Source organism: Pinus tabuliformis, chromosome 5_1 (assembly GCF_031772625.1).
Source record: "Pinus tabuliformis cultivar Carrire ecotype Pingquan chromosome 5_1, CPIR1, whole genome shotgun sequence".
Taxonomy (NCBI): Eukaryota; Viridiplantae; Streptophyta; class Pinopsida; order Pinales; family Pinaceae; genus Pinus; species Pinus tabuliformis.
The window spans coordinates 208,025,030-208,097,118 of NC_142305.1; the positions used below are offsets into that span (position 1 = coordinate 208,025,030).

General features: G+C 37.4%; 2 pseudogenes; one reads left to right on the forward strand and one right to left on the reverse strand.

Annotated features, from left to right (window-relative positions):
• Positions 1-13,689: 13,689 nt before the first annotated feature.
• On the reverse strand, positions 13,690-39,840 carry LOC149164111 (abscisic acid receptor PYL5 pseudogene; annotated as a pseudogene).
• Positions 39,841-39,928: 88 nt separating this feature from the next.
• Positions 39,929-42,158, forward strand: LOC149164112 (abscisic acid receptor PYL10 pseudogene; annotated as a pseudogene).
• The last annotated feature ends 29,931 nt before the right edge of the window (positions 42,159-72,089 follow it).

Consider the following 72,089-nt stretch of genomic DNA (forward strand, 5'->3'; position numbering starts at 1 on the left):
ACAATGCCATGATTAAGTTTAAAATTTAAATCATAATAATAAGTGTAAAACCATAATTTATCAGTATATTTCGACATAATACTAACTGAATATTGTTCTTGGCTATTATGATTAAAGGGAATTAAATCTGATAAATATTCTCTATATAGTGTCCTTTTAAAACCTATATAGTGAATGGATAACGCATTTTTTAAATTAAAATTTACTAGAATTTTCGAGGCAGTCGTATTTCAAGAAACATATTCGTATCATACATTATATACGCAAATTTGATTTTGGAAGTTGGAGTTATTCACCACTTCCATTTCTAGTGTATTATGTTGAAGTTCTTGCTGCTCTTCCTTTTACTGTACCCGATCAGCCTCTACATGTAGTATATGCTTATTAATTGAATCGTGCAAGTAAGAGCTGGAAGCCTGGAGGCTGATATGAAGGCCTTTATTTCAGAGGGTTCTTTTGGAGCTGTTGCGAAGGTCACATTTAGGCCCAGGCATCTGAGAAGAAAATGGAAAGTGAAGTAGCATATAATATTGAATCTATCGAGTCAGTTGATAAAATTTCAGGGGATGCAAATGATACTAAGGGAATTCCAGATGTATATCTACAAAAATTGAAGGTAGTGTGAACTACGTGATCACTTCGAAAAAAATAAAAATCATCAAACCACTAAAACAATAAAAATCTTTATTTTCTGAGAACACCCAATATGTTCTACGCGTGTTCGATCTTCTGTGAATATGTGCTTGCATGTCCCCTAAATTTCACGAAGTGAAGGAAAGATGAGCATCGTGAAAATTTCCTAGAACTTCCGTGAGATTATTGAAGACGACTCACAACATCCCTTCTCTCAAACTCTAACATGTATGTAACTTAATTTCCCAAAGCGCTACTCCATAAATTAGGTGCGATATTTAGATATATGATGTGTGAGTTAAATTTCTTTCATTCTAAAGGTATTCATGGCAGAAGAGAAGATGATGATGAAGACGGGGTGACTGGTGGGAGCCCCATTGTATATCTAGATCTTATCTATTCCTACTTACTCGAATAATTAAGTTCTTTAATTCTTTGATTATGTAAGTTGTTCTATTGATTTTTTATTCGAATCACTTTCAATGGTGAATGATTGGGGTTTCTTTAGGGAAAGAGGGCTGTGCTGCTCCTAGGAGCTGCCACCACCGCCATTCCAATGGTTGTGGTGTATTATATATGTTCTTTTCTACCATTTTATGTTTCTCCTGATTTTCTTTTTCTGCAATGATAATTGGTACTACTTGAACTATAGTTCGAGTACCTTGAATCCACCTTTAAACTTAGGGTCACCCTTTTTTGACGCATTTCAACTACAGTTTAATAAGAGCCTCCCTCTGCTTTTCAATCATAGGGAATTTCAACCAGAGAAGATATGAAAATTGTGGCATTTTCCAGAAGAGTACAGGGATTTGTGGTTGCAATATTTCAAAACCGTTTCCTTGCTATTGTATTAATGGCACATCGCAGCAACTCCAAATTTTAATTTTATGCAGTGATTATCAAAGCAGATAGATGCTTTGGGAATTTCATACTTCAATGTTTTACTCCCTAACCCAATAACCCTAAGCCAATAACTTTTCTTTCTGCTGTCATCCAATATATAATAGGGATCACTTTTGTGTTTAGAATATTTACGTCTACTCCAGAATCAATAAGAGCAGTCAATGCAAATATTTATTTGTACATGATGTTGCTCGTACTCTGGCGAGTATCCTCATTTCCTGAAAACTATCTTTTCTTCCTTCATAAATTTGTACATTTGGTTTGTAAAATTCTTTTGTATCATATTCTTCATAGGATTTGCTTCATCAATGGATTTGCTTTTTTCTAATCTCACAATCAGAGATTTTTGCAATTTGAGTTACAGTTCTGCTACAGTAGTGCTAGTGCTACACTCTTTTATTAAATTTTTTCAGATATGGACTACACTGGATTTAGAGTCTGTTCATACCAAATGGATTGTGTTCGCATTTACAAGACTATTGCTTCTCAATACTGCGATAGCTTACTATCTGGCTCTTACATAGACTCTCTCTTTGAACATACACTCAAAACACACATATAGACAGACACACTAACGATATAGCCACTTTAGATTCTCACCAGTTCTCTCTCTCACACTGATGCATAGGCCTCTCAGATCACCTAAAGACTTGAGTTCTTCTCATGATGCAAGAAGATGAGACTTAATGTCCACAGTCGCAGAGCAGGAGAAACTCTCAACTGCCAACTTCAAAAGACACAATAACTCCAACTCTCGATGCGGCGAATGAGCTTGATTCTCTTCGTTTTATAGGAAGAAGAGGGGACAAACATTCGACTCTTCGTTTTATAGGAAGAAGAGGGGACAAACATTCGACCATCTGACCAACAAGTTGAGTATGAAAGATTCTATCAATCACGGAGATGTGGTTCAATATCCACCAAAAGTCGGAGAAGTGCTCTGAGTCTCGTGACTAAAGAATATTTTTTCCTATTACAAGATTACAATCAGTCCTACAGAAAGCATATTATTTAGAGTGTGGATGCCTTTTAACCAGTTAAGGCCCATGAGGAAACTGGCCATGAATAGTCCTCATGACTGGAAAACATAATTACACAGTGGAGCTTTCTGGATGAACCCACAGAAACCTTTTTATGAAGAAGGACTAACACTATAGGATGATTCACTAAGAGCTGTAATTTCCGAGAAACTATTTCTAGGTTAAATTCCCATGCCTTTGTATAGATCCACTGAACTATCATAGGTTTATTTAGCACATATTGATGTTTAATTTTAGTCATGACTAGCCATTCATCATGCCTAGCCATAAATTGTTGTAGTATATGGTGATCTGGGTAATTGAGCAGATCACTTACTGTGGTACAAGGAATATGAAAACATTCAATGACATTTCTGTGGAAGCATTTGTCACATGACATTTCAAAATAACTTTCATAAAAGATTGGATCTACAGCAGTGCAGTTTACTCCAAAATCTTTCTACCAGTCACCTAACCATCCTGAAAATTCATTTCTTTGCATGGTCCTAATTGATCCAAAATTTAACTTTGTATAATGAATTTCTTTCTTTCCATCAGCATTTAGGACATCCCACCATAATTTTTTTAACCTGCAAAATTAAAGACAGTGTAAGGAAAAATAAGATTAGGATTGTTTTGTCGCCATAAGATAGGAGAATTTCTGGTGATTGTCCAATCCGTGTTTCTGGTTCTGTTGATGACTAAATATTTGTGATAAATATTTCTTTGTCTTCCTCCTTCCGACCAGATTATTACGATGTCATGGAAATTATTTTGTAACGCCTCTTCTAATTGATGAGCTGCAACCATACTGCTAGTATACACCATATCATGGATCGAGCTATTTCCTTTGGGAAATACTCTTCTTTCAAGCATTAGGTGTAAAATATATGTATGTGGCTATAGATCCACATCTAAGACTTTTGTTTGTCTAGATGCTCGGTTGGCTTCCAATTCTTCTTGTAGTCTTCCAAGCTTTGATCCTCTCTCATAGTTCTGAGAAATTCTTGTTGTTTATTTGGGTCCCATTCAGTAACAATAAAAAAACATGTTCTTGTTCTTGTGACTGGGTTTGTATGTATTCTCGGCTGAGAAAATCAGGTAGACAATTGTCTACTCCTTTGATGTGTTCCACTTCGAAATCAAAATTGGCAAAAAGGGCTTGCCATTTGGAGAATTTGGCTTCTCCAAGCTTCTTGATATCTTTATTAAGCACCTTTTTAAGAGCAAATGCATCTGTCCTAAGAAGAAATGGTTTATTGACGAGATGGATCTCGAATTTGTCAATGCTATTCCATGCTACTTTCACCTCTTCTTCTATAGTAGAATATCTTTTCTCAATGGGGTTCCATGTTCCTGAAGCGAACTAGATAACCTATTCTTCATTATCTTTTTTTTGTTTTAATATACCCCCCCATCCAATGTTGTTCGCATCGGATTCTACAACCTTATAAGTTGCATCATTAGATATATACAGTATGGGAAGGTATCTGACCTTGGCTTTAATCTTTTGAACTACTTTGGTATGGATTGGAGTCCAAGGTTCAGGATTTTTATGCAGCCTCTAATTTAATAAGATTATGTCCTTGGCGCAGTCTTGATAGAAATTACTTACGTAATTTAAACAACCAAGAAATCTTTGTAGCTGCGTCTTGTCTGTAATGATGTCTGGAAATTTGGTAGAGAATTCCGAAGCATGTTTTTGCAACGAGATTTTGTCAGGCCTCTATATTATTAGTGTAACCTCTTATTGTTATTAGTACAACCCACTTATTATATTGATGTACCCATGTAGTGCCCATATTGTTACTATTGTGCCCCATAGAAGCCCACTATTATTATTATTTTGCCCTTACATTATTAGTGTTATGTCGGCTCTGATTATGTTATGACCCCTTAGACTCCTATATATAGAAAGGAGGTCTTTTCATTTGTATCATCGAAGAATTGTTCATTTATGTAATGTAAAGGAGGTTTCCCCCTCGAAGAGGCTGAATTCTAAGGCGTTCATCTATCTTTTCTATCTTTTCTTGAGCTGGTTTCATAACATTTGGTATGAGAGCTTTGGATTCTAGGGTTTCGCTACTCCAAATTGGTCATCATGGAATTTTTGCTATAACTTTTTTCTGAGACGTTTTAGAAGTTGCGAAAAAAACCCATTTGAGAAGAAATCGCACTGATCCTCGGGTCCGAATTTTAGAGCTTTTCGCACTATATTTGTGGAGATATGATCTGAGGAATTTGGTCTTTTTGTAGACTCTTGAATTACATTCCAAATAGGTGACCTCAGGAAAATCGTCATAACTTTCTTTCTGGGATCGGATTGAAATTCCGTAAGAAGGTACAGAAAGAGGATGGAATGTAGCTTCTTGTATGCATTTTTTAGATCCAAAGGTCGAAACAGTGACTCGTGGCACTTCATACAAGTTTTCTCTACTGAACTAGTCTATAATCAAGTCACTGTGGGAGATTTCGCATAACTCTTCCTTGGAGAATCCAGTTTGGGTCAGACTTGTGGCATTGGAAGAGGACACAGAGGGCTACTGCAGGTCACAAATTCAGAACTGGATGATGGGAAAGCACAGAGATACATCAGAGGCAATATCGAGCACCTACAAAGTGAAAAAAGGTGTGTATATTTTCTTAAATTTTTGCTTAAGCTTGGTTTGAAAAATTATTTTGAAGGAATTCAGAGGGCATAGTAGAGAATTATTATCGGTAACTTATACCTCGAGGAAAGAAAATGCAAAGACCTAGTAAGGAACCTGAAAGCTCTAGCTTGACTCATGAAAAAGAGGAAGAAATGCTACATGATATATCAAAATTACAAGAACAAGTGCAACAAATGTCGCTGTCACAAAAGCTAACATAAGCTAAGATAAATGGCATGGAAGTTAAGATGAATGGCATGGAAACTAAGATGGACAACTTGAAGATATATTTGAACACAAATTTGAGGACAGGCATGGCAGATTTGAAGACAGATTTGACAAATTTTCTACAAGAAATACTTACCAATGGTGAAAAGGTAGTAAAGGAAACTCATGATGCGAACAAAAGAAATGTTAATCATGATTTCTTAGACTCTAATGTGGGATCAAAAACCCACCATATTCCAAAAATCGATATGAGGAAGTTTGATGGCAAGGATCCCACAACATGGATATTACAAATGGAGCAATTTTTCGATCTAAATAATGTGCAAAACACACAAAAGGTACGTATTGCAACTTTATATTTGGAACCAAATTAGTTTGTATGGTATCAATGGATTTACTCTCGTAAACAATTTATCGCTTGGGCAATTTTTACGGAAAAATTGATAGCACATTATGAGGATACAAAAAACAACACTTTTTTAGCCAATTGATAAGTCTCAAACAAAAGGGTTCAATAATGGAGCACATTGAGGAGTTCCAAAAATTGAACATAAGAGTAAAAGATATTCCGGAGGAGAACAGGATTGATGTGTTCATAGGGACCTTAAAGGATAATATCCAACATGATGTTCGCCTTTGGGAACCTGATTCATTAGATAAGGCATTCAAGCTCGCAAGAAAAATGGAAAGCAAAATTATGGCAACTAGGCAACATACTACTCCCAACTATAAAGATGGAAGTGTGGTTGCTCCTAGTCTTCCACAACCTATAAGGTTGACACCACAAAAATTGGAAGAAAAAAGAGCAAAAGGGCTTTTATACAGTTGTGATAGCAAATACACTAAAGGTCATAAGTGTGCTGAGAAGAAATTATTCTACATAGATTGTGAAGAGGAAGAAGAAAATGAGTAAGAAAGGTCAAAAGAAGAGGATATAGTTCAGGAACAAAGCCTAGATAAAGAAGAAATGACTCCGACCATAACTTGTACTGCATTGGCGGGAATTACCACTCCTCAAACCATCAAGATAGAAGGACAAATTAAGAAGAAAAAGGTAATAGTGTTGATTGATTCAGGAAGTACCCACAATTTTATTCATTGTAAGGTAGCAAAAGAATTGAATTTATTCTTATACCCAGCACCAGAGTGTCAAGTGATGGTTGCAAATGGAGGAACAATAAATTTCTCTGGAAAGTGCCATAATATCAAGCTATCGATGGGAGAATATGTATTGAATAGCCCAATTCTTTCCATTCCAATGAGAGGTGCTGATGTTGTACTAGGATTACAATGGCCACAATCCTTGGGTACAATAGCTTTCAATTTTCAAGAACTTTTTATGAAATTTTCCGTGGAAGGAAAGGAAGTTGAATTAAGGGGTATTGCAGGAAAACCGGGAAAGATAATTAGCTCTAATGGTATGACAAGTCTCATAAAGAAGGAACAAAGGGGTGTAATTGCACAATTATGTTCGCTAGATGTTTCCACATTGCAATCATCTATTTCACCAGATCTCCAAAAAATTTTGGACAATCATTCAAAGGTATTTGAGACTCCCAAAGGTCTCCCACCTATTCGTGATCATGATCATGCTATTCATTTGATTCCAGGAAGTGTTCCTCCAAACATCAGGTTGTATAGATATCCCTATGCCCAAAAGAGTGAAATTGAACATATGGTTGCAGAAATGCTAGAGGCTGGTATAATTCAACCGAGTCAAAGTTCTTTCTCTGCTCTAGTAGTATTAGTGCACAAGAAGGATGGATCATGGCGCATGTGTCTGGATTCTAGGGAGCTCAACAAGCTCACTATTAAAGATAAGTATCCCATTCCTGTCATTGATGAATTACTGGATGAATTGCATGGATCAATTTACTTCACCAAGTTGGATCTTCATTGAGGATATCATCAAATCAGAACGAAGACCGAAGACATTCCGCAAACATCATTTAGAACTCATAAGGGTCATTATGAATTTTTGGTCATGCCTTTTGGCCTTACCAATGCACCTTCAGCATTTCAAGGTTTGATGAATTCCATTTTCAAACCATTCCTTAGAAAATTTGTGTTAGTATTTTCTGATGATATACTAATCTACAACAAGTCTTGGAAGGATCATGTTGAACATGTTGACAGGGTGCTACAACTATTGGAGGAGAAACAATTATATGCAAAAAGATCCAAATGTTTTTTTGGAGTAAAAGAGGTGGAATATCTGGGTCATATTGTATCTCATGAAGGAGTTAAGGCAAACCCTAGCAAAATTAAAGCCATTAAGGAATGGAAAATCTCCACATCCATAAAGCATCTGCGAGGATTTCTCGGGTTGGAAGTGTATTATCGCAAGTTTGTTAAGAGTTATGGGAGAATAGAATCACCTCTAACAACATTATTGAATAAAGATGCATTTTCATGGACTCTAGAAGCAACAAAGGCCTTCGAGCATCAACAACAAGTTGTCCAACTCTTAAAGGATAAGGCCACTTTGGTGAAAAATCAAACAAAACAACAAGCACTTAAAAAATGGCGACCTTACCGAATGAGAAGACTCTTCAAGGATGAGTATGTGCAAGCATTGCTTTATGCTATTTCTATTATCCAACCAGATTGGATAAAAGAAACAAGGGATGAATGGAAGAAGGACGAAGAAGTATGGCCACTTATTCAAAAGTTGCAAAAGATCCCAAATCAAACAATATTGCCAGAAATTGAAGAGGAAGCAAAAATCATATTGGAACCTAGAGTAGTCACAGAAACAAGAACCCGATAGCTACGAAATCGATCAATTTCAGAGTATCTCATCAAGTGGAAGAACTTACCTTGTGAAGATTCCACATGTGAGGACAAGAATTTTATATAGAAGCATCAAGAACTACTCAAGCGTTGAGGAAAATGCTTTTTGAAGGAGAGGGGCATGTTAGGCCTCTATACTACTAGTGTAACCTCTTATTGTTATTATTACAACCCACTTATTATATTGATGTACCCATGTAGTGCCCATATTGTTACTATTGTGCCCCATAGAAGCCCACTATTGTTATTATTGTGCCCTTGCATTATTATTGTTATGTCGAATCTGATTATGTTATGACCCGTTAAACTCATATATATATAGAGGAGGTCTTTTCATTTGTATCATCGAACAATTGTTCATTTATGTAATGTAAAGGAGGTTGCCCCCTCGAAGAGGCTGAATTCTAAGGCGTTGATCTATCTTTTCTTGAGTTGGTTTCATAACAGATTTGGCCATTGAATATAGTATGGCCAAGAAATTTAATGGAAGTATGAAAAACTTCTATTTTCTTTTTGCTTGATACAATACCATTCCTCTTTATTGTATTTACAAAGGTTTGTATATGTTTAAAATGACCTTGCAAATTTTTTGAAAAAATAACTGTATCATCTATATACACAATCAGTGAATCGAAGAAGGGTTTAAATATAAAGTCCATCACCTTCTAAAACTTGGATGGTGCATGCTTTAGGCCGAAAGGCATCACATTCCGTTCATAATGTTTGGCTAGGACACTGAAAGATGTTTTGAAATTATCCTTCTCTGATATAGCAACTTGACAAAATCGTGATTTCAGATCGAACTTGGAAAATATTTTTGCTCCTGCTATTCTGCTTATTAGATCTCCTTTGTGGGGAATCGGATATGTATTGTCTGCTAGTACCGAGTTCAAAGGCTTATAATTGATGACTAGCCTTTGGATGCCTCTAACTTGTTCTGCGGTTTTAATTACATAGAACCCATAACAATTCCACGTGCTCTCTGATTCTTTGATCAGTTTCTTACTCAAAAGATTCTTGTTTTTTTTCGCAGAGCTCACAATATTCCTTGTTCATCGGAATTGCCTTACTTTTACATGGCTTACCTGTATATTCTGTTTTATAGGGCAATTCAACACAATATTGCTTTCTGTGCCAAAAAGCATTTGGATCTTCTGCACAATACCCTTTCTCTATTTGTGCCTTTAATTCTGAAATCTTCTTTTGTATTGTTGGTAAGCTTAGCTATTGTGAGATATGAATGGTGGAATCTAGATCTTTTAGATCTGTTAGCTTTAATTCAGCTTTCTTTAGCTCTTCCGTAGTCTGAACCATTGTCGAGACTCATGGAGTTGGGACATATGGTAATTTAATTTTTCCTGGGCCATCCGAGGAGGTAGGAAGAGTAATAAAATATCCACCCTTATTATTTTTTTTTTCTAAATGAACCATGTGATTCAACAATAGCCAAAAATATGTTACCTAAAATAAAATCAACAGAAATGTCAGAAAATGCAAATTTTAATTTTATGCAGTGATTATCAAAGCAGATAAATTCTTTGGGAATTTCATACTTCAACGTTTTACTTCCCAAGCCAATAACTTTTCTTTCTGTTGTCATTCAATATTTAGCAAGGATCACTTTTGTATTTAGAATATTTACGTCTACTCCAGAATCAATAAGAGCAGTCAAATTTAACATCTACCCCTATATGCAAATATTTATTTGTACATGATGTTGCTGGTACTCGATGACGAGTATCCTCATTTCCTAAAAACCTGAAGCAATATCTTTTCTTCCTTCATAAATCTGTACATTTGGTTTGTAAAATTCTTCTAAAGAATCTGTTTCATCAATTGATTTATCTTTTTCTAATCTCACAATCTGAGATTTAAGAATAGGAATTTCAGATTTGAGATTGTAAATTTCATGACTTACCTCCGCTAACGTAAGCGCGCGAACCTTATCCTCTTGTTTATGCCTTTGGAATGATTTTGCATTCTTTTCATAAGAGGCATCAATGAAGAGTGGCTTCTTTGAAGAACTTTTGTTGGAAGATTTCATTTGGTCCATGAAGGCTTCCATAAGAAGATTCTTCATTTCTCCTTCTTCCATAGCTTTTTTTTGGGACAAGATTTTTATCTCATCTTCTTCTGTCTGTGCCATAATAATTTTTTCTTTGTATTTATGTGGCTGTATATATTCATCAGAAGATTCATTAGAAACTTCAAGTTCAGAAGAGAAACTACATTTACAATTTTCAGAATCTGAGCAATTACAAGCATTTCCATAAAAATTTAATTATTCAACTTCTTCTGAAGTATATACAAAACTAGAATTAGAACTTTCAACAGATGAGTCAAGCAATTGTTGATGCTGAATCTGGGGGTGTTCCTTGATCACCACATTGGGGCAATGATCAGATTTATGATTTCTAGACCCACATCTCATGCAAAGATACTAAGCCTCTGTTTTTGGAGTTTTTAATTTTTTATTTTGAGGTTGACATTTCTTGCCTCGATTTCTTTTTTATTCTTCACCTACTGTACTGTTATTTGCAGTATGTCCATTTTTTCCACACAACCAACATGTCAATTTTTTCCATTTTTCTTGCTTGGCACTATGCAGGTGAATGTCAGATGGTTTATAATAATGTGTTTAAGGGACACATTTGTAATATCCCTTTCTTTTATGCTGCCTAAAAGATCAGCCTTTCTTCTTAAAGTCTTTTCTGGTTGATAAGTTCTTTTCTTTCTCACATTTCTTTATTTTTCTCCTTTTTACTAATGGATCATCAAGAGATAATCCATACTTGCTGCACAATGATTTGTTGTCGGGGAACCTCGACAACTTTTCTAGAGACTTATTAACATTCGAGCTTGTGCAAACACCAACCAGGGGCTTAGTAATAATTGAATATATTTGTCCCCATGTGTAAGACTCAAAAGGCATTTGAAAAAATTCTTGCACTCTGAGAGAGTCAACAAACCTGGAAGGAAGTGATGCAAGATAGACTTGCTTCCATAACAAATTCTTTGAGTCTTTTTCCGAATAGGAATTGTTTAGAACTACAAATTAATGATGACATTTTATGTCATTTTCAATGGTTACAACAGAAGCTATTGATTTAATATATTATTCACTCTACTAATCCAATGCTTCCTAGTCCGATTAAATGGGAAAACGAAGTTGAAGAAAAATTGCCCATAACCAAACAAGAAGCATTTCCGAATAGGAATTGTTTACAACTACAAATTAATGATGACATTTTCTGTCCTTTTCAACTGGTTGCAACAAAAGCTATTGATTATCTATTATTCACTCTACTAATCCAATGCTTCCGAGTCTGATTAAATGGGAAAATGAAGTTGAAGAAAAATTTCCCCCAACCAAACAAGAGGCATTTAAATTTTCGTTTCAAGGGTGATAGATAGGCGTAGATATTAACCTCGAGAACTAGAGAAACATTCATGGGAGGCATCGAATTCCATCCAGATCTTTGAGCTACTAAACTTAGTAGATAAAACCAAGAAACATACCTAAGAGGCATCGAATTCCATCCAGATCTCTGAGCTACTAAAGTTAGAAGAGAAAATCATGAAGATTATGCACTGTAGGTATAATGATTGAGACAAGAAATCTAGAAACATCATTTATATACATGTTCCTGTCACTTCCGTACAAGCTGATTTATTCATACGAAAGAACGGGACAAGGTTGCCACAAGAACTGCAAGGAAGAATCTGAAAGAAGCTAAGATGAGTGAAGCATATCCCAGCACACACGAGTTAGTGGCAATGAACAACCCACAATGTAACTATCATATTATTTTGATAAAGTCTACATCATCATAAAATCATGGAAGATATTCAGAGAAGAAAGTCAATTGCTGTTTGTTGTTTCTTGTCATTAAATTTCACCCTCTATCATTTGGGGGACATGTTACCAGCAAGTGCTATTTCCACCTCTATAGCAATATAAATGCTATGTCCGTAAGGTGTCCTTACAACCCCCCTGACGTCATCGTGCGTTACATCTCCGGCCTGACCATGGATGCATGCATGTTACATGCCAACCTCCGGCGATTACGGGTCATCAGGCTCCAGCGACTCTGCCGTCAGCCATGTTCCTGGCCACCAAGCTGCCCACCTCCACTTAGGTGTATTAATGACATCCACCAACTCAGTGTGGAGGCTCATAAACGCGTTACCAACCACCCTCGATACATTATCTGCTCAAATCCAAAATCCCGGCAATTCAACCATTGAACAAATTAACTGTGGAGCTCTGGTGAACAGAGGAAATTAAACCATTGAAAAAATTCACTGTGGAGCTCCAGCAAACAGAGGTTACAGAAGGTGATCCCCGCAGTGCATGCAGCACTTCGAAACAGGTATTTCAAACACTCTGAGCACTTCAAATTCCTCTACCTCAGAATTCTCATAGTTGTCAAGAACTGTGAAGTTTCCATAGCTGCCTTCTTTAAACCCCCAACACGAAACCCCCTGCTAAAACCCAAACTAGCCAGATGGTGCAACAAAGATTCTTTCGACTTCTGTCTTGTGCAACAAAATACAGTTTTTGAGCAAATTCCCTTATGGTAGTGCCCAAAGTGATGAAATCATGGTTGAACATCATTCAATGTCAAATACACTCGCTCCTTCCAAATATATGAATATGGAGGTTCTTACCAGCATATTAATGGCATCGACCCCTTGCTTGTCAAGGATGACTCCTGCTTGGGATAGCATAAGCTGTTTCTGGTCCATTTTCTTCATCTTATGGTTAGATGGAAAATGTTTTCTCGTCTTTTGGTAAGTCCACTCAAAGAAAAAAAACTAAAATTTGACGTAGCATGGGGGAAGAACGTTAAACCATTTGTCAACGAAATGTCAGAGCAATTTGGTATTGTAACTGATCCTGCCGTAAAGTGTTAGTTGACTCAATGTTTGTTGCTCGAGTGTCACATTCTTTACATAACAAATGGCCATGCTTTCACCTTGAGTCTGAATACATACATATTTTCACATTGGAGCTTCACCCAGAGAATCCCGAGGACATTGAGACAGTATCAAAGAAGACAGTATGAGAATAGAGGAGGAGAATGATATCTTTTACATTAATGGCCATTTATTTGGCAATCAACGCAATACAAAACAATGAGAAGTGCACAAGATAGAATGACCATGATACCAAAAACGAAGAAGAGAACAATGAGCTAATTGAGCTAATTCATAATCGTTATTTTCGATTATTCATATAGTGAATGTGCAAATGTAGCGTATATTTATTTTCGATTATTCACATAGTGAATGTGCAAATGTAGCCTAGGTTTACAACAAAGTGATTCCATATAAAAGTTTATTCCTAGGTTGCATTTTTATACTTCAACCCTAGTTTTATTACACGTGAGTAAACAATAACAGGAGAGCTTCTCTGCTTTAACATTATTACCGATCTATTAGCTAGTATTTAGGATAGATTAAACTGGACAAAGGTTCAAAATAAAGTCAACAACGAATATAACACAAAACATTGAGTAACAATTCTAAAATTCGATAGCATATTTACATGACATTGAGATTAATATTGACACAGTTGTATGAGATAATTGGGTCAAGATAGATCTCTGCTTGGAGTAAATCTCTGAAGTATCACCATCATTTTCTTTATAAGAATATTTATTGAGAAAATATGTGAATTGTATTACATGATTACGAGCTTCCAAGCATTAGTGAATTTGGCAGTTATAGTAGAAGCTTACAAGTCTTTGTAAGGACAGGTTAGCAAAGAAAATGATTATGTCCTTGTTTGATAAAATGTGAAGAGAGAGAGCTTGTATATTTAAATACAATTTTTTTTTTAATAATTCGAATATAGTTGTCGTCTAGTCCCCGTCTGTCTACTAGAAGAGCATAACACCATTATCAGTGAAGCAAATGTCTGCCAATTTCAATATTTAAAATAGCTTTATAAAAAAGAAAGGCTATATAATTTTACGATATCTCCTCACTATTGTAAGATTTTTGCTATGTCCTGACTTCAAATCTTACTGATCATAGAATTTCCAGTAATTTCAATACTTCAAATTCAAAATTATTAAATTACATTGAAGACCATGAGATTTATATCATAATCCTGTAAATCATAAAATTAAGTACACTGAGGTCTTGAGATTTAAATCAGTTTGTAGAATCACTTTGTAGTGTGGTATTATTGAACCAAGCTTGTTTCCATCTCATGAGCTTATGTCTACTGTATATTAAGGTATCCATGTTGTGGGGAAAAATGCCTATGCAGGATGATCCTATCCACCTAAGGTGTGACAGTGCCTTAGCAACAAACGAGTACAGCTATTCTGGTTTCTTCCTTTATGAAATGTGAAAGAAGAGAGATCAATAGACTTACCGGTGTCTTCCGTTTGTCCCTCGATCCGGTCTCTCTTCTCTTTCGGTGTTCACAACTACTTGCCTTCTTGCTTATCCAGCTTCAACTTCCTGCAAGATCACAAGAGAACAGCTACTTGCGACAAGAGAACAGCTACTTGAGACAATAGAAGAACACTACACAAAGACAGATGTTCACATTCATAACTAGTTTAGGATTAGAAATAAACCAAATACACTAATACATTCATACATCAAAATACATCAGCATATAGGAGAAACCAAGATAGCTTTATTAATGAATAACAAGGTTCAGGAAGAGATACAACCCAGAGGGCTCCAATCCAGCATCTCCTTCCCAGCAAATGGAATTCCTCTCTTTTCCCCCTTCAAAGCATTAAGCACCCAATGATTCCAATCTCAAACCAACAGCAATTCTTTGCAATAACAAAATTCCAGCTTCTAGATCTCATGGAGGAGAGATCCATATATAGATGTTTGGAGAGAGGATGAGTCAGCTTGAGATCTGACTAGTGTCCTCTCCCTCTGTCAGTTCTTGAGTCCAGTTGGAGGTTCTTGCTTCCACTTGGAGATTTGGAACCTCTTACTCATTACCAGTCGAATTCCCTGAGGCAAGTGTCATTTTGGAAACTTCCTGGGTTTTGACACCTTGAGAAATGAGCCTGCCACTTGTCCATTCTCGTTCAGCGCAGGTAGCTAGTGTTCCAGTTGACATTCAATGTAGGTAGCCAGTGTTGGCTTTGAAATTCAGCGCAAACAGCTAGTGTAGCCACTGAAATGATCCTGAATTGACTTGTTTTGAGCAGTTTTTTGGTGGAGAACTTCTGTGAATTGCTGTGGTTTGTTAGCCTTGTTCCTCTAGGGGTAGGAACAACATGTTTAGGGACTTTGGATCCCTTAGATTATGGACATGTCATGCTCAATGCTGTAAGGCACAAAAATGTCTATAACAATCCAGCAGGTATATTGGATGCGGGGAATTTCATTTAACACAAGGATAGCAGTCAATTAGAGAGGGCAACATTTTCTTCTAAAAAATATTTATTGGACTGTAAAGAAGGTTTATTAATGAGGGGCTGGCTTTTTTGGGAACCATGTAGTCCCAATGAGTCCACTTATCCCAACCCGTGTTCACTTAAGACCGTCAGATTTACAAAGCATGTAAATTGATCTAACAAGAACTTAAAATTGTAACATTTACAAATCATGCAAATTGATATAACAAGAATATTGAAGAGTTGTTTTAAATATTTTGGCCTATATTTTATAAAAGTTGATAGTTATGGCAACCACACAAAAATAGATATGAATATTGATTTTTACTTTATAGTGTTTTTATGATGTTTTTAACAACACTATTGTTTACATATTCATTTATAAGGAAGTAAGAAAATGGAGGAAAATAGACAGGAATGGGAGGTAACTATCAAAGGCACCAAGCAAGTGTTCACTTGTCTTGTTGGTGGCTATTCGGGGAACTGGAGTCGACCTAAGCTTTCTGGCCTTAAACATCATCGAGCTACCACACACAATATCCCACCAATTCCTCCACGTCAAAGAGATCGAGTAAGAGATGCAAATGATATACATGGGGCGTCAAATCAACAAGTCCAGTTAAAAGGCAAAATGCCAAAACACAATATGGTTTAGATGCAAGGCTATGTCGTGCATGAAAACAAGCATATAAAAGATTTGTCAATGAAGAAATTCTTTCAGCTGTAAGTATTTATTAGTATTTATTTGTATATGCTTTTTTATTAATATTGTCAATGAAGAAATTCTTTCAGTTGTAAGTATTTATTAGTATTTATTTGTATATGTTTTTTATTGATATAAATTTATTGTTGTGGACTAAATTCATTGAAACTTGTTTTCACAGTCAGTTGTTACATTTGATCAGCTTAATGATACTTCAAAGCAAATAATTTGTGAAAAAAATAAATGTTGGGATCAGAGTCTACCTTGTAGATGTATGGAAACAATGAAGCGCATAGATATTGATTTAAATGAGAATGTAAGGACTGAGGTTCCTGATGATGTGTGGGAAGAAGGATTAGATGGGCACAACCATATATTAAACTTTGATGAAACTAATCAGGAGAATGACAACACAGTTGAGTCCATTTTTTTGCATATATTAATTTTTTAGACATTTTAACATTAAATAATATTTATATTTATTATAATTGTATACTAAATTCTCATTGTTATTGATATGCATAGCCTAATCAACAAAACTCCCCAAATTCAAGCAACCAACTATTACGATGCTCACCTAGATTTCAAGGTTTTCAAGGGGTTATTGGGCCAGTAAGTTTTTAATCCATAAAACATATTCCACTAAAAACATTAATATATAAATTGTTATGTTTGATCATAATGATGGGATGAGAAATGGATGTTCTTTATTCTACATCGTTATCCTTGATTTGTTTTGATTATGTGTGTGTGTGTGTGTGTTATTTCTTATTTATGGTGTAGGTGTTGCCTTTGGAACCATCACAATCAATGAAAACCCCTTGTTGAAGCCTTAAGAAGAATGGAAATGAAATGGCTCAAATGCTACAGCCATCTTCACATCCAGTGTCACAATGCAAGGTAATATTATATTTATTTATACTCTTATAATTTTATCATATTTTTACATTTAATTCTATTTGAGTCACAGACTTATATCTATGTATAATCTAATGTTCAGAGTAATGAATATACATCTCCTAAAACACCTTTGCACATGTATGATGGTGTACATGATACTCAACAAAAATCACATTCTCCTCAACCATTGCGACATTCACCTAGACTTCAAGATAAATTAAGAGAGGTAAGTTATATATTACATATCGTAGCTCGTAATAAAATTGACATATTTTTTATGACTAGTTAATGCATTTTCTTTTCATATTCATTACATGTTCCCCATATTTTCATTATATCTATATAGATTTTGATATTTATTGATAGCTAGTCAATGCATTGTCTTTTCATATTCATTACATGGTCCGCATATTTTCATTATATCTATGCGGATTTTGATATTTATTGATAATGTTTTAATTTCCACAGAAAAAAAAAAAAAAAAAAAAAGAAGAAGAAGAAGAAGAAGATAAATGTTGATGCTATGGTTAAAAGGACCAAAATCATGCGAAAGGGCTTGAAAGCACGTGGGTTCAAGTCACACAAACAATGCATAGAGCATATATGCTCAACTAGCATTGTTCTCACTAAACCCACTAGGTTTGCTACTTTGAAGGCTAAACATTCCAGCAAGTTTAAATGACTTAGGCTACAATAATATAACTTTAGCCATTTCTTTGTCTATAAAGGGGCTACAAGGACAGTTTCAATATATTAACACTCTTTTATTAGATTGTTGATCACAGTTTTACTTCACAACAAGGCACAACAATACACAGAAAGCTTTTATCTGTTGTACATAAGTATTTTAAGATATTCTCATTTTGTCTAGTTGAAGGCATCTATTATGTTGAGTCATACCACAATATCAAAACCCCCTTGGGTGATGAAAACAGTGTTTTAATAGAAAATGTTTAAGGAGCCAGACAAGTAGAACACACTAGGCACAGAACAATGCTTCACAATATAAGTTATATCATCTTATGTATTCATAGGTGTCGATTTATGGCATCAATTCCCTATTTTTTTAATAAGAACTTTATCTTATTCTCTTGAATAAATGTTTAATAAAATAAAAAAGAATTATTGGAATGAGGAATCCTTGCTTTACGGTTCATTATGTTTGTGATTCTTTCTGTGTGCTGAAAGGATGGATTTATGATTTTTAATGCGACATGAATTTTTATTAGTCATACTATATTTACCGAAATGGAAATTTTGTTGAAACTGATTGGACGATTTTGGTAGTGAGAAATGTAGGTGTGAAATTTGTATTTTTTATATATAGCGGAAACCATTTCCTTTTGGTAGTGCTTATTCCATGGATAGTTTCGCTAGAGTTGAGCATGTTCAGTGGCAGAGAGAACATGATGCTTTTGTTACAGGGGTTGGTCTAGAAAAGGACTTTATTTACATGGGTTTTGGCTGGTTTTCATCAATGTCTCTCACATGTAATCTCTGTATTCTTTGGACTTTTTAATACATATTTTTTTTTTTCCAAAAATTGTTTCCAGGTGCTAAGTATGTCTTTAAAGATATAGGGTGTTGTGGGGAAAAATGCCTATTTAGGACGATCCTATCCACCTAAGGTGTGACAGCGCCTTAGCAACGAACGAATACAGCTACCATGATTTCTTCCTTTATGAAATATGAAAGAGAGGAGATCGGCAGACTTACCGTTGTCTTCCGGTTGTCCCTCGAACTAGATCCTCTTCTCTTTGTGTGTCCACAACTACTTGATTCCTCGCTTGATCAAGAGAACAACTACTTGAATCCCACAAGATCACAAGAGAACAGCTACCTGTGACAAGAGAACAGCTACTCGCAACAAGAGAAGAACACAATACAAAGGCAAATATACATATTCATAAATGATTCAGGATTAGAAGTAAATCAAATATACTAATGCAATTACACAAAATACACCAGCATATAGGAAAGAATCAAGATAGCTTTATTGAAAGTAACAGGGTTCAGGAAGAGATACAACCCATAGGGCTCCAACCCAGCATCTCCTTCCCAGCAAAATGGAATTCCTTCTCCATCTCCCTTCAAAGCATAACACACCCAATGTTTCTAGCCACAAACCAATAGCAATTCTTTGCAAATACCAAATTCCAGCCTCCCTTGATCTCATGTAGAAGAGATCTATATATAGGGTTACTGGAGAGAGGATGAGTCAGCTTGAGACTGGTCTGAGACTAACTAGTGTCCTCTCCCACTTCAGTTCTTGAGTCCACTTGGAGGTTCTTGCTTCCACTTGGAGATTTGGAACCTCTTACTCATCACCAGTCGAATTCCCTGATCCAAGTGTCATTTTGGAAGCTTCCTGGGCATTGACACCTTGAGAAATGACTCTGCCACTTGTCCAAACTCGCTCAGCGCAGGTAGCCTTCTTTGCAGTTGACATTCAACGTAGGTAGACAGTGGAGCAGTTGACATTCAGCGCAGATGCTCAGTAGAGCAGTTGACATGATCCAGAATTGCCTTGTTTTTGAGTGTTTTCAGGTGGAGAACTTTTGTTAAGTGCTGTGGTTTACTGGCCTTGTTCCTTTAGGGGTAGGAACAACATGTTTAGGGACTTTGGATCCCTTTATTATTGACATTTCATGCTCAGTGATGCAAGGCACAAAAATGTCTATAACAGTGGCCCCCTAAAGTATGAGGCCGTTTATCGGGTGAAATGCTTTATCCAGGAGGGTCTGAAGTTCATCCAACTGCCGGGAGGAGACCTGTAATAAAATACAATACAATACATTATGATTCATACTGCTTTCATGATCTAGCTGAGGTGGGCATTCCCATGCTCAGCTTTATAAATTCATTTTTTGTACATAGAACAGACGATCGTCTGATGGTAGACTGATAATTTTAGTGAAATTATCATCCTTTGAGTAGGATGATCATCTGCTGCAATGATGTACATGTCAAATGTCTTTATTTTTCTTGAATATATATCGCAGCCCAGATGGATGAAACTAGATCCGGGGTCTTCAAACTCGTTGGATCTTCACTCTAAGTACAAGTCGATCATTGTGAGAATTGCGCTGAAGTCGAACATGGAAAGACGTCGCTTGATTACCGGTCAATGATGTAAACCGTTAACAAGCGCAAGAGGAATCACCGATAATGATAATGACCCTCAAGGTACTGCAGTACAATTCACGTGGTGTGAATAAAGGACTTGGTGTCCAACACCACGCAAAATCTTCTGGTCGAAGGTCATTGATGTATACCTGTCGCCGGAAGTGAGAAACTTGCCATTGAGGCATGCAAGCTTCAAAGTACTGAAGGGGTTGTCCCTAGATCAACTCCTTGGATAATGAGCTGATGTCGACAAGGAGTGATCCGTCAGAGGAGTGCCTTAATGAATCCCACATCAGTGACGCGGAACGGAGCTGATGATTTTAATGGAGGTGAAAACAATCTGTGACATATGATTCAGGGTGGCGGTCATGAATGGATGAACGATAATGTATGGCAGTGGATGGGACCCGGTTGACTCTTTCTGAACGACTTCTCTTGAACATATGGCGACACGGATGCGATGGATCGGTAGCATTACCCCAAATATGGATGGTATGGCAAGACCATGGTGATGTGACCGGTGAATGAAACAACCCAACCCGATTGTGATACAGAGGAAAAGTGTCATGTTCAAGAGCGACCTGCTACCATCAAAGTTTTCTTGATTTTTCCCAATTTTTCCCCAGTCATTGCTGACTAGTACCTCTTTATTTTTGTCAAGCTTGAGGAGGATAACATATGCTTTTTCTATAACCTGCCCTTCGGGCAAGCCCATCGCTATGTTTTAACGAGCTTAGCGATAGTGAAACTTGTTCTCGTCTAAAGACAAGTTTTTCGCTATTTAATAATTTTAACGAGTCTAATGACAAGGATAACTCGGTCCTTTTCATTTTTAGAGAGTCTGAAAAGGTACATAAAGTTAACTCCAAAATTCCTTTTTCGTCATCTAATCACTTAAGTCCGAAAAAGTATAAAACAATACAAAAGGGATGAGTTTTCGATATCTTTAACGAGCTGAACAAAACAAGCGCTCGATCTTTTTGTGCAATAATCCCTCAGGTCCAAAAAGATTAAAATCTAGAGGAGGGATAGCTCTTCCTGTCCTTTAACGAGCTGGAAGGCCAAAACTCGACAATCTTTTCATATTTTACGAGTCAGTTGAAAAGAGCTTAAAGAAGACTCGTCTTTTGAGGAACGAGTGATAAACAGGGATAGCAACTGATTCCATGTACAGGTTGGAATTTTCCAATCACGGCAGTGTCACGAGGATGGCTAGGTGAAATCACTCTTCGCAGTTGTTCCTCAAAATGGGTAAACAATCAAATGGAGGTAAACGATCAGCCAAATGAACGGTGGAGGTGACGGTGCAAACACGACCAAGGCTTTTATGGTTGATCAGGTTACATACTCAATGGTTATTAATGCGCCAAAACACTGCTCAAAGCTTATGTTTATTTTTTAACGAGCATGAACTATGTGCTAAAACTGCTCGGATCTCGCTTTTCTATTTTTTAACGAGCATAAATTCCGCGGTAAAACTGCTCGATATAAGTTTGCATGCCCCCAGCATAATAACGCAAATCGAGGTGCATGCCCCCCAAGCTTCATTGCATTCAACTTGGTGGTTGGAATGAAGGTTTACCTTTGAGATTTGGGAAGGAGATTGTTTCATTTTTTTTTTTTAATGAGGTTGACACAGTAAAAGAACAATCCTCATGACTCCTGGTTTCATTTTTTAACGAGGTTGACACGAGATAAGAACCGTCCTCGGAGTCCAAATCCATTAGATGTAGAAGGTTTCATATTCCACTGCGGCCACTTCCGCCAGATTACTTGGAGGCGGTAGGGAAAAAGTACCCATTAAAGCAGGGTCTTTTAGGAGACCTACTCCGATATTTTGGAGCGAATGATTCCTTCCATGGATCATTGGAATGCTTCCCGTATCTTGCGAACTGTTGGGGAGAAAAGTTTGTTGGTCAACGATTGTAATTCCTCCTTGGAAGGGAAATGCAATCTTCCTAAAATAGGTCGACACAACAGCTGCCATGGCATATATCCATGATCTTCCTAGTAGGATGTTGTAATCAAGCTTCCCATCGATGACTTCAACATCTATTTCTACCGTTTTTCCCTCTAGTTCAACTTTCAAGTTATTTAGTATGCCATATGGGGTATATGTCCTTTCGTCGAATGCTTTTAACGTCGTCGCAGACCTCGACAAGGTTGGAGATCCTAAAGTTTTCCAGCAACTCATCGACATAATGCATGTAGAGGCCCCCTCATCAATAATTGTTCGATGAACAGTTTTGTTGAGGGCTTTCACTTGAATAAGGAAAGCTAGTTGAGCTGGTAACTGAGGGTCATATCCTTTATGATCAAAGGCCACAAGATTGGAATCCATTGGGTCAATTCCACCTATTGCTGATAATAAATCTTGCTCTTGGGAAAAGCAATTTTGCGGTACCTCAAGTGTCGACATAACGGACGACGATTGGGCCAGGTCCTCTATCTATGCTATTTCCGCACAAGGTTTAAATGTCAATTTGTGTACTGCTCCCTTTTGCGACTTTATCATTGGCTCAGGGACGATGGGTGGCACAACTTCGATCAAAGTTGTTGTCGAACTACTAGGTTGTTCATTAGCCTTGTTGTTCGACAGCTTTGGATTCCTATAATCCTTATTCCTCGTCAAAGCATCATTTTGCTGCTTTGATACAGACAACATAAGCACTTGGGATCGGGAAGCATTTTGATTAGCAACCAGTTCGGTTCTCGGGCTTGGAAACGGATCAGTCAACACAGCTGAGGTTTTCGAACTCTTAAAGAATCTTTTAAGCTCAGCTTTGTATAGACAATCTGCTGTCCAATGATCCTCATCGCATATATGACACCCCGTAGGGGGTTTCCTTTTTCTCCCTTTCTTTTTCTTCTTGCCCCCTGGTTGCTTCACTCGTTTTCCCTTGTCGTCCGACACGGCACTTACTTCCGAGGCAAGAAGTTCCTCATTTGCATTTTGACCGGAAATCATATGGGCCATTTTAGATATAGCCTTTGTCGATTTCATGTCTGTTGCGCCAATCACGCCATTGCCGGCATGAGAGTCACTATTTGATTTAGGAGGAGGAGGAATTGAAAATTCCGGTCTAGGGGCGTCAGGTATTTTATCATAGAGCGTGCCAGACTGAGTATATACTAAGTCTAGATATTGTGCACGAGCAATAACTTGCTCCTCCGTTACGACTCCCCCCTTGGCCACATCTTCCGTTATGGCAGGAAGTAACGACTTTATAAACCATTCAGCTAACAGCTGATCTGGAACGTAAGTCTTTACCATCCTGCGACGACGACGCCACTCATGTATATGATCAGATATATGTGTGGCCGTCGTCTGCTTGAAGTTGGTTAAGATTTCCGTTTGAGTTTCATACCTTATCAGTAATTGAAAATGGGTTAAGAAAGTCGTGGCTAGGGAACTGAAATTGTCGAAAGAGGCTCTAGGTAATTCAATATACCATTTAGCCGTTGGACCCGTCAATGTCCTCTGAAAAAGGCGAAGCCTTATCGAATCATCGTTCAGGGTGTTCGACGAACACCACAGATGAAAAGTCATGACGTGATTCGATGGGTCTTCACCTGGATTTCCATTGAATTTAGGAATGTCCGATGGAAGTTTATGCGGAATCGCTGGCCACCAAGGGGCATAAGTAATTGGATCATTCGTCAGCCGGTTTAGATCTGGTAATTCTAGAGTTGCTACAAAGGGCAACTGTTGATTCAGGTTAGGCGGAGCATACCCAGGATAAGATGGAATCGCCTGAGCAGTGGGTCTTTGCATACCAGCATAATGTATTTGATGCTGGTAACTTTGACAAGTTTGATGGGCATAACCGTTATTATACGGTTTCCCATTACTTACAAAGACTTGTTGCTCGGGTCCTTGATATGATTGCTGGAATTGCGGTTGTAGAGTTTGAACCAGCTCCGGTTGTTGGACCATTTGCTGTCGTCCAATATTGGATGATTGACCAAGATGAGGAGTCATAATACTTGTTTGAGCCTGAGTCGCTCCAGATAAGGAGGCACTAACCGGAGGTTGTGATTGAGTTGTCGAGACAAGAGGCTGTTGTATGGCAACCTGAGAAACTTGGGGTTGACATACAACAGGTAGCACTTGTACTTGCGACGCAATCAACATACCAGGTATAGTGGCAACATTCAACACAGGGTGGACTGGTTGCATTGAATATGCAACCCTTGGTTGCTGAGGCAGTATTGGTACCCATCCGCTGGATGTAATTCCAGTTTGACCTGAACTTTGTTGTAAACTCCCATATGGTTGTTCTCCAGGGGGGAACAATGAAAAGGCATACTGCCCTCCATATGGTGGCAATCCAGTGCTTAAAGGGTAGATTGGCCTTTGAAGACACATTGGATCAAGTTGTTGAGTTTCAACATAAGAAATACCAGATGATAATCCGGATGAAGAAATAGGAACTAACCATGTCGTCGAAACAGTCTCTGATTGGACTCCAGCTTGTTGTTGACAATTTGCCGGGACAGATGATATACCAGCGAACATCGTTGGAGTAGCAGCAGGAGGCTCTGCCGCTGCTGTGTCAGATGACACAGTCCTGGATGTCGATGGTTGTTCAGACATATTTAGTCTATCCAAAAGATTTCCTAGCGATTCTACAAGAACTTTGTGATGAAGGTAGACTAACTTCGAAGATCAACACGGGAATAAAGGGTGATTGTTCCGTTTAAAATAAATTTTTAACGACACTTTAGACACAACTTGCTTTTTCAGTTCTAAAGAGTCGAGAAAAAGCTAAAGATGACTCTAGTCTCCTTCGATGTTTCAACGAGCCCGAAGTGACAAATGCTCGGATGGACTTTTTCTGTTATAGAGTCTGAAAAAGGCCAAAATAAACTTCTCTGGAGATCTAGGCAGAGGGTGTGCCAAACTTTTCGCAAAACCACAGAATACTTTTTACGGTACGGGTGGTCGATCTTCGTGAATGCTGTGTTCACTGCATTGTGATCAGTAGGGCGGCCGACACGGCTTCCTAAGGATAAAGGATATATGCCTATAGGGGTCTCCCAATATATACGCGACGGTACGTGGGAGCACAAATCCGTACTAGTGCTATCGTCCCTCAGGAGGAATCACCCACCTTCCACGAGATTGACAGTCACTAGGCTTAACGACGCCAGAACACGTCTCTAGCCTAGACCTCTATGTTGTGTGTTATGTTGTAAAGCATTGTTAGGTTCATTCAGTTTATTTTAAGTTGATATTTTTAAAGTTTTTCTTTCAGGATCACCACGAGATGTATGGTACAAATTCCTAAATGCAGTCTAAGATGATAAGCAAGCTTTATAATCTTTCAACTTTGAAAATCCTAGCTACTAAGGGAAAAGAGAGCGACTATGTTTTCTCAAAGAGAAATCAGCACACTCTAATGCACTCTTCCTAAAGCAAGCATGCAAACTTATCAAAATGCAAATGCACAATGCAGGTGTTTATTTTCCACTTTCTTAGTATAAATGCCTACAAAGAAAGCTTTTTGTACAATTTTGAATCTGCTTTTAAATGACTGAAACAAACAAGTTTAGTTTTTCCAAAATCAACAAGGGTAGAAGAGATTACAATCACTTTGCGATTTTCGAAATTAATACTTTTTTTGACATTCAAAAGTGACAAACTCAAACCAATAAGCAAAAGCAAATGTATAATCAAACTGCAAACAGCCAATGAACTCTCTCCTAAGATCACAATCAATCAATCAATCAGATCTGAATCAAGGGCTATAGGATGATTACTTTACTCATGCAAAGGAAAACTGTAAATGACGCCACAAACACATAAAAACACTTACAGTCTTTTTGTACAAAAATGAGGCGTAATTCAAGCAAAGAAAAGGGGTTATCAGACTGGTACCTATGCTGGTTAAAGGCTGCAAAAAACAGAGATCAAAACAGGGCAAAGAAGGACAAAGAATCCCAGCTGCACAAGGCCACACTGGTTCAGCGCAGGTCTAACACTGTCAGTTTGACATTCAGCGCAGGTAGCCCCTTCGGGACCTGCGTTGAAATGCAGACTGCCTTCACAGTGCCTGCGCTGAAGAGAGAAACTCTCGTTTCCCTTGGTTTCTGGGTCACAAAATGCTCAAAAATCAACTGTTTCAGGCCAAATCAGAAACACAAGCAAGGTATAAACAGAGGGATGCTTTGATAGGGTACTAAAGACTATCACAAGGATCATCAAATCATTTGTGGATCTAGTTTAGATCATAGACAAGTCCAACACACTGGATCAAAGCAGCAACTTTTACTTTGCATCTGGGAAAGATGCAGTTCAAGAGTTGCTGTCAAGTTTATGAAGTAAACAAATGACGGAAACACAAATTAAATGAATAAACAAGTTCTTCCCCAGTGGAGTCGCCAATTTTTTTGTGGGGAAAAATGCCTATTTAGGACGATCCTATCCACCTAAGGTGTGACAGCGCCTTAGCAACGAACGAATACAGCTACCATGATTTCTTCCTTTATGAAATATGAAAGAGAGGAGATCGGCAGACTTACCGTTGTCTTCCGGTTGTCCCTCGAACTAGATCCTCTTCTCTTTGTGTGTCCACAGCTACTTGCTTCCTCGCTTGATCAAGAGAACAGCTACTTGAATCCCACGAGATCACAAGAGAACAGCTACCTGTGACAAGAGAACAGCTACTCGCAACAAGAGAAGAACACAATACAAAGGCAAATATACATATTCATAAATGATTCAGGATTAGAAGTAAATCAAATATACTAATGCAATTACACAAAATACACCAGCATATAGGAAAGAATCAAGATAGCTTTATTGAAAGTAACAGGGTTCAGGAAGAGATACAACCCATAGGGCTCCAACCCAGCATCTCCTTCCCAGCAGAATGGAATTCCTTCTTCAGCTCCCTTCAAAGCATAACACACCCAATTTTTCTAGCCACAAACCAACAACAATTCTTTGCAATACCAAATTCCAGCCTCCCTTGATCTCATGTAGAAGAGATCTATATATAGGGTTATTGGAGAGAGGATGAGTCAGCTTGAGACTGGTCTGAGACTGACTAGTGTCCTCTCCCACTTCAATTCTTGAGTCCACTTGGAGGTTCTTGCTTCCACTTGGAGATTTGGAACCTCTTACTCATCACCAGTCGAATTCCCTGATCCAAGTGTCATTTTGGAAGCTTCCTGGGCATTGACACATTGAGAAATGACTCTGCCACTTGTCCAAACTCGCTCAGCGCAGGTAGCCTTCTTTGCAGTTGACATTCAATGCAGGTAGACAGTGGAGCAGTTGACATTCAGCGCAGATGCTCAGTGGAGTAGTTGACATGATCCATAATTGCCTTGTTTTTGAGTGTTTTCAGGTGGAGAACTTTTGTTAAGTGATGTGGTTTGTTGGCCTTGTTCCTTTAGGGGTAGGAACAACATGTTTAGGGACTTTGGATCCCTTGATTATTGACATTTCATGCTTAGTGATGCAAGGCACAAAAATGTCTATAACATAGGGGGTTAGTGAGGTTCCTCTGCTCATTGCTTATTCAATGTGAAAATTTGTTCTGATTGACTTGCTTATTATTTTCCATTCATGAAACATAAATTCATATTATCTAGTTATTGAAAGTAGTTGCTGAAGTTTATTCCCAATGTTGGTTATAGATCATGTGGTAGCTCTGTTGTAGATGATGTGGTAATTTTGTTTTTGTCAACACTAAGTAGGAGCTATTACAGTGATTTTATAGTGAATGAGAAAGTATCTCCTGTTCGATCTGATCTAACTGCTTTTAATTTATATTTGTTTCCTCACTTTTTATATTATTGTTATTTGGCATTTCCTCAAACAGGCTTTATAATATTATGAGTAACATTATAATATAAATTGATGTAATTTGAAATGTTTACATTGTTGTTGCTTTACCTTACAGACTTTATCATATAATTTGCAACTTTGAATTTAGTGCAAGTATCGTCGCTTCAAATCATTGTACAAGTGATACTTTTATGGATGCATACATGGATTTTTTTTGTTATATTAATGAAATGTCAATGATTAGAGTGAGAAAATTTTAACTGCCATATAATCTTTAACTAGGCTTTTGAAAAATATTGTTGTTAAAGTCCATTTTAAGTATAAACTAGAGAATGATTAATTTTTATCATCAATCAGTGTGAACTGAGTTGGTTTATTGTATAGGATATGATATCTTTATAGAAAAAGACTTAGATAATTTTTATATAAGTTTAGGGACAACATTTAATGGCTGATAATACAGAGTTTTGGAGAGAGGCAACACCTAATCCTGGATTGGCTAGTAGATTAAGGGTGGTCCTAGGTCTAGTTAGGTCAAACTATTTAGGAAATATTTTTTATACTTTTCAGGTTTTTCTGAAATTCATTCGATGCTTCTTTTTGATGCCTTTCTAGGTCAAAAAATTTAAGTTTTTTCTTCGAGTTTAAAAAAATATATATTTGATGATTTTTTACGCCTTTATCTAGTATACGTATATATTAAACTTGTTCATAACAAAGTTCAGGATCTATGTAATATATATGGCAATGGAGGATAAGAAAAGTGTATATTTTTAATTATATGGCAATGGAGGATAAGCTTAGTGTATATTTTTTATTAAAATGGGATTAAATTATTGTTAATTTTTTTTTAATATATTTTGATTGTGTTTTTCTCAAAAACTATATCAAAAATTCATAAATTTTTTTAGAATCCTAAAAAGTTGTAATTTATTTTTTTCCCTTTGTTTTTATATAAGTTTTACTAATAAAATTTGATATAGATGTAAATTTTGTGATTCTTTCTTTGTTATTAGGCATCTTGTATCAAAATTTGATACCATTGAACGTCATCCAAATTCACCAAAGCTCTAGGTTATAGTTTATACATCTTGCATGCCTTTGGTTGTAGATGTAGAAAGTTCCAGCTGAAAACTATCTCACTTTATTTTGCACCTCACATTTGACATGTGCTTTCACATGTAGATGCAAAGGGTTGGATCTAACTTTTCTTTTGTATCATTCTTTTTGTTTTTGCTTTCAGTTTTTGGATGTAGGCGTGGAGGCTAGTGAGTGGATTTCTACATGATTTATGAAAGTGGAAACCTAAGTAGTAGACAAATATTGTCCATATCTAAATTACATTTCAAAGTGGCTGAGGATGTTATAATGGCCATTATGGATATTAAAATTGACTTGTACAAGATATGATTAAGTGAAGCTTGCAAGAGTATGAAGAGGAAAATTAGCTAGTGCATGTATTTGTTTGTATTTTAAACATCTAACTACATGTTACTATGAAGTAGGGATCTTATGTGATATATGAAGAATATTTCTTAACAAAATATATAGTTGTAATATATGAAATGGACATGGTATAAAGACAAGATATAAGAACAAATGATAAAGACAAGGAATGAAAAGAGATGGAAGGAAACCAATGCACTAATAGAGCCAATGGATGTCACTAAATGGAGGGAACAAATTTATCATATCACAACTACCTACTTTCATGAAGTTTTTAAGTAGATGAAAGGGTTGTTTTTCCACCTCCAACCAACAATGAATAAAAGGTTGTTTGCTATATTTTTCATTCTAATAATGTGTACTCAACAAAAATGGACTAGTTTGTGATGTTGATCCTTAGTACTTGCTCAAAGCTACATGGAAATAAATCTTGGAGAGCACTAGAGGGTACCATTACCAATAAAATATAAGTGTTGTATTATCTCAGTTTTTTTTGTTTGTTGAATGTTGGCCACTTATCAGTTTGTGCTTTGACTCCCCATTCATACAAGGAGTTAGTTGCTTTTGGATTTGCACATGTGAATTGGTTGCATCCATTTTAAGGACCACTTTATGTTTTTGGAGGTTGGTTACGCAACATTCTCCTAGGAGGAATCTTTTATTGTTATGGCTCTCATGCACCTTGGAGGGCACACTTGTGAACTCTTCTAGGTGGATCCTTGAGCACACCCTCCTAAATTCAAGAATATTTTCTTATATTTCACTTGTATCGTTTCTTGGAAGATGAATTTTATGTGGGCCCATTGAGTATTTGACTAGGTTTCATTACCTATTTTTGGATGTAGGTGATCTCTCTTGAGGAGACTAGCATCCACATCTTGATATTATCAACCATGGATCTATCAATTCCAATAACTCACTATTTGTTGACTTATCATTGACTTAGTTAGAAAGAAAATATACTTTGCTATATGAGAGACTTCACTCACTCTCTATAAATATGTGTTTCTCTCCATTCCATTATATTCTTTATATTTGTTGATAAGTGGCATCTTCTAGGGCCCTCCAAGATTTATTTCCATAGCAAGTACTTTAAGGATTAGTGTAAAAACTAGTCCATTTTCCTTCATTGTACATAATTAGAATGGGGAATATAACAAATGACCTTTTTGTGCATGTTGGTTGGAGGTGGAAAAAACAATGCTTTAATCCAGTTAACTCCTTTGTTGAAGTAGTTGTGATATGATAAATTAGTCCCTCCATTTAGTAACATCTCATGGCTCCATTATCCCATGATTAATAGGCATTGGTGTCCTTGCATCTCTTTTCATACCTTTATCCATAATTTTTCTATCTTGTCTTTATCTCATTTCCATTAAAGTACATATATTACAACAAATATACATCTTATTATGGCTTGCTCTTACCATATAACCTAAGAATCCACTCTGTAACATTAACAATTTTAATTTGGGATAATTCCTTTGAATTGGAGAAGAGCCAAGCTCTAAGAGAGAGAAATTTCCATTGAGGTGACAATGGGTAGTCTTCTTGAGTTGTAGAAGCCTAGCTCCTTGGTGCTTGGGAATTTATGTCATTTGGGGGTGTTAAGTATGGAGCACAAATACAATTTAGATAAGAGATTCATTGTCCAGTAGCATCATCTTGGTGGAGATCTTCTAGAGCTGTTGGAGGCATGGGTAAACTTGTTTGACCATGGCCTTATAAGACTTATGTGCTTCAAAAGCACACAACCTATAATTCTCTATGTTAGTTCCCTCCTTTAGCATTATGTTATCATCCTTCAACAGCTACACCTATTTCTCTAGTTCTTCTATACAATCATTTTTAAGCTTCAACTATTCGAGGAGGGCTTTTACATTTCTCTTGATGGATTGGGATAATGTTGTGCTTTCTAAGGCCATAGCAAGTGGATATTTTCTAGTGTCTGGAAAAATTGGCCTTTCTGTGGTGACTAACATTGGAGGTCGATGAGGAGTTGACAAGGTCTTCTCCTTGTGCTCCACTATCTTGTTTAGAGTGTGATCATATCTAAATCTGTGTAGGTTAACCACTTTCTTCTACCTAGTTGGTATGATTCCCCTCTCGATAATTGGCATGTTACAACATGTGATGATAGGGGCCACTAGTTAAAATGGGTCAATGTCCATCAAAATTGTGCTCTAGTGGGCATCTTGCTCCTGTGCTTCCGATTGGGATTTGATAGATTGCTCCTTAGCTCTAGCCTCAACTTCTTCTTTTTACCTATTCTCTTCTTCTTCCAATTTTATTTCCTCCACTAATTTTCTCTTTCATTTTCTCGCTCCTCATCCTTTTCTCTTCTTTTCCCTTGAGCTCAACTTCCTAAACACTATCTTGTTCTACTTGGTTGGTATGATTCCCCTCTCTGTAATTGACAAGTTACAACATGTGATGATTGGGGCGGCTAGTTGAAATGGGTTAATGTCCATTGAAACTGTGCTCTAGTGGGTTTCTTGCTCTTGTGCTTCCTCTTGGGCTTTGAGATATTCCTCCTTATCTCTGGCCTCAACTTCTTGTTTTTATGTCTTCTCTTCTTCCAATTTTCTTCTTTCCTCCACTACTTTTCTCTTTCATTTTTTCTTGCTCCTCATATTTTCCCTTGAGTTCAAGTTTCCATGTGATCCAAGCTATTTCTTTCTCCTATTTTAGATTTTTTTCCAATGCAACTTGAGTTGTTTCCTATTGGGAAACCTACTTCTAGTTAAGGGATTAACTCTTATCTTGAGATTTTCCCTTTTCACTTTAGAAGAATTCTAACCTATCTTAAAAATGACATTCGAGAGATTTAAGGAAATTTTCTATTTCTTTTCCCAAGTCTATGTCTTTGATTGGTAATCCCACTTGTACTTTCATTCCTTCCAATGGTTTTTCATCGTAGAGTTGGGATCATATCTGTGGAATGTCAGATCCCAAAATGGACGCCTGTTAGGGAATAAGATTCTTGTTTGGATTATTTTATGTATTTCAAATAAGAGAATCCCGGGTGTAATGGCATGTGTGTGCAGGGAGCCTTCCTATCCCGTGACAACACTCCACCTATCCCTGTGTATACTTGATATGCTATCTTTTGTAATATTATTCAATTAGTTAGAAATTTGGGTAGTAGGTGAGGAGGCTTGGTCTCTTCAAAGATCCTTAGATATGTACCATTCTAATCAACAAACTAATCAAAATTGTGAACATCACCTGCCTGTCTCTTTCAAACATGCATGGGGTAAGTACATTAAACAAGATCGTATAGAGTGGGATAAATAATTCTTGGTATATTTCGGTGTATGAGTGGGATTTTGAGCTTGCCTAATGTTGTCTTTCAGGGAAAGATAGGATATTAAGCTATCTCAAAATGATTCCTTCGACTGTTGTGGAGCACAGCAATGGGTATCTCCATTAGTTTGACCATAGAAACTGCATAACATGGTATCCACTCGCTAGAATGGAGTCATCATTAGAATGATAGGATTCTCATTGTTTGGCTAGGACCTTAAGCTTCTTTTGTTTGTCCACCGTGTCTTCAACAACTCTCTGGGAAAGAAATTGAAATATGTTAAGTCAATCCTCATCCAAGGTCATTTATTCATTAGTGATCTTGAAATACATCTTAATGTCTACAAAATTGAACGAAGCAATAAAATTTGTATGATTGTCATTAATAATGGCTTCTTAGGGATCAACTTGTTTCACAATCTAATTAACTACCTTTATGGACAAAAAGACAAGGGGTTTTCCAACCTCCTTGTGTGGCCAATACTTATAACCATGTATATTTTTAAGCTTGGGTCATCTCAAGGCAGGTTGTCTCTAAGGAAAAGCTGGTACACCTCTAGGCATGCATATGTTGTGTATTTATCAGTGAAGCATGGAGTGTTCATGAACCCAAATCTAAGTGAGCTAGTGGGAGGCTCTTCATATGGGCTCTCAACCATGGGGCCTTTACAAGCCCTTTTCCATGACAGGCACATAATTTCCATACATAACCCATTAGAATTAGAACACCCATCATACAGGTAAGTTCAAAAATTTTAAATCTAAGGAACTCTGAGGCCTGGGCTTGAGGTTGATTGTGTTTTTCTATTGATTCATTGTTTTGATTTTCTTTAAAAACCAAGATAGAGGCTTTAGGTCTCTTTGGAGAATGGAAAATCCAAGCTAGTAGGAGTGACCGAGGGTAGGATTATGAATGACATTGTAACTCATGAAATGATAATATTAACCACGATGGTTACATATTTCTCCACATAGATGTTTATTTTCATTACAAAGGTTGGGGCTAGGGTTTCTGTGAGACAAAAGTATTTTATGGTATCTTTATTTAATTCTCAATAGTCTATGCAAACACATCGCTTACCATTCCTTTTAAGAACAATTACTAAAGAAGAAGCCCATTAACTGTCCGAAATAGAATATATGAGATTCACATTTAGTATGTTTTGGAATTCTTCCTTTAAAATTTTTCTTAAAGCTAGACTTAGACATCTTTGAGGTTGTCTGATTGGTTTAGAATTTTCATAAAAATAAATATAATGTAGACATGTGTTAAGATGCATTCTTTACATATTAGCATATTCCTAAGCAAATGCAACATAGTGTTTTTGTAGTTTTTGATTCAATTGTTCTTTATGGAATTCCTCAAGTTTAGAATTTATGTTTAAATTTTTCCCTTGATTAATGTCAACATAAATAATACAATATTTTGATATTTAGAATAATGGAAGACATATAATCAAATAGTGTTGATGTATCTAAAGTAAAATTTTCCTAAAAACGTTTGTCAAAGATATGAATAAAAGAAGATTGTCATCCAATGTATTGAATAAATTCAAAATTAGTAATAAAATTAGTGATTTGATTTTCATCAATATCATTTTTAAAATTCATACCTTGGTTAATTGTTAAAATTGGTTGTACTATTTCTTTATCACTATTAATATCAAGCCATTATGTATTTTTTAATTCAATTAAATATTTTCCAAGTGACAATTAAATAAATTTCTTAATTGTATCACCAAATGTGATAGTCATGTTTTGAGATCTACAACTAATATTTGCATTAATTTTAGCTAACTAGGGTCTTCATAGGATTAATGATCGCCAAAATTAGATTTAGGTTATGAAACCATAAAATCCACTGGATATTACCAAGAACCTAAAGAAACTAAACATTTTTTATTACAGCTTTAGAATTTATTATAGATATATCTACTAACTATAAAAATGTGGGTGTATGATGAATATTAGGCAATTGTAATTCATTCATAGTTAATTTTTTCACGAAATTTATTGTAACTCCTAGATCTATTAGAGCTTTTGCAATTGAAATATTATTGATATGACTTTTAACAATGACTATTAGGGTCAAGATATTTTTTCATAAGGATTTTCTTTTTTTTTCTAGGTTATTAAGTCTTGAGATGACTAACATGCCTAACCTATGGCTTGAGTAGCCATGACCTAGGAGTATCCAATCCTTTCAAATCACCCAAGGATCGCACCCGACCTGGGCTAAACCAACCTTTAGCATGGATATTTTTTTCCCAGTGAGTTTCAAACCAGTGACCTTTACATCACATAATGTCTTAACAGAACACCCTCTCACCGTCTGCTCTACTACCCATGGGAAGTTTTCCATAAGGATTTTAAATGACATTAGATCTACTAATTTTCCTATACTTCACACTATTCATGAATCTTTTTACTTTCTTGCTATTTTTCTTAAACATTCCCTAACTATTTTAGCATAAATTGGAATATATTTTATTGTTGTAGTAAAGGAATCTTAACATATTTATTTGCTTATCCAATAAATCACATTCAAATTGATTTTCTTATCCAATTTCAACCTTTCTAAAAAAGAAGGAGATTTACATAGTGACCATTGATTTATTCTAAACAATGTAAACTTTGAAACGGGAACTGATACTGTTACCCGTTTCGTAGAGATAGCCAAAAAATGACCCGATTTTCAAAAGTGGTGATGCAGAATACACATGTTTTTTTTAGAACATGGTTTTTGGAACTTTAATTTTTTTTCATGTTCAAGGATGAAATCAAGTTTTAGAATGGTAGTGATTTTCATGCTGATTTTAAAAAGTGAGTATTCTGCATCACACCCTTTTTTTAAAATACCTATTTTTTGACTTTTAATTTTCTAGTGTGTGAAATGTAAAAAATTATTTTCTACATTTGATAGTTTTTGAAGTCGTCATTTTATTCATATTTTCTTGTTCTCTATCTTAATTTTTTTTTTTTAGGGGGGTTTTTATTGTTTTGCGTTTTTAAATTAGAAAGTCGATAGTTTGAATTTTAGATGATCTACATATTTATACATCCTTAATTAATTTTTCAATCCACATGAAATAATTGTTTCTAAAAAACAACATTTTTTAACAATGGACATAAAAATAACCATTTTTAACATAAATATAACAAAAAAACTAAACGTTTTGATAATTTTTTGCTAGAATTAACATGTCAAAATCACAATTTTTATACAAAAATATTAACTAAAAATGGTCAAATAATAGTTTTTTTTATGAATTTCATGTCAAAAAAATAATAATAACAACTTTTTTTTCAAAAAATAATAATTAACTTAAAAATCAATGGAAGTATGGGCGAGCCCCTACCCACGCGCCCCCCACAACCCCCCTCCCTGCCCCGCCTCCCCTTCCCTCACCCTACCCCCTACCGTCCCCCCACACCCCCCCCCCCCAAAACCCCCTCCCCCCCCATCCCCCGCCCCCAAACCCCCTACACCCCCCAACACCTCCCCGCGGCCACCCCTCCCCACTGCACCCACCACTCCCCACACCACGTGCCCCCCCTACCCCATCCCCCCCCCCACCATCCCCGCACCCTACCCCTCCCCCCCCATCTCCGCGCCCTACCCCTTACCCCCCCCAACGCTTATCCCCACCCCCCTACACCCTACCCACGCCCTACCCTTATCCCCCCCTACCCTACCCGCGCCCTACCCTTACCCCCCCCACACCACACCCTACCCGTGCCCTACCCTTACCCCCTCCCCACACCCTATTCCCCACCCGCGCCCTACCCCATTCCCCCCCCCCTCCGCCCCCTATCCTACCCCTACCCCGCGCCCTACACCCCCCCCCGCGCCCTACCCCCCCCATTCCCCCCCACGCCCCCTATCCTACCCCTAACCCCCCATCCCCCCACCCTACCCCTACCCCTACCCCCCCCATTCCCCCCCCCCCCCCCACACCCCCGACCCTACCCCCCCTACCCTACACCATTCCCCTCCCGCCCCTTATCCTAACCCATCCCCACCCCGTCCACCCGACCCACCCGCCCTACCCCACCCACCCGGCCCACCGGCCCCACCCCGCCCTACCGGCCCCACCCCGCCGCCCCTCCCCCTCCGCCTCCCCCTCCCCCACCCCTCCCCGGCCCCCTCCGCCTCCCCCTCCGCCCGCGCAGGGCCACCCCCGGGCCACCCCGCCCCGCCCGACCGGCGGCGGGTCGATTCCGGGAATCATTTTTCAATATCATAACTTCATCCATTCAATATCATTTTCTATGTATAAATGTAGTACATCCTACACTAGACTACACATATGAAAAATAAAAAATCATCAACAATTAGGAACCATGGTAAAGATTATTAATGAATGGAATAGTACATATTAAATAGGTATGATGTAGACAACAATGAATAATCAAAAGTATTATAGATCTATACCATCTACTTACCTTTCACTTTCCTCATTCTAGCCTTCCCCAACAACACCTCCTTTCGAATCTACTGATGGAGTTGACATCTAAAATGGGAGGAAAATTAATATATGCTACTAATTTATCAAGATACATACTAATATACACCAAGGATTGGTATACCATATACCCCTCCACCGTAGAACCCTTAGGATGTGCTCTTTGTTTAAAAATATCGTTCAATAATTTCAAATGCTTTTCCCCTGTCCATATTGAATTTCTGTGTATAGGTCCAAACATTTCAATATCCTCAACTTGGTCTATGAGTTAGTGTACTTAAAAATGATGGTGGTAGATACCTTCACATTTACACATTAGCCTAGCAATTTATTTACTCCAATACTTCGTATCATCTTTTTTAGGATTCTTTTAGATGTCAACCACGTAGACATTATGCAAGTAAATTAAAAGTTTGAACAATTATGTATATAAATTGCAAGTAAAACAACATATCATGAAGTTCTTCAGCTAACATTTTTCATAAAAATCATTGCTCAATTCACGTAATTGCTAAGATCATATATAACTTGTTTTATGTTGTTTCAAAGAGTTAGAGGTAGAAAATACTATTGAAAAAAAAGGGGATCATTACAACGATTAGAGGTGGAATATACCATAATAATATAGTTAAAAAGAAATAATAAAAGTATGTATACCAATATAAAAATACAACAAAACAATTACCTTAGTGAAGGTATGCTAGTCATGAGCTTTTACTCTCCCAAGCTCACCCTTTTTTGTCAAGATATTATTTATGTTCGAAGAAAATCTTATGGGGAATTTAATTTTCCAAATGAACTATTTTAAAATGTTGGTTTATTGCTCTATAAATGACCATGGAATACTCTCTCAATGTCCATCAATATTTGAATGAATCACATTTTGCATTGTATATTTTCCTTCATTAATGGAACTACATGTTTTGATAAACTTTTCCTTGTCACTCCTTCCATCTAAGATTTATCACAATGTTTCTATTAGATTCCTCCCAATAAAATTGTATCGAACCAATGTGTTATTTGTAGGTGCTCATAGTGGGACAACATAATAAATTTTATAAGGTAAATTTCTATTCCTTATGGAAACCCATTAATGCCTTCACAATGTGTATGAAAAATTTATGAAATTACAAAAATAATTGTTAGATACCAAAAAACAACTAAACACAAATAAACATTATAAAATATTATATATCATAATTTCCTCAACATTACGTGGCATATCTAGTTAATGTAAATTCTATTATTAATGTACTCTGAATCAACTGATATCAAGAAACATTTTTCTCAAGAATTAGTTACAAAATAATTTTAATGCCCATGAAACTGAATGTATTTTGAGGAAAAAGAATATTTGGTGACTCTGCTTATGGGAAATGTGGACACATAGTGCTACAATGTAGTTGTCAGAGAATCATAAACATTAATGGTATTGAAACAATGATTTTCGTAAATCTTATTTTTTATGACGAAGTCATTTTCAAGGGATGGATTTTTCTTAGATATCATGGTCTCAAACAAACACTTCTTTGTATGCCTTTTTATGGGTTATTAGACAAAGGTGTGATCGTAAATTAAACCCATGAACCATTCACCGGCCATGATCAATGTATTACTTCAAAGCTCTAAAGTTGCATTTTCAAGCTTGATTCAAACTAAAAAGTTTGAAAGATCGATTTTGCCAACTTATTCTTTAATCAGGCAGTATGACAATAAGGCCAATGGGAGTAGCTCATGGAAATTTGTGTCTTGGAATTTTAAGAGGGATGCACTCGGCCAAAGCATAAGCTCAAGTCGCCAGGAAGATTAGGCGCAGTGCCACCCCCGGGTCGCCCCGCCTCGCCCGACCGGCGGTGGGTCGATTCCCGGAATCGACCCTTCGCCGGTCGGGTGGGGCGGGGTCGCCCGGGGGTGGCGCTGCGCGCCGCAGCGCCACCCCCGGGCCGCCCCGCCCCGCCCGACCGGCGGCGGGTCGATTCCGGGAATCGACCCGCCGCCGGTCGGGCGGGGCGGGGCGGCCCGGGGGTGGCCCTGCGCGCGGCAGCCATATTTAAAAACTGCAAATTGCTTTTAATGATGGTCTCTACGAATAAACAGGTTGCCTCTTTTGTATTCCCTTGTGGCACATCCACCACGTACGATTCGATCACAATGGTTCCGGGTTTTCCATTTATAAGCCTCTCATGCAGAGTTGTGATTGATCGATAATTGTTGAGCCTGTGCTCGCCTCCCACAATGCTGAAGCTCAGAATATGCTGCTCCTCGTCCAGAATATCCAGTCGCTCGATGCTCGTGACCGCAGGGAGACCAGACACAACTTCAACCTCCCTGAGGCAGTCGCGGACGAAGTTCTTATAGAGTTGAGGCTTGTCGAATCTCCGAATCAGTGACCAGAAAACGCTCACCGGTGCCTCCACGTGTTGCACAACCACAGATGAGCACCTCACCTCGTTTTCTCCACCATTCGAATGGTATCGCCCGACCATCTCCTGCAGCCACTCCCCAAATCCTCCTCCTTCCTGCAAGTAATTTACGGCACAAAGCCTACCAATTTCCTTCGACCCGCCTGACAATATGGAGCGGGGCGGCCCGGGGGTGGCCCTGCGAGGCGGCCAGGGGGTGGCCCTGCGCGCGCCAGTCAGTTTTTAAAAAATTTCCCCTATATTTTCAATTATATTGAAAATTCATTTAAAATTTAAAAAAGAAAATGTACCGACGCTTATTTTATTTTAGCGAGGAAACGTATACAATTCTAAAAAGCATGCAACTGTTTGACCATTATCGAGGTCAGGTTTTAACTCTTACGTTTCTACGTTTTGATTTTAAATTTTAAAAAATGTGCTGATAAAATATCTAAAAATATCTAAACTAAAGTATACGAGTCTAAAATAAAATATCAAAAAATATGTTTTTTTACTTAATTGTCTAAGTCAAATAATATAGGGGGGTGGCCGCGCGCAGGGCCACCCCTGGGCCGCCCCGTTACAAAACCCTCCATATCATGAACAAGAATATTCCTTAAAACTCATCCATCCATCCATGCTCAAAATATTGATCATGTGATGTCTAAAGGTGGGAAATAACAAGATCTTGAAATTAATAGAGCTAACCAATGCCTTGTAAGTACAATAATCAAAATTCACTATTTTATAAATATCTATATATGTTATGGATAATCTACAACATATTGTTACATTTCTTAGGACTACCTGGAATGCTAACAATTAATGCAGGGATGTTTACAATTCAGTGCCATGTCCCTATGTTTAAATTTTCTACCATATTAACATTTTAATTTCATTTGTGTGCATTAAATGTTCCACCATATTAACATTTTAATTTCATTTGTGTGAATTAGATGTATACTGAATAATTTCCTTACATAGTAACGAATTATAAACAGGATGTGTACTAAATATATCCCATGCATAGTAACTAATTATAAACCGGAGCAAATTATAAAGCATTACTAAGATAAAACACTTTACCAATCCAATCTAACACTAGGTTTCAAATGACATTCATTATTTATTATCCATAAACATTTTTTCAAAATAGTTTGGAAATTTATTTCAATTGAAACAGAGACATCAAAGTAGTTAGCACAAAATGACCACTTAAAATTCTTAAAGGTAGACCAATGCTCTGAAATATATTGAGGCAATGAAATTATTAACACATGTCTAACATATCAAACTAGACAGGCCCCGTCATCTAAACAATATATATTAGGATACCAATGATAGTTATCCATATCGAATGGAAAACCAACCGTTGTAGACTGACTAAATCACTTAGAAATTATGAGAGTATGACCGTCACTCGGCTGCCCCTGTCGTCTTAATTATAAAAAAGAGCCTCTACGGATATGGTGACATTATGTATTATCTGGTGACATTGCGTATTATCTGAAGCAACCAGTACATTATCATGTGCCAACTAATGGCAATAGACGCATTTCTAACATAACTTTATTATTATTTCATTGGAACAATTCCACGCATGTATTCCCCTTGCCCATGCCAAAGTTAACGACGTTGTTTTTTCTGATAAATATTTTTTCATTTTGGGTTCAATTTTGGTAAGTAGCAGTTATCGCTTGACAATATCTGTCTGTCTATCTATGAAATAGCTGTGGTATGGCGACAAATATATATTTCTAAAAAAAGTTGTTCGAGGGGAAATTTTTTAAAAACTGACTGTCGCGCGCAGGGCCACCCCCGGGCCGCCCCGCTCCATATTGTCAGGCGGGTCGAAGGAAATTGGTAAGATTTGTGCCGTAAATTACTTGCAGGAAGGAGGAGGATTTGGGGAGTGGCTGCAGGAGATGGTCGGGCGATACCATTCGAATGGTGGAGAAAACGAGGTGAGGTGCTCATCTGTGGTTGTGCAGCACATGGAGGCACCGGTGAGCATTGTCTGGTCACTGATTCGGAGATTCGACAAGCCTCATCTCTATAAGAACTTCGTCTGCACCTGTAGCATTCAGGGTGAGGGCGATTCGAAGGTCAAGGTCGGCTGCCTCAGGGAGGTTGAAGTTGTGTCTGGTCTCCCTGCGGTCACGAGCATCGAGCGACTGGATATTCTGGATGAGGAGCAGCATATTCTGAGCTTCAGCATCGTGGGAGGCGAGCACAGGCTCAACAATTATTGATCCATGACAACTCTGCATGAGAGGCTTATAAATGGAAAACCCGGAACCATTGTGATCGAATCGTACGTGGTGGATGTGCCACAAGGGAATACAAAAGAGGAAACCTGTTTATTAGTAGAGACCATCATTAAAAGCAATTTGAATTTTTAAAATATGGCTGCCGCGTGCAGGGCCACCCCTGGGCCGCCCCGCCCCGCCCGACCGGCAGCGGGTCGATTCCCGGAATCGACCCGCTGCCGGTCGGGCGGGGCGGTGTGGCTCGGGGGTGGCACTGTGGCGCGCAGCGCCACCCCTGGGCCGCCCCGCCCCGCCCGACCGGCAGAGGGTCGATTCCGGGAATCGACCCGCCGTCGGTCGGGCAAGGCGGGGCGGCCCGGGGGTGGCGCTGCGCCTAATCTTCCTGGCGACTTGAGCTTATGCTTTGGCTGAGTGCATCCCTCTTAAAATTCCAAGACACAAATTTCCATGAGCTACTCCCATTGGCCTTATTGTCATACTGCCTGATTAAAGAATAAGTTGGCAAAATCGATCTTTCAAACTTTTTAGTTTGAATCAAGCTTGAAAATGCAACTTTAGAGCTTTGAAGTAATACATTGATCATGGCCGGTGAATGGTTCATGGGTTTAATTTACGATCACACCTTTGTCTAATAATCCATAAAACGGCATACAAAGAAGCGTTTGTTTGAGACCATGATATCTAAGAAAAATCCATCCCTTGAAAATGACTTCGTCATAAAAAATAAGATTTACGAAAATCATTGTTTCAATACCATTAATGTTTATGATTTTGTGACAACCACATTCTAGCACTATGTGTCCACAGTTCCCATAAGCGGAGTCACCAAAAAAATAAGATTTACGAAAATCATTGTTTCAATACCATTAATGTTTATGATTCTGTGACAACTACATTGTAGCACTATGTGTCCACAGTTCCCATAAGCAGAGTCACCAAATATTCGTTTTCCTCAAAATACATTCAGTTTCATGGGCATTAAAATTATTTTGTAACTAATTCTTGAGAAAAATGTTTCTTGATATCAGTTGATTCAGAGTACATTAATAATAGAATTTACATTAACTAGATATGCCACGTAATGTTGAGGAAATTATGATATATAATGTTTTATAATGTTTATTTGTGTTTAGTTGTTTTTTGGTATCTAACAATTATTTTTGTAATTTCATAAATTTTTCATACACATTGTGAAGGCATTAATGGGTTTCCATAAGGAATAGAAATTTACCTTATAAAATTTAGTATGTTGTCCCACTATGAGCACCTACAAATAACACATTGGTTCGATACAATTTTATTGGGAGGAATCTAATAGAAACATTGTGATAAATCTTAGATGGAAGGAGTGACAAGGAAAAGTTTATCAAAACATGTAGTGCCATTAATGAAGGAAAATATACAATGCAAAATGTGATTCATTCAAATATTGATGAATACAGGTTTTATGCGTATTCCATTTTGAAACTAAAACAATAATTTTGTTAGGATTGATTTTAGATGCTTCTATGTACATCATATGCAAAGCAACATTTTTGTCAATATATCAATGTTAAAGAATCCTTGATGGGAATAAATATTGGTAATGGATTTAGGAGGTCTCGCACAAATGGTGGGCATGTAGGGCCAATATTCTCAAAGAATATTGGAATTCTTGGAATGCGTAAGCAACTGAATTGTGCATGCATAGTCACGAACTTGGTGTGCATTATGAAAAATAATGAATGGAAAGTTGTAGAGGCTCTACAAAGGTTGGGAGTATTTCCCCATGCCCCCTTATATTAGCAATGTCAACTATAGTGTCATTTACAAGTGAATTGTTGAAAGCAAATGTTCACAGTGGTTTTTGGTGTTGATGAAATCTCAACTAATGGTGTTGTTATTCACAATGAGAAAATGCTTGTATAAACACCATATGGACTAAGACAAATGTTATGTGTAAAAAGTACAACAATTTATTAAATACTAACCTATTATATTTTTATAACAAACATGATGTTTGAAATTCAAAACAATTAAAGTGCAAATTATGAATGCTTAATGGGGATTACATCTAGTAAGTTGTTTTGTTGGTTAGGTAAACCAAATTCCAACAGCTTAAAATCTATATATCAAGCCTCTAAAATTACTCTTTTGCATACCTATTTTATAAAAGGAAAATGTTGCTTTTTGTTCTACCAAATTTCTAAGTCTAAGAAACAATGTACAACGTAATTTTTCTTCACATCTTAAGTTTTGAAGAATTTCTATTAAGTTCAAACCATAAATAAATAGTATCACCACATCACTTATATATATATATATATATATATATATATATATATATATATATATATATATATATATATATATATATATATATATATATATATATATATATATATATATATATATATATATATATATATATATATATATAATGGTATTGATATTTATATTTTGATTATCTATATGAGTTGAATTTGTAAAAATTTAGAACTATTTTCCTTTTATATATCTTTACTCAAATCCAAAAAAATAAAATAAAACAATATAATTAGAAATTAATAAAACTTATCTTACAAAATATAAGATGACATTCATAACTTCTTGCCTAAAATATTTATGCATAACAAAAAAAATATTATTATAAAACCATGTTTTTTTGAATTAATACATATTTCAGAATAAAATTTTATTATACTAATAATAATTGAATTTAAAATCACATATTAACTAAATATGAAATCTAAAATATATAAAACTTATATTTATATAAAAGAAAAAGTATTCGTGTACCGATTTTTATTCACTTTAATTTTAAAAAAAACCTCAACTAATACAGCCTCCAAATTCTAATATTTCAGAATGTTTCAAATACTAAAAAAAACAACATATCTTAATCAATTCCTATTCAATTTATTTAAAATAAACCTTTTAACTATAAATTAAATTATAAATACAGCCTCCAAATTCTAATAGACACCTGTCCAATCATGCTTCTTGAACCGTTCAAAAACGCAATGTCGTCTATATCGGCACGCTGGTCCTCGTAATCATTACCTCGATTTTGGTGAGAAAAATTTGGACTCAGTGTACCTATTGTTAAAGCCCCACAACTTACGATGTGTTAAGAGTTGAATGGTGTCACATGTCCATATATTAAACACAACATTATATAAATAAAATAAAAATTTGTTTACATCTCCAATCCTAATTTTGTCTCTTTAACTCCTTTTGGCATACTTATATCATTGATGATTATAAATCAAAATAATGAGTTTATTATTAACACAAGCGACAGTAAGTGCCTTAATAATTCATAACAACTGGGATTTGATTGATATCCACATCGATTATATGTGTTCTCAAAATTTACTTTGGATTTCTTTTAAAAAATTTACATTTATATGCCAGTGCTATGTTGGACTTTATATTTAATGAGAAGCTCGACCTTAGTCTTGTAAACCAGCGCCAAATTTAATGATTCTGGCCTTTTGGCTTAGGTGCCAGTTCTTCGTGCTCCAGGTTGTCACTTCCTGCACTGCCCTCGGCATCCGTATTCTCATCAACGACTCTTGGCTACTTGCTGCATCGGGCGGCTGCTGGTGAAGTTGTTTCTACATTTCCTGGGAATAGCATCTCTGTCAAGTCTTTGTGTCATTCCAGAGCGAGACCAACTCTATTCAGGGTTTCATGGTTGTGCTTAGTGCCTTCTGGTTTGTTCGACCATAGATGTATTATGTTTGCTTATCCTCTTCGTCTTCCATCGCTATGGTTTTGTCTGGGTTGGTCGAACATAAAACATTTGATTCTTCTTAATGTTGTCAGAGTTCCATTCCTCAGCAATGGGGTTCTCACCATGCTTTGCGAGTATAAGTACTTATGAAATCATTTTTGGTCTTTCTATTCTTACAAATGACTACAATTTTGTTCGTACGAGGGTTTCTAATGTTGTTTCCATCCTCCGTGGTAGATTTCCTTTACAGGTTCAGGGGTTTCTGCTGCGCTGTGGAGAAACTCTCAATCTGGCTTCGATTGTGGCTGAACCTACCTTGCACCGAGTACTTACTCCTTTTTCTTTTATTTCTAAAGAAGGTTTTGCAGCCAAAGTGTTAGAGTTTCTAAATTGTAGAGATTAATTTCTTGTAGGGTTTGTCCATTGTTTGGAGCTATGGTGAAGCAATTTTTATAACTTAAACATCTATATCTAGGGTTGCCTTATGTGGCTTCGACCCATCGCTTTGTAAATTTGGGCGTATTTAGGCCATTGCTCTGTGTAATAGGGGTTTCGAAATAGAGGCATAGTTTGAACTTTATGTAACATTTATTTACATGTAAGATCTATGGTTGACTGCTATAGACTCTTATTTCTAAAGAGCGTATAATTTTACTTAGACTTTTTATGTCCAGAGGTGATGAACTTATGATTGTTTTGTTTGTTTATTGCGTTGAACCTCAGAACATATTTTAATACATGTTTGAGCTGTCAATTCAAAAGTATTGAGCCTTCACAGATCAGCTTTTTCTCTCTGGTTGATATTTAGCTAAAATGAGTGTTGTTTTTCTCTATTTATGCTCAGAAATCTAATTCTCAGTATCTTTGGCTGAGGTTGTAGTCTTTTGTAACCTCCAGAAGTCATGGTTTCCTATAATACATTTTAATCCTAAAGCTTAAGCTTCCATGTTACTCTTTGTGTGAATATGTGGTAATTTTCGTAGTTATTATGCATATTCGACATGCATTTATTTGACTAGGGTTTAAGAATTGAAATGTATATGGAACAGAGTTGTGAGGGTTCTGATTTCGAAAGCTTTAGATGTGTTCATCCTTAACCATATTTAATGAAGCATTTTTATGTTGTTGGATTATGTCTTAAGTATGATAAATTTTATTGTTTAAATATTTACAATGCAATATCAAATTAGAGATGTAATGTCTGTTTTATTCAATATACAAATAAAGACGTTTGATTTCATTCAGTGATATACTTTGTTCATAATGTCATGGTTTTTTAATTTTATAGTTGAAAAAATTTCAATTTCTTTTGTATCTATCATGGTGTGGTTGAAAACATGTTAAATTTATACTTAGGAAAGAAAAATGATATTCTACCAGAAACATTAATGTGTTTTTTCCTTAAAAATTAACTTTGTTTGAGACATAAAAAATTGGTTTTATTAGCATTTTTTAAAAAGTTTGAAAATTGACCCTAAAAAAAAAAACGTTATTCCAGTAGCATCACTTTCGTTTTGAAGCTATATTTTGCACGAAAATTTCGTAGTAAATTTCGTAGTCACCGCCATTTTTAAAACACGTTCAAAATTCACACCTAAAAAAAAAAACATCGTTCCAGTATACACACTTTTCGTTTTTAGCACTGTTTTTGATGTTTTTTTGGGGTTTTTTGGCCAGAGTTCCCGTTTTGAGTTTATAGTTCCTGTTTCAAAGTTTACATTGTTTCTAGAAGAAGTTTGTTTTATTATGATATGACTTTTATTATTGTTTGTTTGAATGGGAGTTTCATCAAATTGTTCTTGAATGATATAAGCAGAATCCTTATGAACTAATTTTCTTGATTGATGATGATTATCATTTCAATCAAGAGGAGTAATTATATAAGTTGGAAAGTTTTGTAATTCAATATTGTAAGTGGGCTAAGCTACAATAGTATTTAGATATTGAATGGGTTGTGTAGGTAATGGATTAGATCTTGGAGGAGGTTGGTTTGATGATAATTGTAATTTCTATGTTTCTAGAACGTGTGGTTGTTAAGGTTGAGTAGGATAGGAATTTTGAATTGCTAGGGATATTGGGTTTGTGGAGGATATTGTGGAAACTGTTAAGGATACCATGGATAAATTGGCATATTCCCATAGTTAGGCCTTTATCATCCTTTTTTCCAAGGTTGGTTTTGAGATTGTTGTGGAGGAATACAAATTTGTTGGGGATGTTATTGGTTTGAATAACAAGAATTAAATTTTTATTAAATTTTTGTTGGAAAATATGTTTCCGGTGATGTCAACATGCTAGGGGGAGCACATTTGGATTAGAACAAGAACAAATTGGATCAGTTAATCCCAGAGGGAGCATAGTTGGATCAATAAGAGCACATACATAGTGTTGTCATTGATGTCATAAAAGAAGTATCAGAAGAGTGATGAAGGTGTGATTAGAGGTAAGAAAGCAAAGTGTAATCAAGCCCTTTATCATTTAGTGAGCAATGTGCATCACAAGCCATCAAAGATCAATGATCCTTATTCATTTTAAGGAAACCCAACTTGCTCAGCCCTTAACTACAAAGGGGGTTTGAAATAACGTCAGGTATAAATATTGTTGAGGGCATGGCATTTGATGAATATATTCCCCCCCTCACCCCTCTCCCCCATTACCAAAACCACCATCGACCCACTCCTCCCCATTACGAAAACCACCATAGACCCACTCCCCCCTTCCAAATTAACTTAACATGATATAGAATTGGTTTAGACGATGTGGCTTTAGTAGGGCTAAATGTGACAAGTTTGGCGTCAATTAATGGATGGAAATATTGTCATTAAGTGTAGGTATGACTATTAGATGCTCACCCATCAGATGGTTTTTAATGCTAAAGTGCTTAATTTCCCCCAATATCTAATAGTCATGGCCCTTGGTCAAGTTCCTCATCATGAGATGGTTGAGGATTAATGCCTAAGAACTAAGCTCACTTGAACCATTGTGGACATATGAATATATGTAAGAATTAATAGATTTGTTTGATACTTGATAAGGTTGGCCATTGGTCAAGCTCTTGGTCATGAAGAACTTAAGCATTAAAACTTAAAGGCTAAATGCCCTTGGGCCCTTGGAACCATGGATGTGGAAAAGTTTGCAAATTTCTTTCATGCTTGATATGGTTGGCCCTTGGTCAAGCCTCTGTATGCATACTGCTAAGAATAACACCCAAGAGCTAAAAGCCCAAGCACCCCCATGAAACATCGAGTGAATGGGAAAAATATTTAATTAAAAATCTCTTTTATTTCCCAATACTCGATAGTTTGGGATATGCCAATGTGGAAGGTAACAAAGAAATGATGTGGTAGATGACAAAAAAGTGATGTGGCATGATAGGTGCAGTAGGTGATGCGGTAGTAGACATGTGTCACCTGGATTTCTTTTTTTTGGATGGTCGATTGAGTAAAAGAAAGTGACACATGGCATGTGTTAGTAGATCCACGTGGTATAAGACACATCAACATTAGCCATGTGTTAGTATGTGATTGGTCAATGCAAGAATGAGGTGGTAGGCCAAGTGGATTCCAAAGCAGTGTTTTGCTATCAGATCTCCTGATAGCTTAGGATATAGAATAAGTGGCTAACAATAGATAAAAAAAAAAATAGCACCATTGGGACCTTGAAGCCCAAAAATCCCATAGTGGTGTGCTGCTATTAGATCATCTAATAACATAAGATCTATCATTACAAACCCGAGAGCTGGAATACTTTGATGATAATCAATAGAAAGTTTGCTACCATTAGGCCCCTGAAGCCCCAAAAATGTGGGATGGAATTTTGTAAAAGATCTCCCACTAGACTAATCGCCTGATAATGTTTAGCCCACAATCATAGGGTTTGGCATTTAGGTGTTGATGTATAACACTATGAGTGCATAATGCTCTCAAGTCCCCTGAATCTCGAAGAGAAGTGTTGTGGAAGAATGTTCAAGTAAGACCAGGGCCATGATTCAGAAGGCATTTGTTCATAACACATGATTCTAGGTACCCGAGGACTTAGCGCCTGGGAGCTGAGTAACATATTCACGGGTCTTTTCTCGCAATGTCCGACAACCTAATATACTTTGGATGATAGTCTCAGGCGACAAAATTATGACTAGATCCTAACAAATAGAAGTTTCCATCAAAGGCCCCAAAGAATCTTATTTTTTCAAGGGATTATCGTGTTAAAATTTTTCTAAGTATTCCCCAAATTCCAAGTAAAGTTCAGATTTGGAGGTCCCAACAAGAAGCTTAACAAAATAAAAATACCACTTGTGTGAACACTTGGAAAACTATCAAATGAATTTTAATTGAAGGAGGTGTTTATAAATTAAGTTAGCTGAGAGAGGAAAAAGCTAGGTGAAAGAAATTTCTATATATGGAATTTCCACATATACGATGTAGATACATGACAGAAGGTATGTACAAATTCCATATACATGAATTTCTCATATGCGGAAATTGCGCATATATGGAAGATATGCGCATATACGGAAATTGCGCATATACGGAAGATATGCGCATATACGGAAATTGCGCATATACGGAAGATATGCGCATATATTTTGGATATCCATGACTTTTCCTGTATATACATATCTTCTGTATATGCACGTCATTTATGTATCCGCATCGTAGATGCAGAAATTCTATATACAGAAATTGCGCATATACGGAAATTGTACATATACAGAAGATATGCGCATATATGTAAATCGCACATATACAGAAGATATGCGCATATCTTCTGGATATCCCTAACTTTTCTCTATATGCATATCTTCCGTATATGCACGTCATTTATGTATCTGTCGTATACACACAAATTTCATATAAAGGAATTGCGCATATACGGAAATTGTGCATATATGGAAGATATGCGCATATCTTCCGTATATGCACAACTTGCGTATATGCGCAATTTCTGTATATGGAATTTGTAAATATCTTCATGCATGTATCTGCATTGTATATGCGCAAATTCCATATACGAAAATTGCGCATATACGGAAAGTGTGCATATAGGGAAGATATACGCATATACGGAAATTGTGCATATACGGAAGATAGGCGTATATGCGCAATTTCTGTATATGGAATTTACACATATACGATACAGATACATAAATAACGTACATATACGGAAGATGTGTATATATAGGAAAGTTAAGTATATATGAAAGATATGCATATATCTTCTGTATATGCGCAATTTCCGTATATGCGCATATCTTTCCTATATCCCCAATTTCTGTATATGCTCAATTTTTGTATATAGAATTTGTTCATATACGATGTAGATACATGAACGAAGATATGTACAAATTTCATATACAGAAATTTCCCATATACAGAAATTGTGCATATATGGAAGATATGGGCATATACGGAAATTGCGCATATATGGAACATATGTGCATATGTTCTGGATATCCCTGACTTTCCTATATGTACATATCTTCCATATATGCACATCGTTTATGTATTTTCATCGTATACGCGCAAATTCCATATACAGGAATTGCACATATCTTCCGTATATGCCCAATTTCCGTATATGCGTAATTTCTGTATATGGAATTTGTGCGTATACAATCAAAATACATAAACGACGTGTATATACTGAAGATATGCATATACAGGAAAGTCAGGGATATGCGGAAGATATGCACATATCTTTTGTATATGCGCAATTTCCATATATGCAAAATTTCTATATATAGAATTTGTGCATATACGATGCAGCTACATGAACGAAGATATGTACAAATTCCATATACAGAAATTGCGCATATACGGAAGATATGCGCATATCTTCTGGATATCCCTAACTTTCATGTATGTGCATATCTTCCGTATGTACACGTCGTTTATGTATCTGCATCATATGCGCGCAAATTCCATGTACAAGAATTGCGCATATACGGAAATTGTGCATATACGGAAGATATGCGCATATCTTCCGTATATGCACAATTTCCGTATATGCGCAATTATGCATATATCTTCCGGATATCCATAACTTTCTTGTATGTGCATATCTTCCGTATGTGCACGTCGTTTATGTATTTGCATCGTATGCACGCAAATTCCATACAGGAATTGCGCATATACAGAAATTGTGTATATACGGAAGATATGTGCATATCTTCCATATATGCACAATTTCCGTATATGCGCAATTCCTGTATGGAATTTGCGTGCATACGATGCAGATACATAAACGACGTGCACATATGGAAGATATGCACATACAGGAAAGTTAAAGATATTCGGAAGATATGCGCATATATTCCAGATATGCGCATATACTGAATTCCATATACAGGAATTGCCCATATACGGAAATTGTGCATAAATGGAAGATATGCGCATATCTTCCGTATATGCACAATTTCCGTATATGCGCAATTCCTGTATGGAATTTGCACGCATATGATGCAGATACATAAATGACGTGCACATATGGAAGATATGCACATACAGGAAAATTAGGGATATCCGGAAGATATGTGCATATCTTCCGTATATGCGCATGTTCCGTATATGCGTATATCTTCCGTATATGTGCAATTTCTGTATATGCGAAATTTCTGTATATGGAATTTGTACATATCTTTGTTCACGTAGCTGCATCGTATATGCACAAATTCCATATACAGGAATTGTGCATATACGAAAATTGGGGATATACGAAAGATATGTGCATATCTTCCGTATATCCCTAACTTTCCTATATGTGCATATCTTTCGCATATGGGCGTTGTTTATGTATCTGCATCGTATATGTGCAAATTCCATATAAAGAATATGGTATTTGCGCATATATGGAAATTGTGCATATACAGAAGATATGCGCAATTCCTGTATATGGAATTTACGCGTATACGATGCAGATACATAAACTACATGCATATACGCAAGATATGTACATACAGGAAAGTTAGAGATATCCTGAAGATATGCGCATATCTTCCGTATATACGCAGTTGCCGTATATGCGCATATCTTCCATATATGCACAATTTCCGTATATGCGCAATTTCTGTATATGGAATTTGCGCATATACAATGCGGATACATAAAAGACGTGCATATATGGAAGATATTTACATACAAAAAAGTTATGGATATATGGAAGATATGCGCATATCTTCCATATATGCGCAATTTCTGTATATGCGCATATCTTCCGTATAGGCACAATTTCCGTATATGCGCAATTTATATATATGGAATTTGCGCATATACGATGCAAATACATAAAAGAAGATATGTACAAATTCCATATACAGAAATTGCACATATACGGAAACTGTGCATATACGAAAGATATCCGTATATACTGAAATTGCGCATATATGGAAGATATGCATATATTTTCCAGATATTGGTAACTTTCTTGTATGTGCATATCTTTCATATATGCACGTTGTTTATGTATCTGTGTCGTAGACACGTAAATTCCATATACAAAAATTGCGCATATACGGAAACTGTGCATATACGGAAGATATGCGCATATCTTCCACATATGCACAATTTCTGTTTATGTGCAATTTCTGTATATGGAATTCGCGCATCTATGACGTAGATACATAAATGACATGCATATACGGAAGATATTCACATACAAGAAAGTTAGGGATATACGGAAGATATGCGCATATCTTCCGTATATGCACAATTTTCGTATATGCGCATATCTTCAGTATATGCACAATTTCCGTATATGCACAATTTCTGTATATGGAATTTGCGCATCTACGATGCAGATACATAAACGATGTGCATATACGGAAGATATGCGCATACAGGGAAGTTAGGGATATACAGAATATATGCGCATATCTCCCATATATGCGCAATTTTCGTATATCCGCATATCTTCCGTATACGCATAATTTCTGTATATGCACAATTTCTGTACATGGAATTTGCGAATATATGATGTAGATACATGAATGAAGATATGTACAAATTCGATATACAGTGTTGGCATTATGATACATATGTTGTACTTGATGGCAACCCACTCATCTTAGATAATAAATTATAGTGTAGAGAAAAGTTAACACACTTATATGCAGAGAAAAGTTTATTTCATGTAGAGAAACGTTCACGCACTTTTATGCAGAGAAATGTTTATTTCATGTAGAGAAAAGTTCACGCACTTTTATGCAGAGAAAAATTTATTTCATGAAGAGAAAAAGTTCACGCACTTTCATGCAAGGAAAAGCGCGTATATGTTGGAGAACTTACCTTTGGTCCATGGTAGTTAGTCCTTGGTATTTGAACCTATGAGGAAAAGCGCGTATATGCTGGAGAACTTACCTTTGGTCCATGGTAGTTAGTCCTTGGTATTTGAACCTATGAGGAAAAGCGCGTATATGTTGGAGAACTTACCTTTGGTCCATGGTAGTTAGTCCTTGGTATTTGAACCTATGGTTTTGCACCATGGTACGCACTTTCATGCAAGGAAAAGCGCGTATATGTTGGAGAACTTACCTTTGGTCCATGGTAGTTAGTCCTTGGTATTTGAACCTATGGTTTTGGACCATGGTACCTCGTCAAAAGTGTTGATCTCACGTACTTTCATGGTTGGTTCATGGTATTAGTCCAACAGTTTTTTGATCCTATGGTTTTGGCCCGTGGTATTGTGAAAGGCCTAAGACTATAAAAGAGGAAGGAGATCATTTGTCAAAGCATCTTCTAAATTATCGAATATGTGATAAAGTGCTAGATCTGGAATATTGTGATTGAGTTTTGGTGCAGATCTGGATCTGAATGAAGAAGGAACCTGAGCGTAAGGAGAAGGATAAGTTCTATTGATGGGTCAAAATCTTAAGGCTGGAATAGTGGTATCTCTATATGATTTTAATCTGTGATATGTGGCATACGCTTGATCTATAAATCTAATAATCTGGGTCTGAATTATTGATGCATGTTTTATTTTACACATGTTATGATCTGGGTATGTCTGATGTAACAACTGCAAAGTTATAAGGAAATATTTGCAGATCTGTATGCGGGTTGGCTTTGTTGAAATCAGAGATTGATGATGCAAGTGTAGTTGATAGGTTTTTGATGTTCTTGGATCCAGTTTGAAAATTTATGAAAAGTGGTCCTTGAAAGAAAAGAAGTAGGGGGTTGTAGCTCCCTTCCAGGAGAGACTAGGAAAACGAGAGAGAGTTGTAGCTCTCTGCAGGTTGCAGCCTGCGTACTGGTAAAGGACTACACCAGTACAAAACCATTGTAAAAGGAGTTTCTAATTTGAAAGAAGATAGAGACATATTGCAGCAGGTGGTTTTCACCCACATTGGGTTTCCACCTTACATCTTGTGTTCTTTGGTGTGACTATCTGTTTTCTTTGTTCATGCTCATTATTTTATGGTACTGACATGCAAAAATAATTCAAAGAATAAATAAGGAATATTTATTAAAAGAACTTGATAATACTGATTCACCCCCCCTCTCAGTATTATTTCCAACATACAGGAATTGCGCATATACAGAAATTGTGCATATAGAGAAGATGTGCGCATATCTTCCATATATGCACAATTTCCGTATATGCGCAATTCCTGTATATAGAATTTGTGCATATACAATGCAGATACATGAACGACGTGCATATATGGAAGATATGCACATACAGAAAAGTTAGGGATATACGGAAGACATGCGCATATCTTCCGTATATGCGCAATTTCCGTATATGCGCATATGTGCAATTTTTGTATATAGAATTTGCGCATATACAATGCGGATACATAAACAACGTGAATATACGGAAGATATGCGCATATCTTCCATATATGTGTAATTTCTGTATATGAAATTTTCTCATCTACGATGCAGATACATAAACGATGTGCATATACAGAAGATATGCACATACAAGAAAGTTAGGTTGCATATCTTCCATATTTGCACAATTTCCGTATGTGCGCATATTTTTCGTATATGCACAATTTCTGTATATGCGCGATTTCTGTATATGGAATTTGTGCATATACGATGTAGATACATAAATGAAGATATGTACAAATTCCATATATAGAAATTGGGCATATACGAAAATTGTGCATATACGGAAGATATGCGCATATCTTCTGTATATGCACAATTTTCGTATATGGAATTTACACATATATGATGCAGATACATAAATGACATACATGTACGGAAGATATGCACATACAGGAAAGTTAGGGATATACGGAAGATATGTGCATATTTTCCGTAGATGCACAATTTCCGTATATGTGCAATTTCTGTATATGGAATTTGCGCATATACGATGCAGATACATAAACGATGTGAATATATGGAATATATGCACATACAGGAAAGTTAGGGATATATAGAAGATATGCGCATATTTTCCGTATATGCACAGTTTCTGTATATGTGCAATTTATATATATGAAATTTGCACATCTACGATACAGATGCATAAATGATGTGCATATATGGAAGATATGCGCATACAGGAAAATTAGGGATATACGGAAGATATGCACATATCTTCCGTATACGCGGATATCTTCCGTATATGCACAATTTCTGTATATGCGCAATATCTGTATATGGAATTTGCACATATATGATGTAAATACATGAACGAAGATATGTACCAATTTCATATATGGAAATTGTACATATACGGAAGATATGCGCATATTTTTTGTATATTCCTAACTTTCCTATATGTACACGTCATTTATGTATCTGCATCGTAGATGCACAAATTCCATATACAGAAATTGCGCATATACAGAAATTGTATATATACGGAAGATATGCGCATATCTTCCGTATATGCACTATATCTGTATATGCGCAATTCTTGCATATGGAATTTGCACGTATATGATGCAGATACATAAACGACGTGCATATACGGAAGATATGCACATACAGGAAAGTTAGAGATATCCAAAAAATATGCTCATATATTCCGTATATATGCAATTTCCGTATATGCCCATATCTTCTGTATATGCACAGTTTCCGTATATGCGCAATTTCTGTATGTGGAATTTGCGCATATACGATGTCGATACATAAATGACATGCATATACAGAAGATATCCACATACTGGAAAGTTATGGATATACGGAGGATATGCACATATCTTCTGTATATGCGCAATTTCCGTATATGCGCATATCTTTCGTATATGCACAATTTCCGTATATGCGCAATTTCTATATATTAAATTTGCACATATACGATGCAGATACATGAACGAAGTTATGTACAGATTCCATATACAGAAATTGCGCATATACGGAAACTGTGCATATACGGAAGATATGCGCATATATGGAAATTGGGCATATGCAGAAGATATGCACATATCTTCTGTATATCCCTAACTTTCCTATGTGTGTATATCTTCTGTATATGCACAATGTTTATGTATCTGCATCATCGATGCACGAATTCCATATACATAAATTGTGCATATATGGAAGATATGCGCGAAACTGTGCATATACGGAAGATATGCGCATATCTTCCATATATGCACCATTTTCGTATAGGTGCAATTTCTGTATATGGAATTTGTGCGTCTACAACATAGATACATAAATTACGTGCATATACGGAAGATATGCACATACAGGGAAGTTAGGGATATACGGAAGATATGCGCATATCTTCCGTATATACACAATTTCCGTATATGCACATATCTTCTGTATATGCACAATTTCCGTATATGCACAATTTCTATATATGGAATTTGTGGATATACGATGCAGATACATGAACGAAGATATGTACAAATTCCATATAATAGATTGCGCATATACAGAAACTGTGCATATACGGAAGATGTGCGCATATACGAAAATTGGGCATATACGGAAGATATATGCATATCTTCCGTATATCCCTAACTTTCTTGTATCCGCATATCTTTCGTATATGCAAGTCATTTATGTATCTACATCATATATGCGCAAATTCCATATACAGAAAGTGTGCATATATGAAAATTCTGCATATACGGAAGATATATGCATATACGGAAATTAGGCATATATGGGAGATATGTGCATATTTTTTGTATATCCCTAACTTTCCTGTATGTGCATATCTTCCGTATATGCACGTCTTTTATGTATCTGCATCTTATATGCACAAATTCAATATATAGAAATTGCACATATACGGAAATTGTGCATATACGGAAGATATGTGCATATCTTCCGTATATGCACAGTTTCCGTATATGCGCAATTTCTGTATATGGAATTTGTGCATATACGATGTAGAAATTGTTAGGATATTCCGACACATAGGAAATAGTTAAGTATAACTTGGTCTAGTATAGAGTTAGGTAAAGTATGTTTCTTTACTATGTATATTTTGTAACTTACAATCCAACGGTCATGATATTTAGTGATCCGACGGTTCATTCTCTTCTCGGTATTACTGGCACTTAATCTATGACTTAACACCCGATTGGTCCATGATCTCTATTTAAAGATCATGGAGGGTCATTTGTAGGGTAACCATCCATGAGGGAAGATTATTTAAATTTTCATTCTTTTATTACTAAATTTCTTGAAGTGGCCGCGTTGGCTCAGGCCATGGACTGTTTCCCTCTTTGAGGGTTTTAAACACGTCAGAAACACTGGTGTATTGATCTGTGATCTATTTGTGAGTGGTTTCCTTTGGTGTTCTGTGTAAGGAACTTACCCTGTAAATTCCGACATGGGATCAGAGCTATTTGAGGGTCGTGTCCGTTGGTGATCTGTTATAGACATTTTTGTGCCCTACAACCCCAAGCATGAAATGTCCATAAACCAAGGGCTCCTAAGTCCCTAAAAGTGTTGTTCTAACCCCTAAAGGAACAAGGTCAACAGATTACAGCTTCTCCCAGAAGTTCTCCATGAAAAACTACTCAAAATTGGTCAAAACAGGATCATTGTAGCTGCTCCACTGGCTAGGTGCGTTGCATCGCACCCAAATACACTGTGAGGGTGCATTGCATTTCAAAAGTCCCTTCTGTGGGGTGCGATGGGTGAGAAATGACACTTGCCTCACTGAATTCAACCAAGGATGAGTAAGAGCCCCTCAGTCTCCAAGTGGAAGCAAGAACTGTCAGAGAGAAGACACTAATCAAATCACAAGTTGACTCATCCCCCTTACAAATATCTATATATGGATCCCATATCCCAGAGATCCAGAGGCTGGAATTTTGCATATTGTAAGGAATTTCTGTTGGTTTCTAGAGACAAACATCAGATTGTTGGGTGATCTAAGCTTTGTTTGAGGTGAAGAGGGGCTTCTTTGCTCGGAGGTTGATGCTGGGTCAGAACAACTGGTTGTAACTCCTCCTGGATCTTTTCTTGTTTATCAATAAAACCTATTTGAGTTTTCCTCCATGCTTTTGTATCATTGATGCTTGTTACATTTGTATGGTCAATTTACATCTGATCCTAGATTGTTTATGAATATAGATCCATGTCTTTGTATAGTGTTGTGCTTCTGTGATCTTACAGGTACTTTGTGAAGCTGGGCGTGCAAAAGAGCAGGTAGTTGGGGACTATCAAAGAAGAGAGGGATCGAATCGAAGGATTGAGCAAGACAGAGGTTGGTCTTTCTATTCCTCTCTATATATAATTCATAAAGGAAATACAAAAGTAGCTTTTCTCTGTTTGTTTCTAAGGCAGCTGTCACACCTTAGTGGGATAGAGCAGTTCTATATAGACACTTTTCCCTATAAAAAAATGGCGACTCCACTGGGGAACTAATTAGGTTGTTTGTTTATCATTCTTTGTTGTTTCTTTCATAAACTTACGAGTAGCATTCAAACTGCATTTGCCATAACAAATGCAAAGTAGATAACTGCTGCTTCAATCCATCCACTGGATCTGTTTATGATTTAAACAACTAATTCACAAACTATCTGATTGCCCTTGTGATAGCTCTTAGATCCTCCTTAGATCTACCCCTGATTGTTCCATTACTGATTGCTTTTTACTCGGCCAAAAACCAAGAACTGAACCGCAAACTATGACCCGGAACCCGAACAGAGTCTCGTTTGTAGCCCAACGCAGGCACTGTTCAGAGATTCTGAATTTCAGCGCACTTCTCGAGTGGGGAACCTGCGCTGCATTTCAGATTCTGTGTGTTACAGGTGCGCTGATCAGACTAGCTCTGTGCAGCTGTGGCTTCTGTGATTCATCCTTTCCAGTTCTATTCCTGAATTTTGCTGCCTGTGATCAGTATATGTCTATTTGAAACCCCTTTTCCTTGCTGTTATTCTGCCTCCTTTGTACAAAAGAACCGTAGATGTTTTTGTGTGTTTTTTGAGTCATTTATAGTTCTCCTTTGCAAAAGTAGCATAGTCGTCCTATCATGCTTTGATTTGAATCTGTCGCAAGTGTCGATTTCGATTGTAGGAGAAAGTTTGATTGCTGTTGATGGTCGATTATCCTGTTACTATTGCTTTTGGTCTAAATTTGTATTTTCTAATGTCAAAAACAAGTATTCATTTCAAAATCGTAAGGTGTCGTAATCATCTCTATTTTTGATTTCAAAAAGAAGCTTGTTTATATTTGTCGCTTGAAAAGAAATTCAGATTTGTACATCAACTTTCTTTTTAGCATCTATATATTAAGAAAGTCAAAAAACAAATACATGCATGTGCATTTGCCTATAGGCAGTCTGATTGGCTTGATTTAGTAAAAGTGCATTTAGAGTGTGCTCTTTGCTCTTTGTGAAAAGATTATGTCTTTCTTTTCCCTAGTAGCTAGGATTTTCATTGCACAAAAGAGATAAAAAGTTTGCTAATCATCTTTAGATTGCATTTTAGGAATTACATCTACATCTCGTGGTGAACCCGAAAGAAAAACTTCATAAGCAAGATAAACTTAAAATAAATTCAATGAATCTAACAACGCTTTGGAACTTAACGCACAACATTTAGAGGTCTAGGCTAGAGACATATTCCGACATCGTAAAGCCTGGTAATTGTTGTTCTCACTGATGGTTGGGTGATTCCTCCACTTTGAGACGATAAGTGCCAGTACGGACTTGTGCTCCCACGTATCGTCAAGTATATTTTGGGAGACCCCTATAGGCTTAAATCCTTTATCCATAGAAAGCCGTGTCTACGCCCTATCGATCGCAATGCACTGAACACAGCATTCGGGAAGATTGACTATCGTACCGTAAAAAGTATTCTGGAGTTTTGCGATTGGTTTGGTACTTCCTCTACCTAGACTTCCAAAATAGTCCCTTTCGTTCCTTTTCAGACTCCTTAACGGAAAAGGTCCATTTGAGCACTTGTCACTTCAGGCTCATTAAAAATCGAAGGTGACTAGAGTCATCTTTTGTTTTTTCTCGACTCTTAAAAACTGAAAAAACAAGTTGTGTCAAAGCATCTAAAATTCATTTAATTCGGAAACATACTTCCCCTTTATTTTAGTTGATCGAGTAATCCACAATCGTGGAAGAAAGTCAATTGAAACCTCGTCGTTCGCGGAGCCTTACGAGTCAACCGTCTTTGTCTCCGGAATCGAAGCCAGTACGGATAAAGCGAACTCATTTAACCGGTTCCAAATCTCCTATTAAAGTTAGAACAAGTGTTCCAATGACATCAGAGACTCCGGTTACTCCAAACATTTCTGGAATCCCTGCCTCTACAAAAGAAGTTCAGCAGCCACAGAAGGACAGTGATACTGATCCTAGTCTGAGAGTAAACACTTGTGTTACCGAACTAGTTCCATCTACAACCGGTTCGGAGAATATTTCTCTTCAAACATCTGTCGCTGCCGATTTCACACATTCTTCGGCACCAGAAATATTTTATGGACTTGACGGTCTTCCCCTTCCACCTAGTCTGATTGCCATAGAAGAAATTGTAGAAGATCCTCAAACAAGTACTCCAACGCAATTTGGAGTCGGGATCACTCTATATCCTTCTTTGTCAGAAGTTAGTCTACCACCAACGGAAGCTCATGTAGAATCGCTAGGTAATCTTTTGGATAGACTACAAATGTCTGAACAACCGTCAACATCTAGGACTGTGTCTTCTGACACAGCCATGGCATAACTCCCTGCTATCACTCCGATAATCTTCGCCGGTATACCATCTGTCCCGACTAGCTCTCAACTGCTAGAAGGAGTCCACTCAGGGGCTATCTCGACAGTATGGTCTGTTCCTGTTTGTTCATCTGGAATAATATCCGGAAACTCTTGTGTTGAGTCTTAACAAATTGATCCATTTAGAGGTCAATTTGGGCAGTCCGGCCCACAAGGGCAAACAATTCCCTTGAGTTCTAGATTACCACCGTATGGGGGGTAGTATACCCTTTCATTATCCCCTCCGAGAGGATATCCATACGGGAGTTCACAACAACATTCAGGTTATACTGGAATTACCTCAAGTGGTTGGGTACCTATACTACCTCAACAACCAAGAGTTGTATAATCGATGCAACAATGCTTACCTACGTCAAATATTCCAACTATGCCAGCTATTGTGACAGTGTCGCAAGTTCAAGCGCTTCCTGTTGTATGCCAACCTCAGGTTTCTCGGGTTGTAATGCAACAACCCCTTGACCATGCGACTCAACCACAATCGCCAAACAGTGGAATGACACATGTTTAGACGGGTATAATTACCCCTCATCTTGATCAAACTGTTAGTACCGGACAACAGCACATGGCTTCACAACCATGGCTGGTGCAATACCAACAACCGCAATTCCAACAAGTATACCAAGGTTCTCAGCAACAAATCTTTGCTAACAGTGGACAACCGTACATCCAAAACGGTCAAAATCAACCATTTTACAATGGTCATGTCCACCAACCTTACCAAACATACCAGCATCAAATGCATTATGCTGGTATGCAAAGACCAACTACTCAGGCAATCCCATCTTATCTTGGGTATGCTTCGCCTGACCTGAATCATCAGTTACCCTTTGTGGCAACTTTGGAGTTACCTGATTTAAACCGGTTAACCAACGATCCAATTGCTTATGCCCCTTGGTGGCCAGCGATTCCGCATAAACTTCCATCAGATATTCCTAAATCTAATGGAAATCCGGGTGAAAATCCATCGAATCACGTGATGACCTTTGATCTATGGTGTTCATCGAACACCCTAAATGATGATTCGATAATACTTCGCCTCTTTCAGAGGACGTTAACGGATCCGACGACAAAATGGTACATCGAATTACCTAGAGCTTCATTCGACAACTTCAGTACCTTAGCCACAACCTTTTTAACCCATTTTCATTTACCAATAAGGTACGAAACGGGAACAAAACTTCTTACCAATTTCAAACAGACGAAAACCACTCACATATCTGATCATATACATGAATGGCGACGTCGTCGTAGAATGGTAAAAATGTATGTCCCCGATCAGCTCTTAGCTGAATGGTTTATCAAGTCATTACTACCTTCCATCACGGAAGATGTGGCAAAGGGAGTAGTCGTAACAGAAGAGAAAGTTATCGCTCGTGCGCAATATCTAGATTTGATTTACACTCAGTCCGACACGCTCTATGACAAAATACCTGATGCCCCTAGACCGGAATTCTCAATTCCTCCTCCTCCTAAATCGAACAATGACTCTCATGCCGGTGATGGCGTGATTGGCACAACAGACACGAAATCGACAAAGGCTACATCCAAAAAGGCCCGTAAGATTTCAGGTCAAAATGCAAAAGATGAACTTCTTGCTTCGGAAGTAAATGCCGTATCGACAGATAAAGGCAAAGAAACCAAACAACCAGGGAGCAAGAAAAAAGGCAAAGGGAAGAAGAAGAAACAGAAGGAATCATCACCTGAAAAATCTTCTTCAAATCCTCCTGGAGATAGAAAACCAAAAAATCCATGCTTTATATGCTATGAGGATCATTGGACCACAAATTGTCCACACAGGGCTGAGCTTAAGAAATTCTTCAAGAATTCGAAAACATCCGCAGTGTTAACTAATCCGTTTCCAAATCCAGGAACAAATCTGGTTGGAAGTGGAAATGCTTCCCTGTCTCAAGTGCTAATGTTGTCGGTTTCAAAACAGCAAAATGATGCTTTGATATCGACAAGGAACAAAGATTATGGGAATCCACAACTGTCAAACAACAAGGATAAAGATCAACCTAGTAGTTCGACAACAACTTTGACAGAAGTTACGCCACCCACCATTCCTGAATTGACGATAAAACTGCCAAAGGGAGTAGTACACAAGTCGACGTTTAATCCCCGCGCTAGAGCGGCACAACATTACAATATAGTGAAAGATTTGGCCCAATCGCAATCTGCTATGTCGACTCTTGAAGTGCTACAGAATTGCCCACCCCAAAGGTAGGCTTTACTATCAGCCATTGGTGGGATAGACCCAAAGGATTCCAATCTAGTATCCTTCGACCATAAAGGATACGATCCTCAATTACCAACTCAACTAGCTTTCCTTGTTCAAGTGAAAGCCCTCAACAAAACTATTCATCAAACGATTATTGATGAGGGGGCATCTACATGCATTATGTCGATGATTTTCTGGAAAACTTTAGGATCTCCAACCTTGTCGCGATCTTCGACGACATTAAAAGCATTTGACGGAAGGACATATACCCCATATGGTATCCTAAGTAACTTGAAAGTTGAACTAGGAGGGAAAATGGTACAAATAGATGTTGAGGTCTTTGATGGCAATCTTGATTACAACATCCTACTAGGAAGACCATGGATATATGCCATGGAATCTGTTGTCTCGACCTATTTTAGGAAGATTGCATTTCCCTTTCAAGGAGGGATTACAATCGTCAATCAACAAAACTTCCTCCCCAATGGTTCTCAAGTTACAGGAAGCATTCCCATGATCCATGGAAGCCCCCATTCGATTCAAAATATCGGAGTAGGCCTACTAAAAGATCCTATACTAATGGGAACTTTCACCCTTCCACCTCCAATCGATCTGGCAGAAGTAGCGTCGATAGGAACCTGCAACATGATATCTTCTAAAAAGATCTTAGAAAACGATATCGACATGGATCATGCAGTGGTTTTGCCCCCAAGCCCAATGGAAATATTGTAGCAATCAATGTTCCTAGCATGGGAGGCAAACCCAAATCAGTGCTCATCAAGCGTTTGGATAGATAGGTCTAGAGAATATGGTACCCCTTCAGATCCTTGGTCGCGAGTGCATGTCACCGACGAAGGAATTGTCCAATCAATGGTAATTGAAGGGGCACCATGGAATGATTCCCACCATTGTTCCCTTCTTCTGGATTGTGGAGAAGATAATCAAGATGACCTTTATCATCCTTCAGTTTTTGAATTCCTATCAAATACTGTAAACATGGTGGATTCTGAGCGAAACTTGTCCAACATTGAAGAAAAAATCGCCATAAATATCTCAACCAAAACAGACGTTGTAGAGAATATTTATGTTGGTAAATGTTGTTCTCCTACAGAACTGGAAATATATACCGCTCTTTTTCGCGAATTCAGAGATGTCTTTGCTTGGTCATATAATGAAATGCCAGGCATTGACTCGAGTATCGTTGAACACGAAATTAAGATGTATCCAGATGTCAAACGAGTACGACAACGACTAAGGCAGGTGCACTCCAAGAAAGCCGCTGCCATTAAGGCAGAAGTTAAAAAACTTCTCCATGCTGGTTTCATCTACCCGGTTCCTCTAACCGATTCGGTATCGAATATTGTCCCTGTTATGAAAAAACAAGGAACAATTAGAGTGTGCGTCGATTATAGGGATGTAAATCAAGCTTGTCCTAAACACAACTACCCTACACCGTTCATCGCCTAGATAATTGATGAATGCGCCGGATGCGAAATCTTTTCATTCATGGATGGATTCTCCGGATATAATCAAATAAATATCTGCCCACAGGACCAGTCAAAAACTGCATTTATTTGTCTGTGGGGCACATTCGCATGTCGAAAATTACCCTTTGGTTTGAAGAATGCAGGGGCAACGTTTCAGAGGGCAATGAATTATTCCTTCCATGAAATCAAGAACATCTTTCAACCATACCTCGACGACCTTCCGACTCATTTGCGAAAGCGGACTCATCATCCGCAGCATTTAAGAGCAATATTTCTACGTTGCCGACACTACAAGATACGACTCAATCCACACAAATGTGTATTTTGCTTCAGTTTTGGTCATTTGCTTGGCTTTGTAGTCTCAAAGGATGGAATTCTTCTCAACCCCTGTAAGGTCCAGGCAATCATAAATTTGCCTCCACCTTCGAATTTGCTTCAGATTCAGAAACTCCAAGGGAAAGCAAACTTTCTGAGGAGGTTCATTCCAAATTACGTCGAACTTGCTAAAGGTTATACATGTATTTTGAAAAAAGAAGTGCCCTTTGTCTAGGATCAGGTCACACAAGCTTCCTTTGATGCTTTAAAATAATCCCTAATGAAAGCATCATTAATGTACGCTCCTGATTATCAAAAATATTTTAACCTGTATCTGGCTGCATCGGATACAACCATCGCAATGGTTTTAGTTCAAGAAGTCGATGGAATTGAACATCCTATATATTATTTAAGTAAAAACTTAAATGATACAGGAAGCAAATATTCTTACGTTGAAAAGCTAGCACTTGTAGCTGTTCAAGTGATACAGAGATTTTGACACTATGTCCTCTTTCAGAAAACTACCATTCTGTCAAATTGCAACCCCATGACTTATATATTGTCGCAACAGTTGCTGGGGGCAAGTATTCAAAATGGATAGCAATCCTATAAGAGTTTGATCTGGAATTTGTAAAATTCAAGTCGAAGAAAGCTCTAGTATTCGCAGAATTATTACGCGATCTCCCATCATCGTCCAACGATGACACATCTGAAGAAACAATCGTGGACGAAAATTTGTTTCTGGTATCTGCAAGCAATGAGTGGTATGGAGATATAATAATTTATCTCCAAACCCAAAAATACAGGCCAAACACCTCACACTCCGAACAAAAACGTATTCAATACCAAGCAAAAGACTACATGATCGTCGGTGATACGCTTTACCATCGTGGTATTCATACAGTTCTGAGAGGGTGCCTCACCCATGAGGAGGCCGAAAAAGTCCTGAATGATTGTCATTCAAGTGCGTGTGGGGGGCATCAGTCTGGATATGCTACAGCACAAAAAATCTTGCGAGAAGGATACTTCTGGCCAACAATCTTCAAAGATTGCATAACCGCAGTGAGAAGTTGCCATGCTTGTCAAATTTTCGATAGCAAAACGAGAAGACCGCCCGCACCTCTGCAGCCAATAGTTTCTATTGGGCCATTCACCAAATGGGGCATCGATTTGATGACATGTAACCCCACCTCGACCGAGGGGCATGGGTATATCATAGTCGCAGTTGACTATTTTACCAAATGGGCTGAGGCGATGCCTACATTAGATAATACTGATGAAACAGCTGCCGTCTTCTTTTTCAATCATGTAGTCACCAGATTCGGCATACCACAGGCTATAGTCACAGATCATGGATCACATTTTCGCAATCACATGATGGTCGAATTAGTTGCCAAACTAGGGTTGTCTCACGATAGCTCCACTCGATATTATCCGCAAGCCAACGGACAAGTTGAAGCAATCAACAAGGTCCTAAAGCGCATGCTGAAAAGGATGATTGGAGTTCACAAGAGAAAATGGCACCTAATCCCATACTCAGCTTTGTGGGCTTACTGAACATCGTTAAGGAATGCAACCGGGTTTACACCTTTCCAACTAGTATATGGCGTGGAAGCAGTCTTACCAATCCAGTGTGAAATCTCGTCCCTCGAACTCGCAATTGATCTCCTCCCCGGAACTTCAGAGAAGAAGCTCATTTCTTGGAATTAATCCAATTGGATGAAACCCGTCGTGATGCCGCTTTGGCTTACGAAGCCCATAAGAAACGAGTCAAGGCGCAGTTCGACAAAAATTTCAAACCCCATGTCTTCTTAGAAGGTGACTTGGTATTGCTTTACGACCGAGAATCCGATAAATTGGGAGCAGGTAAATTTAAGTCTTTATGGATGGGCCCCTATATTGTTAAACGTGTGTTAGCAAAAGGAGCCTACGAGTTAATGGATTATGACGGAATCCCACTGGCACAACCTCGTAATGGGTTGTACCTCAAGCGTTACTATGCATAATGGTAACCTATATGTTTTTGTTATGTTTTTGTTTTCGCTAAAGTGTTTATTTTGGTCAAGTAATCCACTTTTTACATTTATTGCAGATGTCAAACCTATTGGAGTCATGTGTTGGATATGCCAACGGAGCGAGTCGTAGTTCGCGAAACCTATCCTCCGAAGCCTGGGCTATTTTTGATCCAAGCGGCGAGTTAGTAAGTTTCAGAGGGTTTTGGTCGATCAAAAAATAACAGTGTTGAATATATCGCGTTGATAGAACTTCTCTCTGATGCTATCACACATGGTATACGCCGACTAATTGTCAGGCTAGACTCACAGCTCGTAATACTACAACTCAATGGTATATATTCCGTCCGAAAGCCGGCTATTTATCGCATGTTCCTAAGGGTTAAGATTTTGGAAAGACAATTTGATTTTATTCAATATCAACATATTTCTAGAAACATAAACACATTAGTTGACTCATTAGCAAATTATGTGTTAAATAGACATTTGCAACATTTATAAAAAGAAACACACAATCAATGTTTTCATGTGGATCATGTAACTTAACCAAAGTAAAACTCTGAAAATCAAAAATATATATAACTGTTTATGGTTTACACATAATGTTGTGTAACCAAGACAAAATCAGTCAAATTACCCAAAAACTCAAAATGCTAGGGGGCACCCTAGTCTAATGATGCTCGTGATAGCAACTCACAGCCTGTGCGATCATGCGTAAGAGACGAGTCCATCGTCTTGGAACACCAGTAGTATGCCGTTGTAACCGTAAAGGTAGCTCGTCAGTCCTCACGTGTGGAATACCAAGAGTGAGACCCTCAACCTGCTCCTGTAATGCTATGAGAGTCTCGGTCACATTGAGGTCACGAAGAATAGCCCTTCCGATGGCCTCTCCTGCTGGAGCAGCAGCTGGTACTCTCAAGCGAACTACTGGATGAACAGGACCAACATCTGCATGTACACATGAGTTTGATTAAATTCTTGATAGAATAAAGCACAAGGACATTATAAACAAAAAACGATAAACAGGGATATGGTCAAAGACTTTACCAATGGGGCCCCACTATTCGCCGTCCGGCAGTATTAAATCTGGATCACCCTGGAAGTCCATGCCAGCATATGGATACTCGGAATAAACCATCTCCTGACGATCAAACCACCTGAAGAAGGTATCATAAAATGAAATCTGAGACTAGCCAGCATGCCTAGACATATGGTCAACCCATCTCTGCATACGTGGTTCAGTAGGAGAAGGTAAATCGAGTGCAATATACTGCAGCTGGATCAGTGGTATCTTCTCCAAGGCAAAGGCGGTCAAAATAGAACCATACCCAAAGTTCTTCAACCTCCCGCTCTTTATCTTGGTCAACTGTTCTTTCATCCCAAGAAGTACTACGTCGCACCAGTTGAACACCTTCGGTTGGAGGCATTCCAAGGCATGCTGCATGTAAGATCGGTTGCCTACATGAAGAGCCGCACCACCGAACATCCTACAAAAAGTAAACAGAATAGTCCTGAGGGACCTATCAGTGACATTACGAATGATGATCTTGTCGTATTTACTCGGCTGAGATCCTTCTTTGTAGTACCGGTGAACATAATCTCTCACAGAGTCACCTCCTCGGGCTGAACCTAACAAATAGATGGGGGCACCCCGCCTCGACAAGCCAGTCAAGAAATAGATGTCTGCTACAGTCAAGGGGATAGATTTTCCCTTGACCTGGAAAACCTGATTGGTAGTATCCCAAGCATCGAGCAAATACTGCAGTAAGTTGATATGCTGTCTCATGCTAGAAATGCAGAAGAACTTTAGCAAGCCACAGTTCCGCAGTGCGTTCACTGTAAGCGGATCATGTAGGGCAAGCATGTCCTCTTCTTCATGCTCACATTCTTGCCATGTAATGGTCATCTTACTCCAAAGATCTCTGAAAAACAAACAAGAGAAGAGTTAGATCCTGATTTTGGTAAGAAACGGGCAAAATTTCCATCAAAAATTGTGCATCAAATTCCATTTTTGCGCCCAACGCACCTGCATCAGTGTTCTAGGTGCGTTGAATGTTAGATAGCCTTTAGACAGGCCAACATTCAATGCAACTTTGGATACACAGAGGGTGCGTTGAAGGCAGAATGAGTTCTTCAAACCCCAGGGACTCAGAAAAGCTAGGAATCATGCTCAAAATGCAAAATGGAAACCATGAAATGAAAGAGCTCAGGTTTAGCTCCTACCTGGTCCAGACAGCGCCGAGAATCGTCCATAGAATCTCCTGAAATCAGCTAATGAAAATCAAGGTGGAAAAGCGCCTCCAAAGCTCCAACAAACCAGAGTTCAAATGAAATGGTAAAATGAGAGGTAAAAACAATTTTTCATTACTTTTTACGTAGTTCAAAGTAAAATATTAGTATTCTAACTCGTTTTCGAGCATATATTGTTCATTTCTGACTAGTTTGATGAAGCAGATGAAAATATAGTATGATCTTTGAAAGAACAAAGCCATTTATGGTAAAATCAAAATAGGACCATCTAATCGAGCAGTGTTATCGCAAGGTTCAAGCTCGTTAAAAAATAAACCCGCATCGAGCAGTTTTAGCACATAGTTCAAGCTCGTTAAAAAATAAACATAAGACATGAGCAAATGTTTCCCCCTGCGTTTAAGCTCGTTAAAAAATGAACTATTCCCCGGTAAATAACCATCGTGAATGTAGTACTTCAGCCATTAAAGTCTTGGTCGTGTTTGCACCGTCACCTCCACTTTTTCATTGGTCGATCATTCACCTCCATTTGATTGTTTACCCATTTTGAGGAACAGCTGCGAAGAGTGATTTCACTAGCCATCCTTGTGACACTGTCATGATTGGAAAATTCCAAACCTTACCTGGAATTAGCTGCTACCTGTTTTATCACTCGTTCCTCAAAAGATGAGTCTCCTTTAAGCTCTTTTCAACTGACTCGTAAAAAATGAAAAGATCGTCGAGCCATTGGCCTCTCTGGCTCGTTAAAGGGACAGGAAGTGCTATCCCTCCTCTATATTTTAATCTTTTTGGACCTGAGGGATTATTACACAAAAATATCGAGCGCTTGTTTTGTTCGGCTCGTTAAAAGTATCGAAAATCCATCCCTTCTGTATTGTTTTATACTTTTTCGGACTTAAGGGATTAGATGACGAAAAAGGAACTTTGGAGTTACCTTTACGTTCCTTTTTAGACTCTCTAAAATTTAAAAGGACCGAGTTATCTTTGTTGTTAAACTCGTTAAAAAGATTAATAGCGACAAACTAGTCTATAGACGAGAACGAGGTTCACTATCGCTAGGCTCGTTAAAACATAGCGATGGGTTTGCCCGAATGGAAAATTATAGAACAAGAATATGTTATCCTCCTCAAGCTTGACAAAAATAAAGAGGTACTGGTCAGCAATGACTAGGGAAAAATTGGGAAGAAAACTCAAAGAAACTTTTTTGGTATGAAGTCGCTCTTGAACATGACACTTCCACTCCGTGTCCGAGTCGGGTTGGGTTATTTCATTCACCAGTCACATCACCATGGTCACGTCATACCATCCACATTTGGGGTTAATGCTACCAATCCATCACATCAGTGTCGCCGATATGTTCAAGAGAAGTCATTTAGAGAATTCACCTGTGTCTCACCCACTACCATACATTATACTCCATTCTTTCATGACCACCACCCTAAACCTTATATCACCAGATCATTTTCACTTCCATTAAAATCATTTGCTCCATTCCGTGTCATTGATGTGGGATTCATTAAGGCCCTCCGTTGACGGATCACTTCTTTTCGACATCAGCTCATTATCCAAGAAGTTGATCTAGGAACACCCCATTCAGTACTTTGAAGCTTGCATGCCTCAATGGCAAGTTTCTCACTTCGGGCGACAGGTATACATCAATGGCCTTCGACCAAAAGATTTTATGTGGTGTTCGATGCCAAGTCCTTTATTCACGCCACGTGAATTGTACTACAGTACCTTGAGGGTCATTATCATTATCGATGATTCCTCTCGCGCTTGTTAACAGTTTACATCATTGACTGGTAATCAAGCAATGTCTTTCCATGTTCGACTTCAGGACATTTCTCACATGGATCGACTTGTACTTTGAGTGAAGAACGAGTGAGATTGAAGACCCTGGATTGAGTTTCATCCATC